Source organism: Mytilus galloprovincialis, chromosome 7 (genome assembly GCF_965363235.1).
Source record: "Mytilus galloprovincialis chromosome 7, xbMytGall1.hap1.1, whole genome shotgun sequence".
In the NCBI taxonomy this organism is placed as follows: domain Eukaryota; kingdom Metazoa; phylum Mollusca; class Bivalvia; order Mytilida; family Mytilidae; genus Mytilus; species Mytilus galloprovincialis.
The window spans coordinates 49,524,291-49,596,379 of NC_134844.1; the positions used below are offsets into that span (position 1 = coordinate 49,524,291).

The window sequence follows — 72,089 nt, forward strand, 5'->3', positions numbered from 1 at the left end:
AACCTTCCTTTTGTGGTCATAAACCTTGTGTTAAAATTTCATAGATTTCCATTCACTTTTACTAAAGTTAGAGTGCGAAAACTAAAAGTATTCGGACGACGACGACGACGCAGACGACGACGACGCAGACGACGACGCCAACGTGATAGCAATATACGACGAAAATTTTTTCAAATTTTGCGGTCGTATAAAAACGATAAATTTATCAATTTTTCAATTTGTAAAGCGGCATAACTCTAGAACAATTAAAGGGACGCCACCAAAATTCAAACTTGATCTGTGTATAGTGTGGGAATAAGTGTTGTGTATAAGTTTTATAACATTTGGTTGGTGCAAATGGAAACCAATTTTGGGGTGTATGGACAGACAGATGAACAAGGGTAAAACTTAATGCCCGCTCTGCTACGACAAGGGCATAACAAAACATGAATTATTGTATCATAAAAATGAGGTCTAGATCTATGATTCAATATACAATAGTTCTATCTAATGTATTTATCAAAGTTGTACAAAATCGAACATGTAAAATGTGGTTTGTTTATAGTTAACACGTGTTTAGTTTGATTGGGATATTGAGTTCATGAGGGTGGTTTAAAGTCATTCGAGCCATTGCAGTCGAAGTGTACAGTTGCATTTTGCAAAATAAATAATATTAATAATCATATTATTTATTTTCAGATTTGTGGACCACAAGTATGGGGAAACCAGTACAAGCTGCTTAATAGCTATATATTTATATGAACTTTCAACAATATTATACTTATATTTATAATAAAATGTGCGCTTGTCTCTGCAAGGGACTTAGCTAAATTGCAAAAAACATATGATCAAGGTTACATGAATATTGTGGCACATCCATGTACACTGAACAATAAATATATGTACCAAAACAAGCTTGTCACTCCACAAAACTCATTGTGGTGGCTGACAATGTGATTTCTAAAATTCCAAATCAATTTGTATTTCATTGTGTTTTTGTTTTATCATTTGATGCTGAAAGTTATAAACGTTATAATATTGATTTGTATGGAACTTTTTTTACTTATTCAAAGTACTTAGTTTTGGTATTGTTAAATATAGTGTAAACTACCATATGTTACAATTACTATTATAAAAGGAACATATATATATATGTCAATGAGACAACAACATAATGAAATAAAATCTCAATATACCAGTAATGTGCTCCATTTGTTGATATTAACATTTTTTAAACAATATAATGTATGAGTTAAATACCTAATGTATAATATTTTTTTTCAAGCCCAATTAAGTATGCAAACCTCAAGTAAATAAGACCACATCTGTTCTCACCATATTTGTTGGAAATGTATGAAACCTTCAAATCATATAATCTATCCATCAGGCATACTATAAACTATAAACAACACAAAAACAACTTAAGTTTAATTAAGCCATACATCAAAGACATACATAAAATAAAACTTTATAAATCTGTTTCTAAACATTTTCTTCAATAGTTTAAATCTAAATGGTTTAACTAAACCACAGTCCACTCAGTATGAGGCTCCAGCTGGTCTTACTGTAGATTTTATGGACTCTGGAATCTTAAATTCACCAAGTGATGGAGCATAATAATTTTCACGGACGTATGGTGCTGTAATAAATGGACACACCTTCTCAAATGAGTGTAGTTTGACATTAAGATCTTCCAATGTTGGGCATCCAGTCAATGTATCTGAAACATGCTCCTGAAAAATAATCAAAATGATGAACTAATGTAAAGTCACATACGATAACTTATCAATCCAATAACTTTGTTATACACATAAATTCTATCAATCAAAGTTCATGTAAGTACTGAAGGGAAGCAAAATTAAATATTGTATTTAATCAAAGCATTGGATGTAGTTGATTCAATTCAATTATAATTCTGAATAAAGGAAGAAATGTTCTATTTTTAAAGATGACTAACAATGACATCATTAATATTTTTAAACCAGATATTACATTCCTACACCTTTCAAAAGTAAAGTAATTGTCTTGACAAGTATAACATCCATTTTGTAACTTCAATATCTGAGCATATATTTCATTGATAAGTGTCTGGAAATGTTCATGTATAAAATGTTATGATCAATGCACTACATTTTGTGTATCTCAAAGGTAGTGATAAACTCTGGAAGATTTAGATATCAAGTCAGTATCTTAGGGTTTTGATTGCATTTCATGCAATCTTTACCCAAAATATGGACATAGTTTACGATTGGCAACCAATCTAAGTTTAAGGCCAATATGATCAACTTTCTAATACAGTGATGTATTTCCTTCAAAAAAACAAAACAATGCATCATCTTATGATTAGAAAGAGATTTCTTCACAGAATAGAAATGTAATTCATGGATACAGTAAACACTAGTTCTCAACTAATGGAAACTGTTCATATCTGAGAGCTGTGGTACTTTCTTTGTCTGAACAAAACTGCTTTTTATACTAGCTGAACCTTCTTTATGTGCAATGTTTTCTGAATTTACTGGGTTATTTAATATTTTTTGTCATTTTTTATTGGAATGCTATAAAAATATAAAGACAAGATTGGTATTGAAACAAGTGAAAAATGTGACTGTATCCTTGTCTGTGATATAGCACATTCCCTATGTTAGTTACATGTAGATAATTTCAACAACAGATATCTGCAGTCAGCTAACATACAGCACCCTAAGACCTTAATATGCCACATACTGCAGCATCATTATTAATTTCTAGATACAATTTTTAATGAGTAAAGGGGAACCATAAATTTTCTAAAGTCTAGTTTGCAGACTTATACAAAACAATCTGGGAAATATTTTTTTTCTTTAATCCACAACAATTGGGTAGTAACGGTAAAAATTCTTGCCAAGTGACGTTAACGGTAATTTTTAGTGCATGACGATAAAATGTACACTATCTTTTAGACGACAAGAAAATCAGCTGAATTTGACGAATCACGCTATTTTTTTTCCCAAAAATTATTTGAGACATCTGACCAATCACGATAAGGATAGTTTGACGAATCACAGTAAAATTTTAACCAATTTGACGCTAACGGTAGCCAAAAATGATCGTTTGACGCCTGACGGTAAAGGGCATTACCACTCTCACAAATCTGTTACCATGAATATAAATGAATACACAGTAAATACAGTAATCTTACCTTTTCAAGTCTGTCCAATACAAATCTTGGATATCCATGAGATAAAAACTGAACTTTGTCAAAGAATTGGGCTCTTGCCCTGAAAAAAGAATTAGTAAATAGTGAATTACTATCAGATTTAAAAGGCAAGTTCAATGTTAACTAACAATGATGCACTGGTCTGTTTGTAATTAAAGTTAGAAAAGCACATCAAATGGAAAACTTTATAAAAACAAGAATGTGTTTAAGGAAATAAATGCCACTGCAGAAACTTGCTTATAATAAGTGAAAATACTTTATGAGAGCATTTGATGTCACTAGTTTTAAAGAAGTCTTAGTCTTGTGGTGTGTGTCAATTTCATATTTTGACTGGTTTGTTTTTATATTTCTTTTGTAATAAGTTTTCTGGTTATAATTCTGTTGTGTCTTGTGAATTTCTCAGTTCTTGAATAATGTATTGATTCTTTTATTTCCAATTTCTTTAAACAAAACAAATTTCTAGGTTCCCAGTTATAAGGGGACATAACTCTAGAACGATAATTGCTCACTACCTTTTCAAACTCTGTCTAAGACTTTTGGTTATTAGTGTTGTGTATAAGTTTCATAAAATGTGTATGATACAAACTTAAGTAAAAGTGTGGAATAGATAAATTTACAAGTTTTATTACTACATGCATGTAATAAAATATAAGCATAAATATATTCAATAATCTTACTTAAAGTATGGCCCAATTCCACATATATTTCCTGTTGGATATCTGGCACATTTATAGATAAAATCTAGAATATCACATAAATAGTAACTGCCAGGCCTGAAATTAACAAAACAAACAACTACTTTTAAATTCTCATTATATCATAAGCACTCTACAAAATTAAACAAATATCATTTGCTAAGTCTCAATTGGCAGGTGTTTCATAGGAAATACCTATATTAACCTATCAATTACACTAACAATCACCTTAATAGTAGTTGTCCAATGCCAGACATAGCATTCTGTATTTTAAATGATTTTCACCATTTGGAGCATTTGGTGGTAATTGCAGATGTTTGGTTGTTTTTGCTAAAGGAAAAAGGGACAATAAGGACTTTATTTGGCTCAAATATTACAGCAAATTTGACCGATAGCTCACTTGATCTAAAATACATCCCTGCAAAACTATGGTAAATAGAGTTGAGAAAATACATTTTTGTTTTTATATTTGATGAGGTTTCAACCTATAGTGAAATTTGTATATAAAGCAAAATTTCATTATTCATTTTTTTCCCATAATATTTGTACAATAAATTTTCTTTAAAATTATGTAGTTACTTGGTTGAGCATGCTGTTTCCAGCTTAGAAAATAGGGATAGAAATCCTTCAAAACAGCACTTTCTTCATTTGTTTTAGGAATAAGGTGCTAAGATGACGTAATTATAATTATATAACATAAGCAAGTGATAAACTATGTTGACCGGTTCTATCAAATGCAAACATACATACAATTTGTACACCATTTCTTACCCCACAAGTTCAAAGGTTTTTCCAGCTGCATCAGGATCATTCAAAGCACTCATAACACCATCAGTAACATCAGTTACCTGTAATACAAGATTAAATAATAGTTTCACTGACCCTATAAACACATTTTAAAATTGTTAACACAAGGGCTATTCCATTAAGATGTATGTGGGAGTGTAGGAAGGAAAGTTTAACTCTTGAATGTAGGTCAAGGGACTTTTTTAAGTATGTTTCTATTACTATTATGCAAAATTATCTAAAAATGGTTCTAGGAATTTTTTTTAAAGTCCCTTTCTACCCTCCCATTTTAATGGAGTAGCCCTAAGATAAATCAGGTATATACCCCCTCATATTAATTTGAACCTCAGGTTTTGATAGTGTGTTAATGTAGAATTTTATTCAACGCTTCAAAAATGAAATCAGGTTTACAGACATTTGTTTTAAAAGGCCATCAGCTTCAAATTCAAAATTGATCGTTACTATAAAAAAATATCACATTTAGAACTGTTGTAAGAATTGCAGTATAACAAGCACAACCGTTCATTATCAGATAATACCAAGAATGTGTCCATAGTACATTGATGCCCCATCCACATCATCTTTTTCTATGTTCAGTGGACTGTGAAATTGGGGTAAAAACTCTAATTTGGCATTAAAATTAGAAAGATCATATCATAGGGAACTTGTGTACTGCATCAAACCCTACCTCAACCAAAACCTTTAACCTGAGGCGGGACAGACTAACTAACAAACCAATGAACGGATGGACAAACGAACAGACAGACAAAGAAAAAGACTGACAAACCAACAAACAGACAAACGGACACACAGACCATAAACATAATGCCCACAAATGGGTCCTAAAAAGTATCAAATAAACTTGTACAAGGCTTTGAAATAAAGGACAGAAATGCTTGGCAAAGCCTGAACAAATATGTGAACCCATTTTGAAGGAAACTTACATAGACTGGTTTTTTAATTGTCTTTTGTCCCTTCTGCCATAATGGAGTCTTAAAATTTACGTATCTTCTCACTGAAAAATTATGATAAGAGGTTATATTAATTCTGCAAATAGCAACATTCATTAGACAAATTAAGTACATAAAATGTAAAGCATATATGAATGATCAACAAGTAAAACTGCAAGGTACTGCTCAGTGACGATACCCCCGCCAAAATATTTTGGTAAACAGGAAGTTGTTGAGGGATGAATCTCAAAACCCATCACAGGCTATAGCTGACTTATATGATCCCTCAAATCAAATTTCAGAAATCCTTGTATTGTAGTTCCTGAGAAAAAAGTGATAAAAGTTTTCAATTTGGCTATCATGTGTAAAATGATACAAGTGTTCGGTAAACAGGAAGTTGTTGAGTGATGAATCTGAAAATGCATCACATAGTATAACTTATTTATATAAATCCTGAAACCACATTTCAGAAATCCTTGTATTGTAGTTTCTGAGAAAAATGCGACGAAAGTTTTCAACTTAGCTATCATGTGTAAATGATACAAGTGTTTGGTAAACAGGAAGTTGTTGAGTGATGAGCCATAACCCCCAAAAGTCATAGTTAACCATCCCTTCATGGTATATGGAAACTTGTGGTATCATTTCACAGAGATTCATACACTTAAACACAAATTATTGTTTGAAAACTACAAAAATGCTTATTTTGGCAAAAACTGCCTTCCAACCCTCCCATACATTTTTTTCTGGAATAGCCCTAAAGAAATTATATTTTGACAAGAGTAAACATTTGAATAATCAGATAGAAATATGAAATGATTAGGTAAAGGCAACCATCTTAATCTACTGGAAATCAGACATACTTGTAATTATACCCCTGCTTTAAAAAAGTGAGATATACTGTTTTACCTGTGTCTGTTCATCCTTCCGTCAGTCCGTTGTCCTATGAATATTTTGTCTCATTTTTCTCAGGAATTACTTGACAAGGATTTCTGAAATTTGGTTTCAGGGTTTATATAAGTAAGTTATACCGTGTGATGTGTTTTCAGATTCATCACTCAACAAATTACTGTTTACCGAATACTTAAAATTGAGAATGGAAATGGGGAATGTGCCGAAGAGACAACAACCCGACCATAGAGCAGACAACAGCAGAAGGTCACCAACAGGTCTTCAATGCAACGAGAAATTCTCGCACCCGGAGGCGTCCTTCAGCTGGCCCCTAAACAAATATATACTGGTTCAGTGATAATGAACACCATACTAAACTCCAAATTGTACACATGAAACTAAAAGTTAAAATAATACAAGACTAACAAAGGCCAGAGGCTCCTGACTTGGGACAGGCGCAAAAATGTGGCGGGGTTAAACATGTTTGTGAGATCTCAACCCTCCCCCTATACCTCTAGCCAATGCAGAAAATTAAACGCACAACAATACGTACATTAAAATTCAGTTCAAGAGAAGTCCGAGTCTGATGTCAGAAGATGTAACCTTGTAACTTGTATCCTTTATATACGACCGCAAACAAATTTTGGCGTCATATAATGGTATCATATCGTCGTCGTCTTCGTCTGCGTTGTCCGAAGATACCTTTAGTTTCCGGACAATAACTTAAGATTAAGTGAATGGATCTCTTTAATTTTTTACCAGAAAGTCTAATGCCACTAAAGGAAGGTTGGATTGATTTTGGGGGTTATGGTCACAATAGTTTAGGAAAAAGGTTCAAAAGAAACCCTATTTTATGATTTATTTTCATTGTAAAACTGATGAAAATGGGATACAGGAAATGTTTGGAGTTTGCTGGTTAAACTGTTTGCCACTGGCCAATATGCTAGTACTACGCGACATGAAAAAAGAGCTGTATTTTCACTATTCGTGGTCACAATCCTTAAAGTCAGACATCATTTTAATCGGTATAGTGTACAGATTCAGAAAAGCTAAGAAATTTTAATCCGCCACCCAGACAATTGTAATTGATAATTATAGTGCATTATAGTGTGAAAAGTTGCTCTGATACCCATCACCCATGTATTATTAATACAATGTGCCTTCCAACCCCCCAACCCCCCCCCCCCCCCCCCTCCACATTTTTTTCTGGAATAGCCCTTACTATAATTGGAAGTTGCGTAGGTACAGATATTATATAACAAATCAGAACAGTAAGAATCACATATTTGACATTATAATAAAAATATTCAAATTCTTTGATCTGAACAAATGATGAAACCAAGAAATAAGGTATGCTATCAGACATAGCAACATTTTTAAAACAAGTCAATCTGTGAACTACTAATTATGATACCCCAACCCCGCTGAAAGTATGTGGTAAACAGGAAGTTGTTGAGTGATGAATTTTAAAACGATATTGCTCACTCATATAAAACCTGAAACGTTATTTCAGAAATCCTTGTAATGTAATTCATCAGAAAGATGTGAAAAACAATATTTATGGGACAAGCTGATGGATTCCACAGTACCTTTTTTTTTCACTTGATCTATATCTAATAAATTGCACAGTTATCAATTACATTTCATCCATTGAAAACAACTTACATCTACTAATGTAGTATCTTATAAATCTATCGTCATCACCAAATATGTCTGCTGGTCTAAATATGATGGCCTCTGGAAATTCTTCTCGTACAGCTACTTCTCCTGCATACTGAAACATATAATATTCTTTTTTAAATTACTGTATTATTGCCCATATAGAAAGTCCACTTACCAATAAGCTTCTGGCAAAGTTTTTTTTTTAAATTCTATGAACAGAATGAAGTAATTGATGTCTTAAAAGACTTTGACTCCTTACTGTCATGACTGTAGCTGAATGTAAACTTTAAAAATGTTTTTTTCATCACTGAAATTTCGAAAAAAATTAAAAAAAGAATATCTTCTTAATTCTAACCTGGTGTCATACGGCAGAATGTCTTGCTTCACCCCCAAAATGCCAAAGGCCTAACTATAAAATGTAGACAAAGGGCTAACATGCTGATCATAAATCAGAACTTTGTATCTTACCTTACTTTTAAGGAAGTCTGAGCCACCTTTTTTAAAACATTCTGGTGGGTTAGGACTTGCATTTAATGAGGAAAAATGCAGCAATTTTTTAACTCCAGCCTCTTTTGAATATTTTGCAATTTTCCTAGCTGTTACATTATGTACATCATCGTAATTAAAATTTCTGAAATGGAAAAAAAAAATCAATATCAACAAAAATACTTATAAAATACATCTTAAAAATGTGGAACAGAGTTTCAAAAATAAATCAAACACATTTTACTGCCAAGCAAGGAACACTTAACAGGCTATTATTTCAACTTGGAATTATTTTTAATTATGGAATTTGCATAATCTCTTGTGCTTGAATTTTTTACTAAATTCCATGTTTATTTTGTATTATATTGCTTTGAGCGGTGCACAACACTTTCCATTCAATGTATTTTGTATAGATAGTGTTGTGTGCCACACAGTAAATTCTATTAAAAAAGTGCTATCTTCTATGTAATAGAATTGTTGTGCGCCGTAGAGAACATTAAAATACAGAATAAACATGGAGTTTATCAAAAATTTAAAGCACAAGAAATTTTGCAAATTCCATAATTAAAACAAACTCCAAGTTGAAATAATAGCCTGTTATTTGCTAATCATAAAAGGATAGTTAAAAAATATCACAATACATGTACTAAAAGTCTTTGTTTTTCAAAAATAAGTCAAACACCTTTTAATGGTGTACAATAAAATTGAGAATGGAAATGGGGAATGTGTCAAAGAGACAACAACCCGCCCAAATAAAAAACAACAGCAGAGGGTCACCAAATGAACATTTGCTATCATAAATGAACAGAATAATAAATACGATATCAAAATAGTCTCTGTTAAATGCATTCATATCTTTTTCAAACTAAGGGAGATTAGGAACTTGATGTCATACCTTGTTTCAAATTCTCTTCCAATGAGGTTGACTACAGCTGTAGAGTACTTCAAAACTTTTCTTATGTCATCATCATTTCGCACATCAATTTCCTGTCAATAATTATTTAAGAGATAAAAATAAATTAAAAATTACAACAGAAATTACTGAAATTATTGTAAGTTATAAATTTCAACAAACATATGGTAAAATTAAAAGCTTATAATTCTACTGTATTACTTTCCAAGAATAATACTGAAGAAATAGTATACCACTGTTTGTGATTTTTTTTTTATAAATGTTGAAAAGAAGGATTCATATAATAGTTTGTATTTGAAGAAAATATATAATATCTTTTCACATCTGAAAATGTAGTCAAAATAATAAACGGAAGGATTTTTAATTACCTTACAGAAAAATCTATACTTGACTTACAAATAATTTACAGAATAACTGATAAACTGTGAAAACTCTTAGGACGAACTCCACAGTAACTTTTAGAAAATTTGGACACTGGGGTATCCTATAACTAGCTTGCCAAAAATAGAGGAGAGCAGCTCTCCACTGCCCTTAAAGTCTTTCCCTGTGCATTTTTGTTTTTTATAGTAAAATGTATATTTCTCAATACAAAATTATCATTCTTACTACTGAGAAAAATATTTTTTAAACCCCAAAATTTCTATAAATCCTGCTTACATGCATAATTAACTGTCCTAAATCTGCGGAAGGCTTCATACCCCAACATCTAGCATCATCTCCTCGCCATGGTAATATAATCTGACTTCCTGTCTTTCCTAAAATAAAATAAATATGTAAAGTCAAGTATATAATTTGATAACAGAGTTTAAAAGTTCTGACTTCATTTTTCAGAATGAGAATCAAGAGATAAAGGTACTCAAGGTATTTAAGAGATGGTAAAAATTGTTGCTTATGTGGTAAAGCAATACTATAAATAAGAATAAAAGATTTAAGAAAGCACAAATATAACATTTGATTTGATGACACAAAGGGATATTTACCAGGTTTGATTCTCCTCTCTTCATCTTTTTTTTCTGGTAAATTTTGACAAAATTAACATGAAATCTTTTTACTGTTTGACATAGTCTGTGACAATATTGTTAATTCACTTGTTGGAATTGGGCTTAGATGGAGTTTTCATAATAAAATTGAGAATTGAAATGGGGAATGTGTCAGAGACAACAACCCAACCAAAGAGCAGAAAACAGCAAAAATGAGTACTCTTATATCGATACTTTGTGTGTTTTTTAAAATTTTGTTATATGTTTTTGTGCTTGGTAGTGGTACTGATTTGATGAGTTTGTTCTTATATTGTACTGTTAAATCACTTTTCCTGTTAAGATATGGATTAAGAGCTCACAAGTAAAGGAGAAGGTTCACGAAGGCTTAAATTGGCCCTGATTTTTTTATGTTTTTTAAATCGGGCCAAAATATTACAAATTTCACATAGAAATACGTGTGATAATATTATTAAGACAAACATATTTTTTCTAGCACTTGCCTTTACAATTTATGGTGCTATCACTCCTTAAATAAGCATAATTTGTATGAAAAGGTCAATTTTGGTACTTTTTTCCATAATTTTTAATTGTTTTTGGCATAATTAACCTTGGCCGCCATCTACGATCCAAAAAGTTGTTACATTGATGAAATCTATATCAAAATTGGAACCTTTTGGTTACAAAACATTTTGGATCGTAGATGGCGGCCAAGGTGTTTTTAAAGCTTTTAGGTCTGAAAAATGCACAAGCTCAACATATTTTGACAAAACATCCAAAATGGGCTTACTTTGAAGAATATTATGTTCTCTTATGAAAAGAACTGATATGTTTAGCATTTAGACTTTTGAAATAGACCCATTTACGAACCAAATTGGGACCTTTGTGGTGTTTTATGATAAAGTTGATATTTTAGGCCATTTTGTGCCATAAGTGAACCTTGTCCTTTAACACAACAATCCCAAGTTAAGAACCTTTGATGCAATGGTTGCTTGTAATTTGGAGAACTATAACTGTTTTTATGTTGACTGTTCAATGTTGTCTTTAAATCTATATATGAATTACGCCTCTAATTTTTTTTTTTTAATTTATCCCATTTTCTCCTCAACCTTCTATAGATGTCTATACCAATGTATTGGTTTTGTCCATTGTTAAATGCAATATGGCGATCTTATTTGTAAATTTAAGGGGAAGTATGGAAATAAGGAAGATTATTTTCTAGACACTTAATATTCAACATAGTTCAACGGCTAACATGACTTATTAGAATTTTAAAACACTATTCTAATGGTACACCATGAACATTGATGAAAACAGGATTGAATGGATACAACTTCCCGTTTAAAAACTGTTGAAAAGCTGCAAAAAGCTGACCATGCTGACAGGTACCTTCACTGCCTCAGTTCATAAATTTAATATAATGTCATTTCCTATCTGATTTTAAAACATAATTATATACATGTATATATAAAATTACCTAATCTATTCACTATAAATCTTCCTAAAAATCCAGTTGATCCAAAAACCGTAACTACTTCTCCACTGAAAGACGATCGGCCACCAGTTCCTCTCTTATAGTTTTGTATAGTAACATCACTTTTATCTCTTTTCTGCACTGTATAGTAGCCAATACATCTTGGCAAGTCTTTCCCTAAAACATAATTAGAAAGTAAATGAACCAGAATTTCCTAAATTTTATTAGTTCAAAGCTCTTCTTTGGATTTACCATATACCAGTCAGGTTCATTTGGAAAGCTCAAAGCCAACTGATACATGTATATATAAGAACCAAACATTTTCAAGATCTATATCTTAAGAAAACTTAACATTGAAAATTGATTATTAATTCAAAGTCACTGGACCATAACATAAAGAACAGTGTCTCAAAATAGCCATCAAATTGTAGATAATAATGCAACTTTATATAGAATATCATTGATCTATCAAAAGTAGTTCCTATCAAATTTAAATAAGCAGAAAACTTAACAATTGTTGAAGCCATCATCACTATTGCTGTCAGCGTAAAAACAATCACTATCTCTTTCTTTCAATTGAGACAATAATTCTATATCCACTATAGTTCAAATGAAGTGGATGTAAGCAACTATCAGGCAACCATACATTATGGTTATTGAATAAATATTTGTATGATAATATATATTTGGAATGTGTATTTTTTTGTTTCCTCCACGAATGTCAAATTGTTATTTTCTATTTTCTGTCATAAAAGATATACGAATCAAGTACCAAAGTCAAATGAAAATATTTTAAAGTCTTAACCATGTGTGACATATAAATATAGAAATTCATTTGTACTGTAAATACAGTACTGTCAGTAGATACACATTTTTGTTAAGTAATATTCCTTTTAATAACAAACATGGACAAATTTTTGTCAAAAACAATTACTGCATTTACATGTAAATTGCATGTACCTGTATGTTTTGATTGAGTTCAGTAATTTCAATTGATATTTTACAGTGTATCTTTCTATGTTGTAATTATGTTACACTTGTTTCAGGGTAGGGTGAAGGATAGCTCCTATTAAAAAGTTCAAACCAACTGCATTTGTTTGCACCTGTCCTAAGTCATTGTAAGTCAGGATCATGATGTTCAGCATGTTCAGTCGTTATTTGTTGATGTGGTTATAAATTGTGTTTCTCCTTTCTTTTTTTATACAGATTATACCATTAGTTTTCATGTTTGATTGGTTTACACTACCAGTAGTCATTTTTGGGGCCTTTAATAGCTTCCTGTTAGGTGTGAGCCAAGGCTGTGTGTTCAAGGCTGTTCTTAAGACTTATAATAGTTTACTTTTACAAATTGTGACTTGGATGGAGAGTTGTCTCATTGGCACTTTAATATACCACATCTTCTTACATCTAAGTAATACAATCATGACAATGCTTGATGGTGTAAACAAGTTGAATAATCATCATTTAATTAAATCTTATAATCATTGATAATTGATAATGAAATATGACAGAATTTGATGATTTCTCTATGGTGATAAAAAGTGTACAATACATTAAAACTAGACAGTTACTGGTATATAAGGGTGGTAATGGGGGTACCTTCATGACGAATCAAGGTAAAAATTTCTTGCCAAATGACGTAAACAGTACTGTTTGGTGCATCATGATAAAATGTGCATTTTCTTTTAGATGATAAAACAATCAAATGATTTGACGAATCATGTTAATTTTTTTCTAAAAATAACGGTAACAATAATTATTTGAGAACTCTGACGAATAACGGTAAGGATATTTTGACTAATCAGGACAAAATTTTAAACAATTTGATGCTAACGGTAACCAAAAATGACCTTTTGATGACTGACGGTAAAGGGCATTACTACCCTCCTATATGAACTGATGAATGGTGAATTTCTATAAATTAAATCTCCGAAATCAATTATCATGCATGAGCCAAAAAAAAAAAAAAATAAACACAAATGGGACAGCTTTAATTTTGATGATGTGCCGATTTGTCATATTGCTGGAGTGTCTTTCTCAGGTGCCGAATTGTCTGGTCCGAACTATCTATTTTCAATATAAGTCTATATATTCAAATTTTCAAGGTACGAAGCCAGGGATGGTTTACTCTTTTCAAATGAACAAAGACCATTGCCTTAATCTGTGAATGACTATGATACTTGTATATTTGTCTCTTTGCATTTTTTATGTCAGTGTGATAGAAATGTGTATTTTAAAGTGAATCTTACGGCCAAGACCAATGACCTGTCTCACGGTCAGAGTTGCCATTCTTGGTTGACAAATGTAATGTAGAAGCTTTCTTTTGACAATGATTAATTCAACCTTTTAAACACTTTAATGATCTTATTCTGATCTATATCATTAAACGCTTAAATCGATGCTGCAATTTTCTTGATTTAAAACATTTAGATGACATCATCTCTTAAAATTTTCACTGAAAGGATAAAACAAAAACAAGGAATTTTAAGACAAATTTCTTCAAGGCAATAAGGCATTCCTGAGCAAATTATAAAGAAGTATACAAAATCTTAAGAAAGAGGTAACAAGATCTTCTTCATTAAGGATAGTGAGTAAATCCAACTTTTGTTCTAACTCCAAAATAATCCACGATGGACATCATGAACATGATGAAAAATCATTGTATTATAAATTTCTTCATGAAAAAACCGTTGTGCTAACGTCACAATTTAAAATAAAGATAATCAAACGTCAGTTGCAGAATGTCACAATTTAAATTTAAAATAAAATTAATCAATGAATAGGGTGGTAAAGGGTGGTCTGAACGGGCCGTAGTGATCACAGGGACTCGGTTAGCAGATTAAAATTTTGTTAATCAATGTTTTTTATATTTTTTTTAGTATTTCCTGTCTATTTGTATTACTTTATTAACGTATTTGACGATGTCATCGATATTTCTTTGTTTTCTAGCAATGTGCACTTTACTATCCATATCCGTATACTGAAAAAACCTAAAGGGATCTAAGTCGCCATCTTGGATTGCCTTACCTACTTGGAATAAAAAATATTTAAAAATATTAATAAATTACTGTATACCTTACAAATGCACTCGTTTTCTTCCTAAATAATTCTTCTATCACATGCATATTTTCATTTCCCGATCAACGGAACCCTTACGCAGCTTCGGTTGCATTCAGGTCGAAACATTCAAATTTCCCGGCGAAAGCAACGTTGCTGGCACTCTCGCCGTTTCGCAACGATTCAGACGAAAGGGGAGGTAACATCTTGTTATTCGGAACTTCTCGGATGAATACTCCCTACCTGACGATAACTACCCAAATTATCGAATGCAATTTTCCCGCAATGTAAACAACAACATGGATTCAGGACAGGATTTGGCTAAAAAACTTATTTGCAATGGACATAACCTTGTTTTGACAGGTCAAGGGGGAACAGGAAAAACACACACAATTAAATCATGTTTTGAGCAATTGAAATTATTAGGAAAATGCGTCCAATTGACATGCTACACAGGAATAGCCTGCAGACAGTATCCCTCATCCATAGGTGCTACAACATTACACAGGTTTTGTGGACTAGAAGATGGTCGACATAATAACAATGACTTGTTAAATTTAATCAGTTTTGATGAAAGATTTCTAATTACAAAATGCAGAATTACTAAAACAGATGTATTAATTATTGATGAAGTTTCAATGGTGTCAAAAAAAATATTTGAACAAGTAGAATTTATTTGTCGAAAAATCAAAAATCCAGCATTATATTTTGGAGGAATCCAAGTTGTCCTTAGTGGTGATTTTTTTCAGCTGCCACCAATACGTGATGAACTGTATGGAGATTATGGCCATTATTGCTTTGAAAGCAATTTTTTTATAAATTTATTTCCTCACAGAATTAATCTCAGTAAAATTTATAGACAAAATGAGACATCTCTATCAAATGCTGTGTCAGAATTAGAAAAAGGCGAACCATCCGAAGAAACCAATCTATTTATAAAATCTTTAAATAGAGACATAGAAATTCCAGACGGTGAACCGGTTGTAAAATTATTTTCTAGAAACCTTGATGTTGACTTCTTCAATTGTGATAAATTAGAGACATTGAATGAATACCCCCTGCATTGCTTCCCATCTAAAGATGAAGGGGATCATTTTTATTTAAAAAAAATGCTGGCACCCAAACATTTAGGGTTGAAAATATCAGCACCTGTTATGTTGTTAGTAAATTTAAGTGACAAATTGGTCAACGGACTTATAGGGAGAGTGCAAAAAATACATGAACATGAAATACAAGTACAATTTGTACTCGATGGAAAAAATGAGAGTGTTGCTATTACCAAGTATACTTTCACAAAATATGATCCAGTTGACAAAAAATGCATTGCCAAAAGAATTCAGTTTCCAATTAAACTGGCGTTTGCAATAACAATCCATAAATCTCAGGGCATGACAATTCCTTATTTGGAAATTGATTGCAAAAATTCAAACCAACCAGGACAAGTTGGTGTGGCAGTAGGCCGAGCTAAATTAATCAGTGGACTAAAAGTGACCAACTATAAATCATCCAGTATAAAAAGACATCCTGAGGCAGTATACCAGTTTTATCGTTTATGTGAGGTTCCCTGCATGATCAATTTTGAAAATGTATGTTGTAAAATTGCGTTCAAAGAAGATAATATTACAGAAGTACATATGGAAATATCTGCAGGAGGGAGAGGGAAAATCCGATATATTGGTGGATATGTCATTGCAAAGTGTCGATATAAACTTACAAAAACTATACAAAATAATTTATTTGTTCCTGGGTTAGTACCAGAGGTTAGACAATTGAAATTCAGGGTTAACATTTTAGATGAAATGATTGTGTCTGCATCAGAAATTACAAATGAATCAATATATGAGGAGACTTTAGAGGAGACCAAAAGAAAGCAAAATCTATCAGAAGGTCTGACAAACATTCATGACAAAATTTTTGAATTCTTTGAGAGTCTTGAATTAAAAGTTAGAACTCTTCTTTGTTACAAAAACCTTCAACATCACAGAAAAGAACTGTTCAAATTTGCTCAAAATGAAATTTTATCTGACAATGCACTACTTGAGGAATTTTGCTTAAAATATTGTTATGTAAGGACAGCAGTAGAAACTGAGGAGGAAGAGCAAGATGATATGAGTATTTTATTAGAAATGGGAGAAAAATTAGTAAACACCTGTGTGCATTTGGAAATTATATTTAAATTTATTGTGAACCTTTTTCTAAATGTTTCTATAGCCCAGTTTAGGAAGGATTACTTGACAGCCATAAGAAGAGAGAAAAGTAAAGCATTGCGTAAAAAGGTTATGGAAAAAACTGAAAAGAAAAAAGGAGTTAAAACAATTGATATGAATTTTCTTATGACTGACACATCTGAAAATAAAATTGTCTCACACCTTGGACTAAAATCTATGTCATTACAGAATGAAAAATTCTATTTAGAATTCACAAAGAAAGATTTGATTAAAATCTTGAAAGCATATGGAGTGAATTTATCAATGAGTAAGAAAAAACCAGAATTGGGACAAGTATTGGCTGAAAAGTTGAATGAGAATAGTGCTATGCCAAATTATTGCATTTTCAAAGATTCTAGTACATGTACAGACAAAGAGATACATCATCCTGATACAATTGTTGAAATGCCAGAAACAGAAATAAGTGCACCCAGTGCAACAGTTGCAGTGTCTGATAAAAGTATGACACAATCTCAAGAAGATGCACAAATACATGTACACCAAGATAACACAACTGAAACTACAACTCATTTACCTTCTCAGAGTGTTGTTACTGAACCTGACAGTGCAAGTGTTTTTGTCACAACTGATTGCACCACCCAAGCAAGTTCATCAAAGAGGAAAGGTAATAAGAAAACTACAAGAAAGCAAACAAGTAAAGCCAAAGGTAGACAGGGGAAAAGGGGTATAGGAAGAAAGTTGAAACAAACAACACCACTTCCAGATTCCTCAGATGAGAATTGTGGTATTTGTGGAAAACCTGAAAAATCTGAGGAGGACTGGATTTGCTGTGATATATGCTCTATTTGGTATCATAGAGACTGTGTCGGATTAGAAGATGAAACCAGTTGGCTGACGTGTTCCAATCCTGATGCTGTATATACTTGTCCAATGTGTGTTTAGTTAGACAAATGTCATGAATGTAAGTATACTTCACCTTTCATTCACCTATTTCTAGTAATTGGTTGGCCAATTCCATTCAAATTGATTAAAAATTTTAAATTGAGCTCACTTAAAAACTGATATCTACATGTATTACAGGTGCATGGTGTGGGGTATACATCAATGACAGTAATCCAACAACAAAGACCCTAAAAATTCTGAACAAAATATATATCATGTACATATTTTTGAAAAAATATCTATACAATGCCCAATTCCAGATTGTCCAATGTCTACAAAAATTGTTAACAAATTTACAGAAACTGTATGGGGTATTTCAATGAGATAGCAATCCAACAACACAAAAAAACATGTCATCTAGAGGTCAAAATGTCAATCTTTTTTGATTATGGTATGTATTTTTCCAGAATATAGGTACACAGATTGCCTTCTTTCGGGGCCTTTTATCGCTGACTATGCGGTATGGGCTTTGCTCATTGTTGAAGGCCGTACGGTGACCTATAGTTGTAAATGTTTGTGTCATTTTGATCTTTTGTGGATAGTTGTCTCATTGGCAATCATACCACATCTTCTTTTATATATTTTTAAGTTAATTTTGTAATTCAGAGAAATTTTGCTTTTCACCAAAACAAATTATCATTAATAATCTGACCTGTTTCATTTATCTGAACTCAGGAAAATAAATAACAATTTAAAATAAAATAAAACATTTCAACAAATTCAAATTTTGTCATTATATTCTATTGCATACATTTTTAGAAGTTTATTGTTTCCTGATTTTCTTGCAGGGCTCGCTACATGTCTCCTTGGAAGTTCCAGTTGTATAGATGTTTGTTGTGGTACAGTTTGACAGTCCACCTGTATTTGATTTTCTTGATATTGAACCTTCACCAAGTATAATAGTGTTCATGGTTCTACTGTATGTTAGGTAAGTAGGATTGGTATTTGCTCCATTGTGTAGACCCCTTTGTTGAGAAAATATGTTTTCTAAAACATCACTGTTAATTCGATTTGGAATAATTGATGAGGATATGCGTTGAAATCTATCTTTACACATTTCATCAAAACCCACCAGAAGTGAGGTAAGATCCTCCCTGGTTTGAAATGATAATAGGCACTTCTCTTTATCTTTGATTTCAGTACTTTGCTTAATACTAGCCTCCCAAGCTCTGAACCAATTCAGGACCTCTCTGTTCTCATCAAGTCTTTTATCAGAATACTGACATATGGGACGTTGATCCCTAAAATTTTTTGTAAGTACAGAAGTTTTTTTTAGAAATTCAATGCTACTGTTTAGCTCGTCTCCTTTTTCTTTCAGTGACATTTGGTAGCATTGCATTAAATGAAGCATATTTTCATTTAAAACATCCTCAGCTAGTTTATTCCGCATCTTTGATTGAGATGTGAGAAAAAAGTGTTCCATAGTTAACTGCTGATAAATTTTGAATGGGTTCACAGCTATGTCCCATTGGTATGCCTTGTACCAGTGCTCCCAAAAAATATGATTTGATTCAAATTTTAATACTTTTTTGTGAGTATTGAGAAGACCGCTTTTAGATATGTTGTTCCGAATTTTTTTCATAACATGGGAATAGTCCATTATAACATGTATATTTGGTTTTGAACTGTCATATATGTTCTTAATACTCATTGAAAACATTGTTTCTGATGTCTTACCATCAATTAATATCTTCATGAAGTCTCTGTTGTATTGAGCACCATCAAGACTAACATATGTTACTGTGAAACCAAACAATCCTAGCATTTTTACTGATTGCCAAAATATTAACAGCATTTCAGATGGAGTGACTTGTGTCGTCGGATAATGTGCAAAAGGGAACCTGAAACCTGTATGTCCTAAAAACAAAAGTTGCAACACATGGGAAGCTAGTTGAAGACTTTCCTTACCGCTGCAAAGAGTTTTCATATAGTTTGTTTCATCAAGTCCCTCATTAAAGCCAATAATTTCAAATGAGTTGCCTTTTTTGCGAAGTTCTAAGTCCTCCTGAATGGACATCTCATCCAACATAATCCCGCCTTCATAGCCACCTAATCCAATATTTTGGGCTAAAGCCTCATTTTTCATCCAATGTAAAATGTCTTTTTGTATTCCAGGTTCATGCTGCACTCTGTTTTTATACGTTTGGAGTAAACACTTAGACGGAAGAACCATAAATCCACTTTTTGCAAGATCTTCATATGCACGAGGAGAACGACAGTAAATTGATAAACACATTCTGATGATATCTTTATCCCAGCGCCTAGCATGAGGATTTAAATTAACAAACTGAGTTTGTGATAATAAAAAAGATTGTGCTTTTTCTGGAAAACCACCTAAAAATTGTTTTAATTGTAACAAATTATTGTTATTTACTGGTAAATCATCACATGGTTTCTGTAAAGTCTTGTTGTCATTTTGAAAATCATTGTCATTATTTTTGTTCTTAAATTTCCTGCATACCGCACATACATTTAATTTTGATTGAAACGGAACAACACCTTTGCAGTTTTTAGATCTGTATTTAAATATCGAATCATGATTGGTATCTGCACGATTTTCTCTCAGCGCATTTTCTGGTAAATCAATGATGTTGTTGATTTCAGATTCATCAACCCCAGAACAGATTATAAAGTTTTTTGCTAAGTCAATTATGCACTTTACACTTTCTTTAGACAATTCAAATGTGTCAGATATTTTTAAATCATCAAGAAAAACCTTTTTACCTGAAATTGTTACATTCCATATTCCAGAGGAATGAAAAGTAATTTCTGTTAAAATTCTGTTGCCATTGACTAAACAACCATTAAAGTGTCCTAATGTTATTGCATGGTCAGTTTTACTTATTAAAATGGTATTTTCTTGAATCATATTTGAAATGTGTTGAAATTTAAATTCATCTTCTTTTGAAACTGGAATCTTCCAGGCAAGTCCATAATAAACGTATGACGTCCATTATCACTGTACTATTATGCATATTTTAGGGGCCAGCTGAAGGACACCTACGGGTGCGGGAATTCTCGCTACATTGAAGACCCATTGGTTGCCTTCGGCTGTTGTTTGCTCTATGGTCGGGTGGTTGTCGCTTTGACATATTCACCATTTCCTTTCTCAATTTTATTTGGTGAATTTTTTATAATTATTTTTACATCGCTTTGTTTTAGCCACACAATTCATAAACATTGGAATTTTTCTTATGATTCTTCCAATTTCATGGGTGGAAAATTCCAAATTTCTTTGTTGTATTTCATACAGTTCAATAGATGAGTTCTCATCTTGAAAGATATTCTCTGTCAACCTAAAAAAATATATTCTTTGAATTACAAAGTGCTGTTTTTGTAGCCTTAAACATTTGTTTTTGCTTTAAATATGCCTTGTTTTGTTATTTTTGTTCATGAGTTACTGTCTCGTTGATGCATACCCAACATCTTCTTTTATTCATACATTATGGTACTAGATTTTCAAGCAACATTTTTTGTTGTTGCAAGGATGTATGCATAAGTAATATAAATCCCATAAAAGCTAGCTTCAGTAAATACAAAATATTCATTGATTGGGCATGAACAATTGTATTTAAGTTTGTGTATTGAAACAGATATCCAGTTTTATTGCTATTTGTTTAAATTTTTATTATGTTAATAAAGTATAATGTCAATTTGCAGCTTTACAGTCTCTTTATATAAGGAAAAAGGAGATGTGGTATGATTGCTAAGAAGAAATCTATCCACCATATTGCAATAGGTATCCAACGTTATTGCTGTTTATAAAAACTTGCATTATGTTTATAAAGTATATTGCCTTTAACAATATAAGCAAACAAAACAGGAGTTGTGGTATGCCTGCCAAGTAGGAAAGTGTCAATAATTAATTAATGACTTTATTTAAGCAACTATAAGTCAACTGTACAGCCTTCAACAATGAACAATTTGTCAAAGACCATGCTGTTATGTCAGCTTCAAACATGAAAAATGTATCTATGACGGATAAAAAAAGGAAAATCAAATATGACAGACAGCAACCAATGACACACCAAATAGCAGGCTTCTGTATGCAATAGGATTATAATGTGATGTGGGCACTTCCCTGACTTGTACAGCAGTGTATAGAATTTATAAAAGACAAAAGTCAACAGCTACCTGTGTAATGTCTAGTGTTTGCACTGAAACTCTTAATTTCAAAAGTAATTTTTGTTTGCTGGGTACTGGTGTCTGTCTGAACTACATCTACCAAATATTTGCTTTATTCATCAAATTATAGGTGTGCTGCATTTTGGGCTTCTTTTAAAAAGTTATTTTCATCTTCAGTATAATATCCAATGAGACAATCAGGAAATGAAGATCAAACTAAACTCGCATATGAGGTTTTAAGGATATTTTTTGTTGGCTTGCTGTCTAAATGATGTAAACCATTATTATACTTCTTGCGATGATCTAACTTTATGCATGAATATGTTCCATATGAGTTCAGTCAATTGATTCACTTCTCATAATCCTGCAATACACAGCAATACAAACCAGTATATTGGACTTAGGCAGCAACCATTTGAATTTGAAGGGGGGGGGTATGGTTTTTTTTAGTCAATCTTTTTTCACCTTTTGCGAAAAACAATCTTTCTTTCATATGAAGTCATGAGGTCTAAGTATTTGCAATGTATGTCACTTAACAACGAAAAAAACAGTATCATATAGTCGGCTAGGACCCAGACAAAAAATATAAGTAAGTTAGAAAAAAAGACATGGGAGACATGAACCACTGACAACCATCAAACTGCAGGCTCCTTACATGGGACAGACACTGAAATAACTATTTCAAGTTGTGTATTTCCAGATTATTACTTTTAAGATTTGCCTTCCCCCCCCCCCCCCCCCCCCCAAGAAAAAAAATCTAGTATTTTTATCAGGAAAGAGACTTCTAACTAAATTAACTAACTGTTATACATGTATAACTAATTTTGACTATTAAATTACAATAAATAATTACCATGAAACTAGCGAACTTGTCTCCTCCATTTGTTCTACAATTCTGTTTTATCTGTTAAGATTCTGTTTTTGGCGGATTTGTAGTTAGCCGGGAAATTATTGCGGGAAATTTAATTTCGATAATTTGGGTAGTTATCGTCAGGTAGGGAGTATTCATCCGAGAAGTTCCGAATAACAAGATGTTACCTCCCCTTTCGTCTGAATCGTTGCGAAACGGCGAGAGTGCCAGCAACGTTGCTTTCGCCGGGAAATTTGAATGTTTCGACCTGAATGCAACCGAAGCTGCGTAAGGGTTCCGTTGATCGGGAAATGAAAATATGCATGTGATAGAAGAATTATTTAGGAAGAAAACGAGTGCATTTGTAAGGTATACAGTAATTTATTAATATTTTTAAATATTTTTTATTCCAAGTAGGTAAGGCAATCCAAGATGGCGACTTAGATCCCTTTAGGTTTTTTCAGTATACGGATATGGATAGTAAAGTGCACATTGCTAGAAAACAAAGAAATATCGATGACATCGTCAAATACGTTAATAAAGTAATACAAATAGACAGGAAATACTAAAAAAAATATAAAAAACATTGATTAACAAAATTTTAATCTGCTAACCGAGTCCCTGTGGATCCTACAGTTCAATAGTCAGACAGTTTAGTGGTATTTCTACTTCATATGTATGTGAGTCGGAAGTCATGTACTGGATTTGAGTACTGTGTATATATGATGAAAGAACCGTGGAAACTTATCTAAAAGTAAAAAGATCCCACCTACCAACTGGAGGAAAAGCTGAACATGACTTCCTGTATGTGCCTGTCCCAAGTCAGGAGCCTGTAATTCAGTTGTTGTTTGTTTATGTGTTACATAATTTTTTTTCATTCATTTTTTTTTACATAAATAAAACTGTTAGTTTTCTTGTTTGAATTGTTTTACATTGTCTTATCCGGGCCTTTTATAGCTGACTATGCGGTATGGGCTTTGCTCATTGTTAAAGGCTGTACGGTGACCTATAGTTGTTAATGTCTGTGTCATTTTGGTCTTTTGTGAATAGTTGTCTCATTGGCAATCATACCACATCTTCTTTTTTATATTTCCAGTCACTTGTGTGTGTTTTTAGACCTCCATAAGTCAGTTCTGGTCACACATGACTGCTTTCACTGTATTCACAGAAAAGATATTGAACGCATTTTGATGTAAGCATGGAGTTTAAAACCGAGCAAAGGCAGAATCAGGAGGGGGAGGGGGTATCTGTAAATTAAGTTAAAAAATATAACCACAGGGATTCAGTTTTGGAAAAGTTAGGTCTGTTTCGTCTCGAAAGCCAGGTAGAATGTCTTGTGTCTGCATGTGATTAGTCTATATCATATCTGGTTGTATATGTCGGACTATCGAACTGTCGGACTATCGAACTGTCAGACTATTAAACTGTCAGACCATTGGACTGTTGGACTATAGAACTGTCGGACTGTCTAGCGGACCCCATCTGAACACGATAAAAAACTGTTCAACGTAAAACAAAAATCCTGAAAATCTAAGCATGAGTAATAAAACCGAATAAATTAAGGAATAAAGAACTAGAATGTACAAGTTATTATTCAGTCGTTCTTGTAAATCATGCATAAAGACCCAGCTGTCCAACTTTTTGTTGCATATGATTTGAAAAAAAGATTATCCATAGTAACATAAGTAATTTTATTTATTTTATCACATACCATACATATACTGTTGAATTGATAGTAAACATGGTATACTGATTTTAAAAAAATATCTGGGGTGACTTTGAACATGTTGAACTGTCCCTGTGTTAATAATTAAATGCAGGTAAAGCTTGAGAAATTCAGAGTATTGACACTAAACACGGAAAATTAATAATAGGAAGCACTTAGCACGCACATTGAACCAAACACTAGAAAACAAGAAATAAAATGTCAAAACAAGAAATCATGTAAAATGAAAAAGCCGAAATATTGCACAAAAAAAACCTTTACCACCCTCAATGACCTGTTTAAAATGTAGGTTGGCCGTTCTAAGGATAAGATATTTAATTTGAGACAAGATTCACCTAAATATGGGTGTCAGTCAGCAAACATTAAACAGATCCCAGCTGATGAACATGTTTTGTTAAAAATCACAGCATAGTGTCTGATGAAAAAAGCATCAGGTCTTTTCAAGTTGGATTATCATCTTTGCCTGCAATTAAAGACTACATTGGAATTTTTATCAGACCCTGGCAGAATAAACAATTTGTATATAAAGCTTCATATTTCAGAAGGTACTAAGAAGACCTGGTTGCTTCACACCTTGAATTTGCAGATACCTTATGTATCTCTAATAAGTTGTCCATGCATTTTAATCATGTGTTGTTTACTTATATTTTCAGGTGCAAAGATAACTAAAATATAAAAGTTTGAGGGTTTCCCCAACAACTCATCTATCATCAGAATGTCGTACATGTTACAGCATCTTCACAATGGATGGCAAGTGGATCAGGCAATTCTGTCAGAGGAGGACCGAGTTGTTGTTATTAGATTTGGTCACGATTGGGACCCTACATGTATGGTGATGGACGAAACATTATACAGATGTGCTGAGAAGATGAAAAATTTTGCTGTCTGCTATCTGGTTGACATTACTCAAGTTCCTGATTTCAACAAGATGTACGAGTTGTACGATCCTTGTACAGTTATGTTCTTTTACAGAAACAAACACATCATGATTGATTTGGGTACAGGTAACAACAATAAAATCAACTGGGCCATGGAGGATCCTCAAGAATTCATTGACATTGTTGAAACTTTGTTCCGCGGAGCCAGAAAAGGAAGAGGTCTTGTAGTGTCACCAAAAGATTATTCTACTAAATATAGATATTGATACAGTGTAATTGTTACAAACATGTATGGGTATTGTTATATTAAGTGTATGTTAATGAATGTGAGAGGAAATGATTTCAGATATCATTGTCATGATTGTATCTCAAACATGTTGTTTTTAAATCTTATTTTTCTGTCAAATATCTCCATCAATATTACGATGTACAAAAGATCTCCATTTATTTTTCAAGTATTTGTTAATTAAAAGTGGTGTTTCTTGAGAGTATAGACTTTTTTAACAGTATGAGAAAATTTGGTATATGTTATTTTGAAATCCTTCTTTTCTTTTATTTTTGTTGCTGAAACAAATTAATCATGTTAATGTTTATTCTTTACAGAGGGGGGGGGCAATAGGGGGTCCGTTAACATGTTAACAACACCTCGATTTTGACAAAAACAGTTCACAAAAAATGCAAAAATGCTGATAACAGTTAACAAAGTGGGTTGAAAACAGTTAACAGCTTAAATTGATCTCAGATAACAGTTAACAACACCTTGAAAAGGGCCATAACAGGTTAACACAAAAAGGTATTGCCCCCCCCCCCCCCCCCCCCCCCCCCTTTATAGACAACGATAAAATGGTTAAAATATATGATAAATATAATACATATACTTGATGTACATACAGAGCACCACATATACAGGGTTTCTTCAAGTCTTGCTTTAATCAAGATATATATACAAATTATACATATATATACAATTCTAAACAAAAGTGACACAGTGCAAAGAAATACCTATCTGTAGTAAACAAAACTTGTGACCTAAAGACTTTATATGAAACAAAATTAAAATTTCATGACCAAAGTACAAATGAGTTATTTATTCTTTGTTGAAAATGATATCACAATAAGATCACACAATAGTGATCAACATATTACAAAACATTATAATTTTTTCTTGCCTGTTACAATCATTCCAAAGTATGATTGCCACTGACTAGCTGCAGAACCTTAGCTCTTAGGTCCTTTTGTTATTTTTTAGTCAGCAAATATAGTTTACTTTTATAAATTGCAACTTGGATGGAGAGTTGTGTCATTGGCACTCATACCACATCTTCTTATATCTGTTATAAGTTAAAGTATGATCTTCAACACAGAAACTTGGCTCACACTAAATAGCAAATAAATAGCAAGTAACATGTATAAAGGGCTGCAAAATGAATAGAGAAAAACATTCAAATGGAGAAATGGAGAAACCAATTGTCTAATTTATATAAAGGCAAGAAACAAGAAACACTTATGAACCACAACAACAAATGACAACCACTGAACATCAGGTTCCTGACTTGGGACAGGTGCAAACAAGGGCAGCAGATTTAAATGTTTTAATAGGCACAGAACAAATACCAATTGTGACTTGGATGGAAATTTGTCTTATTTGCACTCATACCACATCTTCTTATATCTATATAAATAGAAAAAAATTTGACAGAGCAAAAATTTTCAGAATGCTGAGCTATATTGTCTCTATGCATCTAAAACTGTTAGACGGCTTCATATAGGAGTTAATACTCAATTTTACCTCTCTTTATTATGACCACAAAAAATTTTGCAGTCATATAATAGTATAAGGTCCTCGTCCAAAATTAAGACCATTAATTTCCAGACAGTAATTTAAGTATAAGTGAATAGAAATCTATGAAATTTAAACACAAAATTATAACCACAAAAAAAAAGTTGGGATTGATTTTGGGATTTATATTCCTAACAGTTAAGGAATTAGGGGCCAAAAAAGGCATTCTTCTAGTTTCCAGACATTAACCTGAGGAACGGTGTATGAATTTCTGTGAAATTATACCACAAGTTTCCATACCACAAAGGGATGGTTAGGATTAATATTGACTTCCGGGAATTATGGCGCAAACGGTTTAGGAATTAGGGTCAAAACAAGGGTTTCCTGGTTAGTGGACAATTGCTTAAAACAATTTAAAAGCAGAGTGAGGAAGGTTATCCAAACACGTTTAAAGTACAATGTTGTGCATGTTTGGATTACCTCCCTTTCACTGCTTTTAAATATGTATATTATATTTAGCCATGATTATGTACCGTTTTTCTACATTATGTCTTTTATGATGTATTTAAATGGGTAACTATGGTTGCAAACTCAACTGGAAATTTGATTTGAGATTATGACTGTATCTTTCGGGAAAGATTTTTTTTTTTCGAAAAGGGGAGGGGAGGAGGGGGAAATTTTTTTCTCATTTCAGATTTCAGAAATTAAAAAGAAAATTCTCTTCAGATTATTTTTTTTTTTTAGGTGGTGTCAATATGCAACAACATAGATGATTTCGCAAAAACAAAAACACAAAATGGGGGGGATCTTTTTTATGGGGGTGGGAGGGTCAATTTCGCAACAGAAAAGTCTTTTGCACAAAAGCAAAAAATATTGAATATGAATTCAAATCGTATGATGGATTCTAAGTTCTTTGACTACAGACAGTTAGTTATTCTATGTCAGAAACCTAATTAAATTAAAACTCTCCTGGAATTCTACCAAACTTGGGCAGAAATTTTTTTTATGATTATTAGATAATAGTATCCAGAAGTAAATTTTGTAAAAAAAAATCACTTTTTGAAATTTCCATATTTTACTTATAAATGGACTTTTTTTTGCGGGAAACAAATTATAACAATACATTCACTCTGTGGTTAAAGTCTTTAAAATTTTAATAACTTTCTGAAACTATCCTGGATTTCTACCAAACTTGGACAGAATCTTGTTTATGATCGTAAGATAGTATCCAGAAGTAAATTTTGTAAAAAAAAAACCCATTTTTTATGTATATTACTTATAATTGGACTTATTTGTTCTTACAGATAACCTATTATTACATTCTCTCTTTGGTTAAAGTTTATAAAATGTTCATAACTTTCTGAAACTATCCTGGATTTCTACCAAACTTGGACAGAAGCTTGTTTAAGATCATTAGATAGTATAAAGAAAACCCAGTTTGGGTGTGACGAGTGCTTGGTACGCATGAGATTTTATATGTGGGTTTGTTGTTTTTAAATTTCGTTTTAAGAAAACCCAATGATTTGTTACCTGTGGATGTAATGTCATATATATATATGTTTGTCCCATTTGAGGTTTGACTGTATTGTGAAACCAAGGTACTTAGCTGATGTTACTGATTCAAGTGAATGACCATTTAAAATGTAGTTGTGCTGTATAGGTTGTTTCTTTTTGGTGACATCAGAGACATATTTGCACATAAACTGATATAGTGACATATGGTGACATATAGCACAGGACATTTATCTGGATGGAAAGTCACCAGTCAGTCCCTCTCCCACCTAGATCTATAATTCTTGGAGTTTATCATTCACAGTCACTCTGGGGTCGGATCGATCTGAATATAATGCTATCATCTGCGAATAGCCTAAGCTTGTTATGGGTCAAGTAGTCTGGAAGGTCATTAATGTAGACAAGAAACAAGACAGGACCCAATACAGTACCTTGCGGACACCATGCAGAAGTGACGGGGACAGTGGATAATGACTTTCCATCACAGTAAGTGACTTTCTAAACTAAAGAAAGTATATAAGGTCCCTGCTCTGGCCTGCTCTGCATGTAACTCTATCCAGAAGGGGGGGTCTGAAACCCCATTTTTGTCGAGCCTGCAACTTTTGTTGCAGAAAGCTCGACATAGGTATAGTGATCCGGCGGCGGCGGCGGTGTTAGCTCACTTCTTAAAAGCTATATATTTTAGAAGGTGGAAGACCTGGATGCTTCATATTTTGTATATAGATGCCTCATGTTACGAAGTTTCCGTCAGTCACATGTCCATTGTCCTTGACCTCATTTTCATGGTTCAGTGACTACTTGAAAAAAAAGTTCAGATTTTTTGCTCTCTTACTGTAAGTAATAGGATAACTATATTTAGTATGTGCGTACCTTGCAAGGTCCTCATGCCCGTCAGACAGTTTTCACTTGACCTCGACCTCATTTCATGGATCAGTGAACAAGGTTAAGTTTTGGTGGTCAAGTCCACATCTCAGATACTATAAGCAAAAGGTCTAGTATATTCGGTGTATGGAAGGACAGTAAGGTGTACATGTCCAACTGGCAGGTGTCATCTGACCTTGACCTCATTTTCATGGTTCAGTGGTTATAGTTAAGTTTTTGTGTTTTGGTCTGTTTTTCTCATACTTTATGCAATAGGTTTACTATATTTGTTGTATGGAATCATTGTAAGGTGTACATGTCTAGCGGGCAGATGTCATCTGACCTTGACCTCAGTTTCATGGTTCAGTGGTCAAAGTTAAGTTTTTGAGTTTTGGTCTTTTTATCTAATACTATATGTCATAGGTCAACTATATTTGGTGTAGGGAAATATTTTATGATCTATATGTCAGTCGAGCAGGTTTTATTTGACCTTGACCTGGTTTTTATGGTTCATTGCTCAGTGTTAAGTTTTTGTGTTTTGGTCTATTTTCGTAAACTATAAGCAATAGGTCAACTATATTTGTTGTATGGAAGCATTGTTAGCTGTACATGTCTGCCTGGCATATGGTTCAACTGACCTTGACCTCATTTTCATGGTTCATGTTAAGTTTATGTGACAGTCGTAATAAAGCTTTATATTTAGGAGTATCAACATAATATCAATGATTAGTAAAGAAGGCGAGACATTTCAGTGTGTGCACTCTTGTTTTGGATGATCAATGCATTTGGATGCGGCATATAGTTATTCCAGAACCCCCTTTTAAAAATGGTTGTATCCGCTCCTGCTTTCACCTCTCTTTTATACATGATTTGGGACAATGCAAATACTAACTTTAGAATATAATTAAATATCTCCAACTTACGAACTCAAAATAGCTGTTTAATTTAACAAATATGTACTGAATAAGAGGAATAAGCGTTATGTAAATATTAAATAAAGAAATATGAAATTTATAATTTTTAAACAGGGACTTTCTAATTATAGAAAGTTAAGTCCCTGTTTTAAACAAGAGAACTATGAGGGGCTGGACAGGGGGTAGGTTTCTCCCTGCTCCCGCCCCTCTTCTCCCTTCTCCCTCCATTTTCTCTCTCCCTTACCTTTTCATTAAAATCCATAAAACATTCAGGAAACGTTTCGCTAAGAAGATTAGTAATGCCATACAATTAAAGTAACGAGTATCTCCCCTTTAACATTTAAAACTCTCATGTAAATATTTCTTCAATATCCATCCAGTTGTTCAGGAGTAGATGCGCTTAAAAGAGATACATTAATAGATAGATAGGGTGCAATATGCCTGCAACGTGATCAGATGCATACAAATTCCCATCTAGGAGGGACATTCCAATGCAACCTCCCAAATTTTCGATATTTGACAAATTTTGATCGCCGGAAATAGGACGGCAGTAAAAATCGTGAATGTGTGACCCAAGCTTAACTCTGATGCACGCCGTTTCCCGATTATTTTTTAAATTTTAAATTAGAGGCGTAGCACTTGAATTTATATTGGTACGGCAAGAAATATTATGGGTCGCAATGATGCAAAATCCTGCATTCTGACCCTCTCCTGACACTTAAATTTCGCTTATGAAAACATCATTTTTTTAGTAACAATTTGAGTTATCTCATTTTTTTGAAAGTCGAATTCAAAACATAGAAAAAAAGAAAAGAATTTGAAAAATGAAATGTGTTAAAAAGTCAAAAATCCAAATGGATACAAAAAGTGGAATATCTTGGCTTAAATTTATACTTCCAACTTTGTGTCGGATGCCATTCAATGTGTCTTGGCATACAGGGGACTTTTCATAGTGGTACGTAGCGGGGTGAATTTCTTTTAGGACCTTTTTTTTTGCTCAAAAACATATAATAAGTGTAAAATGCACTAATTTAATAGTTCTTGACGGGAGGCTTGTATATAAATAAAGAGTAAGGGTTAAACATTTTTGATTCCGTAATCTACCCCATTGAATTTCTATTATAAATTGATTGGATGGATCCAAAGCTAGAATTTCTTATTGACATTTATTGAGAGGTTTCTAGTGGCAGCAGTCCTTTTGCGCCAATTACTGTTTTTCAGGGATATCATTTGCGCCAAAAGTTTTTTTCCAAATGTATCAATTGCGCCAATATTCGGAACTCATTTGCGCCAGTTTACCTGTACACATTTCTATCATAAATATTAATGATAAATATGTATTCTTATTTTTGGCTTAAAAAATATCATATGTTCGGAGATATTTCAGCATTGAAGATGAGCATCTGGAGAGAAATGACTTGACATGCATTATACAGTACATGTACAGAGAGAGAAGAAAACTTATTACTTTGCTGAATTTTTAATAAAGATATGTCAAAAGAAGAAAATAGAAGCTTTTGCTGATTATGTTTTAGCCACATACATGTATGTTGATGACAAAGTGCTTTTTTATTGGCTGAAACTCTATCTACCGCAAGACGTACCAGTAATGGAGCAGAAGCATTCCACAGGAGTTATTATGATCTGTTTTCTGCATTTCATCCTTCAATCTTCGTCTTTTTGGACAATAAAGTGAAGATACAAGCTACTACATACATTAAATTTGGAAGTACCCATGCAGCAGTAGTAAGAAGCAGTGGCGGATCCAGAAATTTTCATAAGTGGGGGCCCACTGACTGACCTAAGAGGGGGCCCGCTCCAGTCACGCTTCAGTGATTCCCTATATAAGCAACCAAATTTTTTCCCAAAAAGGGGGGGCCCGGGCCCCCTGGGCCCCCCTCTAAATCCGCCTCTGAGAAGAAAGTATGTTTCAGAAAAGGAAACATTTGCCGTGTAAACTGCCAGTTCCAAGTCCAAATTATGAATAAAGGAGGAGGGAAGTCATTTTTCTCCTAATTGGCGAAATCGTATGTTTTATTTTTGGCGCAAATGATACCATGTAATTTTAAAACAGGTGGCGCAAACGTAGCATTAGAGAAAAAAAGTTGTGGCGCAAAAGGACGCATTTCATTTTTGGCGCAAACGGATCTCTCCCTTTCTAGTGATGACTTCTGCACACATGCATCTTTCGTCAAAGACATAGGGTTCAACTTCACCAGCATATTCCTCTGATTTGGTCGAGAAAATCGTTAATGATTCTGTCATAAATCGATTTCAATGTTTTATGGACATACAAAAGTGAAAGGGCATTGAAAAAATAAGCCTGTTTTTAATACATTTGATGCTAAATAATTTTGTTGTAAATCAAAAAAAAAAATGTGCAATTCTGTATTTCGCTTGAAGGAAATTAAAAAATTTATTTTAGACTATCAAATATTCGCTAAATGTTGTCAGGGGGTCAGACGTCAGTCAGGCAATACAGAAAATGATACTCATTTAACTTGAATTTGTGAATTGTCGAAGTTAAGTTATGGTCCTTATGATGATTTAATTACGGGGACCTCAATATCTCCCAAGAAAAAGAGTAAAATTAAAAATCATACAAGACTAACAAAGGCCAGAGGCTCCTGACTTGAGACAGGCGCAAAAATGCGACTAGTTAAACATGTTTTTGATATCTCAATCTTCCCCCTATACCTCTAGTCAATGTAGAAAAAAACAAACACACAACACTGCGCACAGTAAAACTCAGTTGAAGAGAAGTCAGAGTCCGATGTCACAATAGGTAACAAAAGAAACTAAACAAATTGACAATGATACATAAATTAACAAAAGACTTCTAGCAGTTACTGACATGCGAGCTCGAGACCTGAATTAAACTAATTAATGATATCGTCTTCATCATATGAATATCAAGCACAATCCCTGCCGTTAGGGATTTAGTAGTATACCATCATAAAATATATGAGAAGAACCCAGTAATAAATCAATATTACTGCAGCCAAAATAAGCAATCTTTAGTGAATTGACAATAGTATCGTAACTAACCCTCTTTAATAAGTATGTTTAAAGGTTTTGTTAGCTTTTAATGTGAGTACTAACAATTTTTGTGACAGTGTATGAACAAAGGAAAACGTTTACATCATACAGAAAATATACTACATTAAAAACATATATTATTTTATCTTTCACTTTTACAACTGATGGGATGTTTTTTGTAACCTTTTTTGATGGCTGCATTAGATTTAGAAATGTGTGTTTTTTTAGACACAGCAATTTCAAATTGTATTGTATGGTCATGGCTGAAATATTTGCAACCAGACATTTTGCAACCTGAAATCAATCAATTCAATTTGTACTTGAAAAACACTGTTTACCCAATGAAATTTTGAAAGCTGAATCTTAGACTCCACCCTGTTAGTTGGAAATAAAACTAAATCAGTTAGAATTAATAGGAATTACGAAACCAGACAGGGGAAATAAAAAAAAAAAAAACAACATTACTCTATATTAAGTAATGTCATCCTTTTTCTGCCAAATTCTATGCCTATCAGTCAACCTTGAAGCAATTTATCTAAAGAAAAAATAAGGATGGTGACATGTGTCGCTATACATGCACGGGCTCACAAAAAAATCCAGGAAATTGTTAGTTTTTTTATTCTTTCTCCATATATAAGAGATCGTTATGAATTAGTGAAATGGTTCGGAATATTTTTTTCGTTACTATGCGCAATTTTCTGCCGCGGACAGTCATACAAGTGAGAGGTTTGGCTAACCATAAAACCAGGTCCAATCCACAATTTTCTGCATAATAAAATGCCTATGCTGAACCAATTCGGAATATAACAGTTGTTATCCATTTGTTTGATTTTGCAGTTAGATTAAGGACTTTCCGTTTTTAGTTTCGTCGGAGCCGTTTTTGTTTTTGTTTTTGTTTTTGTTTTTGTTTTTTTTTGTTTTTGTTTTTGTTTTTGTTTTTGTTTTTTACTTTTTATTAACACTTTCTTGAATCTTTTGATTCACTCATTTATTAAATATTTGTTTTCCTGCTAAGTTTTATTAATATTAATGCACATTTTTGTCTCCTTTTAAATACCCTTTTCTCCTTTCTCCTGCCCCTTCTCTCCTTCCTCCCACCCCTCTCTCCCTTCTCCTGGTCCCTCTCTCCCATGCTCCCAATACCCTGTCCAGGCCCTCAGCTATCATCATGTCTGCTAGTCCAAATAATTATGACGTCTGGCAAGGCGGCTATTTTAATTTTTTATTGGGACGATGTCATAATTATTTGGTAGGCACTTAAAGTTAACCATCGAGGGACGTTAACTACCGAGGGTAGTAATGAATATTCATCTTTACCGGATGATTGACAGCGATGTAAATAAAAACATGAGAGTGATTACCGTGTATCAAATTAATTCAATTTAATTGTTAGAAATACTGTTTTCTGCTGAAAATTAAAAAATAAATAAAATTGAATGGAATGGAATGGAATTGAGCTATGTACAATACAGTAAATATTAGCAATTAGAATTAGACGATAGACAAGCATATTTTGCCTATTGATTCTTTTTTGCATGCCTATAATATTTGGTTATATTATAACTGCACTAATTGTTTTGATACTGTTTAATGTTTAAATAAGACCTATATGTGAACCATTTATGCACTTTTAATATAAAGATCAGATTCACACAGGCTCATACAGTTCGAGCTAACTATTTTATGTACGAGAGCTATTACTAATGTAACGGTGATCCTGAGATAATCTCCCTTTGCTAAAATATGGGATGACGCAAAATGAACTATATCACTGTGCAAGAACGGAATAGCAAAGTGAATATATAAATCAAACTGTATTGGGATGATTTTGTAAACGTTTATCCAACTTATTTGATATTTTATGAAAGATTTTGCCATTTGTATAGAGGAATTATACCTTTTCAAATAAACTTGGGAGAATAATACAATAATTATAGAATTTATGGCAACTTAAACGAACTAATCTTGTCAAATATACATCAAATTCATAGACTTTGAATGTAAATTTGTTGCGTGCAATTAATTATTAGATATTTAATGCGATGAGTGTCATTATAACCTGAAATGAGATATTGATTACAACGATTAAGAAAAAATCCCGATTAATTCAAACGCAATACTTCAAAATGCGAGTCTTTGTCGCAATAATAAAAACCTCGCATTAATTTCTGAATTTACAGACATCTGTACCGTCAGCGTACCGTGATCTGTTAAAGTTTTTTTTCTATAGTTAATTCCGGTGTCACTTTGTCTCTTTTAGAGAGTTGTCTCATTGGCAATCATGCCATATCTTCTTTTTTTATATAATAAAACAAAAACCTGAACGACTTTACAAGTTATAAATTAAAATGCATCCTAGTCGTGATGGAGACAGAGTCAAATGAACAAATGGACTAGATGAAACTGAACGAAAAAAAGAAAGAAAACACCAATTTGATCTGATAGGGGTGAATTCTATTCTTTATTCAAACTCGAGTTTGGTTTGGAACCGTATCTATTGCGATTATTACCCAAGGACAGATATTACATATCTAAACTTCGAAGCTCGAATTTGAAGTTACCTATTGAGACGGGTAGATGGGCGGGGATCGCGATGGAAAATAGAATATGTACATTATGTAATGAGGGAATAGGGGATGAGTTTCATATATTGTTTACCTGTAAAAATGCTGATGTTTCTGCTCTTAGATCAAAGTTTGTACCAAATTACTATGTAATGAATCCAAGCAAGAAGAAATTCACTGGCTTGTTGTCTATATGTAACGTACAAGTTCAAAGGAAATTATCAATTTTCGTGAAAAAAATCATAAAATACTTAATCTAATTATACCAATTGTCTTTTAAAATATACTATGTATTTGTGTTTCGTTTTTTCTGTCTCGCTATGTATTATCTTAATATGGTTGTATATATTATTGTCCTCTTGTACACAAGTATGTGTCTGAGGTTATGAATAACATCTTGAAATCTTGATACGAGAAAAGATTATATTTGCTTCGGCTTTTTCCATTTGCGCCAATCTGCACTTAATTAGCGCCTATTTTTTTTTTTTTTTTCTTTGCGCCAAATTTATTTTCTTCATTTGCACAAATTAACAGGTAAACACAAGTCATGAGGCATATAAGATGTATATAATTTATTTAGATAAAATAACAAAAATATTCCTTCTGGCCTTTTGCCACCTGCCACTTGCTCACACGTGACGGGGAGGAGGAGGGGGATTGAAAGCAGGATAAGTTTATTGCAAGTGTACATCACACTTGAAGTAGCACTTTATAAAATAAGATTGTAACAGTTTGACATAAAAAGCACATTTGCATATGCATAAATCTTTTTTAACTGAGTATTGTCATGCAACACTTCTGTTGAACTGCAACCTTGTGATATCTTCCCTACAATAAAGCATCCCCTTTTTTATTAAAATTTTTATAAGTTAAAGCCTGTTTTTTTCTTTATGGCATCGGTTCCATATATGAAAGTAAATGTTCGGGTACCAGAAGTGTGATTAAATGATGATACCCATGAGCTCAACATGTGTCTATATACACATTTATCTATATTGTAGCTTGTGTTCATTGAATTGCTGCGTTTGGTTAAACAAGTTTAATTTTATCATCTAAATTTATCAGACCTAACCTTTCGAATCAATTTGGCGCAAATTAAAAAATGTCAATGTGCGCAAATGAAAAAAAAAATGCTTTTTCAAAATTGGCGTAATTGTCATACGTACATTCACCGATCACATATTACTGGTTAGATTAAAAAATAATATATTATTTAGATTAAGAAGTACTTTAAGAAATTGATTGATTGTTGTTTGCCATCAGTACAGCCGCAAATATTTCAGACAAGTTCAGGGAGAAAACTAAATAATGAATACAATAGGGAATGTTACTGGTCGAATAAATGTCATCGGTCATTCAGAGTGAAGTATAGATACGAAACTTTGGACTGTCGATTGAAAATAGTTTGTTTTGATAACAACCGCCGGTAGGTATAGACAAATACGGTTGATAGACGGTATATAGGAGCACTAAATTCTATGTTAACCACCGACAGTAGGTATAAAGAAATACTATTGAAAGACGGTATATAAAGGAGCACTATATTTTACGTTAACCACCGACGGTAGGTATAAAGAAATACTGTTAATAGACGGTATATAGGAGCACTATATTGTATGTTAACCACCGACGGTAGGTAAATTCAGATACTTTCGACAGACGGTATATATGAGCACTATATAATACGGACCATATAATACGTTATATTGACCATCGACGGTAGGTATCAATGAAAACTGTTGATAGACGGTTTATAGGAGCACTTTATTGTATGTTAACCACCGACAGTATGTATAGACACATAATTTTAATAGACAGCACTATATTTTACGTTAACCACCGACGGTAGGTATAGACAAATACTTTTGATATACGGTATATATGAGTACTGTATTGCTTGTTAACCACCGATGGTAGGTATAAACAGGTACTGTTGATATACGGTATATAGGAGTACTATATGTCATGTTAACCACCGACGGTAGGTATAGACTAAATACTGTTGATAGACAGTATATAGGAGGACTATATTGCATGTTAACCACCGACGATAGGTATAGACAAATACTGTTGATATACGGTATATAGGTGCACTGTATTGCATGTTAACCACCGAAGGTGGGTATAGAAACAGGTTAGAAACATAGTGTTGATAGACGGTATATAGGAGCACTATATTGCATGTTAACCAACGATGGTAGGTTTAGAAAAATACTGATAGTAGACGGTATATAGGTGCACTGTATTATATGTTAAACACTGACGGTAGGTAGAGAAAAATAGTATTGATAGACGGTATATAGGAGTACAGTAATGCTTGTTAACCACCGATGGTAGGTATAGACAGGTACTGTTGATATACGGTATATAGGAGTACTGTATGGCATGTTAACCACCGACGGTAGGTACAGACAAATACTGTTGATAGACGATATATAGGAGTACTGTATGGCATGTTAACCACCAACAGTAGGTATAGACACATACTGTTGATAGACGGTATATAGGAGCACTATATTGTATGTTAACTACCGACAGTAGGTATTAGACAAATATTGTTGATAGACGGTATATAGGAGCACTATATTGTATGTTAACTACCGACAGTAGGTATAGACAAATACTGTTGATAGACGGTATATAGGAGCACTATATTGTATGTTAACCACCGACGGTAGATATAGACAAATTCTGTTGATAGACTGTATATAGGTGCACTATATTGTATGTTAACTACCGACGGTAGGTATAGACAAATACTGTTGATAGACGGTATATAGGAGCACTATATTGTATGTTAACTACCGATAGTAGGTATAGACAAATACTGTTGATAGACGGTATATAGGAGCACTACATGTATATTGTATGTTAACTACCTACAGTAGGTATAGACAAATACTGTTGATAGACGTTATATAGGAGCACTATATTGTATGTTAACCACCGACGGTAGGTATAGACGAATACTGTTGATAGACGGTATATTGTATAGGAGCACAATATTGTATGTTAACTACCGACAGTAGGTATAGACAAATACTGTTGATAGACGGTATATAGGAGCACTATATTGTATGTTAACCACCGACGGTAGATATAGACAAATTCTGTTGATAGACTGTATATAGGAGCACTATATTGTATGTTAACTACCGACAGTAGGTATAGACAAATACTGTTGATAGACGGTATATAGGAGCACTATATTGTATGTTAACTACCGACAGTAGGTATAGACAAATACTGTTGATAGACGTTATATAGGAGCACTATATTGTATGTTAACCACCGACGGTAGGTATAGACAAATACTGTTGATATACGGTGAATAGGAGTACTGTATTGCATGTTAACCACCGACGGTAGGTATAGATAAATACTGTTGGTACACGGTATATAGGAGCACTATAACGCATGTTAACTACCGACGGTAGGTTTAGAAAAAAAATTAATAATAGACGGTATATAGGAGCATTTTATTGCATGTTAATCACCGACGGTAGGTATAGATAAATTCTGTTGATAGACGGTATATAGGAGCACTATATTGCATTTTAATCACCGACGGTAGGTATAGACAACTGTCAATAGACTGTGTAATGGAGCACTGTATTGTATGTTAACTACCGACGGTAGGTATAGACACATACTGTTGATAGACGGTATACAGGAGCACTATATTGTATGTTAACTACCGACAGTAGGTATTAGACAAATACTGTTGATAGACGGTATATAGGAGCACTATATTGTATGTTAACTACCGACAGTAGGTATAGACAAATACTGTTGATAGACGGTATATAGGAGCACTATATTGTATGTTAACTACCTACAGTAGGTATAGACAAATACTGTTGATAGACGTAATATAGGAGCACTATATTGTATGTTAACCACCGACGGTAGGTATAGACAAATACTGTTGATATACGGTGAATAGGAGTACTGTATTGCATGTTAACCACCGACGGTAGGTATAGATAAATACTGTTGGTAGACGGTATATAGGAGCACTATATCGCATGTTAACTACCGACGGTAGGTTTAGAAAAAAAAAATAATAGACGGTATATAGGAGCATTGTATTGCATGTTAATCACCGACGGTAGGTATAGATAAATTCTGTTGATAGACGGTATATAGGAGCACTATATTGCATTTTAATCACCGACGGTAGGTATAGACAACTGTCAATAGACTGTGTAATGGAGCACTGTATTGTATGTTAACTACCTACGGTAGGTATAGACACATACTGTTGATAGACGGTATATAGGAGCACTATATTGTATGTTAACTACCGACAGTAGGTACAGACAAATACTGTTGATAGACGGTATATAGGAGCACTATATTGTATGTTAACTACCTACAGTAGGTATAGACAAATACTGTTGATAGACGTTATATAGGAGCACTATATTGTATGTTAACCACCGACGGTAGGTATAGACAAATACTGTTGATATACGGTGAATAGGAGTACTGTATTGCATGTTAACCACCGACGGTAGGTATAGATAAATACTGTTGGTACACGGTATATAGGAGCACTATATCGCATGTTAACTACCGACGGTAGGTTTAGAAAAAAAATTAATAATAGACGGTATATAGGAGCATTTTATTGCATGTTAATCACCGACGGTAGGTATAGATAAATTCTGTTGATAGACGGTATATAGGAGCACTATATTGCATTTTAATCACCGACGGTAGGTATAGACAACTGTCAATAGACTGTGTAATGGAGCACTGTATTGTATGTTAACTACCGACGGTAGGTATAGACACATACTGTTGATAGACGGTATACAGGAGCACTATATTTTATGTTAACTACCGACAGTAGGTATTAGACAAATACTGTTGATAGACGGTATATAGGAGCACTATATTGTATGTTAACTACCGACAGTAGGTATAGACAAATACTGTTGATAGACGGTATATAGGAGCACTATATTGTATGTTAACTACCTACAGTAGGTGTAGACAAATACTGTTGATAGACGTAATATAGGAGCACTATATTGTATGTTAACCACCGACGGTAGGTATAGACAAATACTGTTGATATACGGTGAATAGGAGTACTGTATTGCATGTTAACCACCGACGGTAGGTATAGATAAATACTGTTGGTAGACGGTATATAGGAGCACTATATCGCATGTTAACTACCGACGGTAGGTTTAGAAAAAAAAAATAATAGACGGTATATAGGAGCATTGTATTGCATGTTAATCACCGACGGTAGGTATAGATAAATTCTGTTGATAGACGGTATATAGGAGCACTATATTGCATTTTAATCACCGACGGTAGGTATAGACAACTGTCAATAGACTGTGAAATGGAGCACTGTATTGTATGTTAACTACCTACGGTAGGTATAGACACATACTGTTGATAGACGGTATATAGGAGCACTATATTGTATGTTAACTACCGACAGTAGGTACAGACAAATACTGTTGATAGACGGTATATAGGAGCACTATATTGTATGTTAACTACCTACAGTAGGTATAGACAAATACTGTTGATAGACGTTATATAGGAGCACTATATTGTATGTTAACCACCGACGGTAGGTATAGACAAATACTGTTGATATACGGTGAATAGGAGTACTGTATTGCATGTTAACCACCGACGGTAGGTATAGATAAATACTGTTGGTAGACGGTATATAGGAGCACTATATCGCATGTTAACTACCAACGGTAGGTTTAGAAAAATACTGATAATAGACGGTATATAGGAGCATTATATTGCATGTTAACCACCGACGGTAGGTATAGACAAATACTGTTGATAGACGGTGTAAAGGAGTACTAATTCGTATGTTAACCACCGACGGTAGGTATAGACAAATACTTTGATATACGGTGAATAGGAGTACTGTATTGCATGTTAACCACCGACGGTAGGTATAGATAGAATGAAATTCAAAACAGTGTGGCTGTGGCCATTCATTGACACATTAAATTCATCCATTGACTGGGACAATTTACATGAACGTTTGTCTGTAACGACCATTGTTCACGACGTACCTACGATAGACATTTAAACTGTGGGGTCAGCAAAGGTTTCTTAACGCCTTTAATTATAAAATAATTCAAAAAATTAAGTAGGAATAACCTTTATGTTTTGATTTATATAATTGATATAAATCAAAACATCGTGTTGAGAACCTTTGGTGACCCCATAGTTTAAGTGTCTATAAAAAGTACATAGTGAGTATTGGTAGTTACATACAAACGTTCACCTTAATTGTCCCAGTCAATGGATGAATTTAATGTGTCAATCAATGGCCACAGCCACACTGTTTTGAATTTCATTATAAATACTGTTGGTAGACGGTATATAGGAGCACTATAACGCATGTTAACTACCGACGGTAGGTTTAGAAAAATACTGATAATAGACGGTATATAGGAGCATTATATTGCATGTTAACTACCGACAGTAGGTATAGACAAATGATGTTGATAGACGGTATATAGGAGCACTATATTGTATGTTAACTACCAACAGTAGGTATAGACTAAAACTCTTAATAGACGGTATATATAATAGCACTATATCGTATGTTAATCACCGACGGTAGGTATAGACAAATACTGGTGATAGACGGTATATAGGAGCACTATATTGTATGTTAACCACCGACGGTAGGTACAAACAAATACTGTTGATATACGGTGTATAGGAGCACTATACTGTATGTTCACTACCGACAGTAGGTATAGACAAATACTGTTGATAGACGGTATATAGGAGCACTATATTGTATGTTAACCACCGACGGTAGGTATAGATAAATACTGTTGGTAGACGATATATAGGAGCACTGTATTGTTATTGGTTGCTGTCTTTGATATTGATTTTACGTTTATCGTTTCAGCATTAATCGGGCTGTTTGTTTTCGTTTTTCGTCACATCTAGTCAGGAATGGGTTTTAATAGCATTTTACATGAATACATATGTGTAACTCATGGCTGATTCACATTCGTTTGTCTTTGGTGGATAAGTTTCTCATTGGCAATATTACCACATATCTTCTGAATTTTCATTGCATCATCTAAATCTGTAAAATTCGTATACAGAAAATATATACGTATAGATAATATATATATAATATAAAAAAGTAGATGTTGTATGATTGCCAATGAGACAACAGTAGTGTTTGTGTGACAGAATGACCCCCATTAAGGTGGTCGTCGGACGCTGACGCCATATTCGAAAGTTGGCGCCGACGCCATATTTGGGCCTTAAAGCGGACGCCATAGTCGACCCTGAAATCAAGACGCAAACTTCGGGTTGGACCATGTTACTCGGACATCGAGACGCCGACGCCATATTTGGGTTTAAATCCTGGACGCTATTAATGTTTGACCAGGCTACCCTCCAGGGTGGATACTTTTAGTGACCCTAGAAAGAGTTTTTAAAACTGGAGACCTGCTATACATCCATGTAGGTGTTTAAGATTTTTTTTCTTTCTTTTTTCATTATTTTTTTTTGTATCATTATTTTTCATTTAACCAAATAGAGCTACGAGTTTACTGTCATTCTGAATCGTGTCAGTGGATGAAAAGTTGTTGATAATGTCCTTCATCTCGAGTCCCGACATCTCAATTTATAAACAAACGACAACCACTGAATTACAGTCTCCTAACTTGGGACAGCCACATACATAGAGAATGTGGCGGGGTTAAACATGTTAGCGGGATCCCAAACCTCCAATAACCTGGGACTTTGGTGTAACAGTACAACATAAGAACGAACTATAAAAATCAGTTGAAAAAGGCTTACTAGGATCAGATGGAAAAAAATACAAATATATAAGATCCATACAATACATACAGACCATATATCGAAACCAATATATACTAAGCATTCAGCAAATCAAACAAAATGCATGTTAGAACCAAAGATCATTTTCACACTGTATATGGGTTAGAGATCTTAAAACAGAGTTTTTTTTGGACACTGTATATGGGTCAGAGATACAGTTTGTATACAGACTGTATCTAAAAATTAGACCCATAGATAAAGCATACAGAAAATGCATACAGACTGTATATAAGAGCCACAGGCAGTGCACACACTTTATCTTGCAGTAACAGGCAAAACATACAGACTTTTATTTCAACTTGGAAAAACTTACAATGCATACATACTGTGTCTCTGATCCATAGACAGTGTTAACCGACTAAATCTAAGATATACCGACAATAGAAGTATCTTAGACTCATAGTCAAAGCATATAAACAATGTATAAAGACTAAGAACGACGTACAATACATAAACTTAATTTAATTTACAACAAAGAAAATGCATACAGACTGTATCTGGGAAGCACAGACAATGCATTGACTGTGTGTAATCAAAGAACCTTTGTGAGCACGCTCACATACTTCACAGCCCGACATTGTCACTAAGCAAACAAAATTTCAACAGATTATTTTGTTCAAACACGCATGAAATTCTGTTGTGTAATTTCAGAAGATATGCAGAATAAAATTGAGAATGGAAATGGGGAATGTGTCAAAGAGACAACAACCCGACCAAATAAAAAACAACAGCAGAGGGTCACCAACAGGTCTTCAATGTAGCGAGAAATTCCCGCACCAGGAGGCGTCCTTCAGCTGGCCCCTAAACAAATATATACTAGTCCAGTGATCATGAACGCCATACTAATTTCCAAATTGTACACAAGAAACTAAAATTAAAATAATACAAGACTAACAAAGGCCAGAGGCTCCTGACTTGGGACAGGCGCAAAAATGCGGCGGGGTTAAACATGTTTGTGAGATCTCAACCCTCCCCCTATACCTGTAGCCAATGTAGAAAAAACAAACGTGAAACAATACGCACAGTAAAACTCAGTTTAAGAGAAGTCCGAGTCCGATGTCAGAATATGAAACAAAAGAAAATAAACAAAATGGCAATAATACATAAATAACAACAGACTACTAGCAGTTATTGACATGCCAGAACCAGACCTCAATTAAACTGATTGAAAGATTATGTCTTCATCATATGAATATCAGGCACAATCCCTCCTGTTGGGGGTTTAGTATTATACCGTCATGAAATATACAACCCTCTTATTTACAATATTATTTGATCAACACCTATTTACAAGGGTCTATTTGATATGATTTTTCTCATTGTTGAAGGCTGTATGGTTGCATATAACTGCTTACATCCACTTTATTTGAACTTGAGTGGATACATGTAGGTGTCTCATTGACAATCATACCACATCTCCGTATTTTTACAGTATTGTATCACTGTTACCTAATAACAGGACAAAACAAGACAGCAATTTGACAAAACTAAAGACATACATACTTGATTTTACTTCTCTAAAGATATAAACAAAATTTTCATAGTTCGTATCTGAACATGTACACAGCCAGGGAATTTTAAGGGACTATATTTCAGTGTGCATTTATTTAGTAGCTAATCTGGCTACTTCCTGTTTATCATACCGGTACCTTAGAAAAGAATTGTGACAATATATCCAATCTTTTCAAAAACCAAAGACTAACGTCACTAGAAGCAGCAGTTAGTTGTCATAGATACTCTAGATAGAAAGATAATCTGCCACTTTTATAAAAGGGACTACACATAGTTTTTGAAAGGGTATAATCGGTTTGTGCCGAAATTACTTTCTTTAGTCCAGAAACTCATTTGTGCTAAATGGTAATCTCCACCCACATTTAGGACTGGCAGTTATTTGTAGTCTTTATCAACAGCTTGCACTTTTTCTAAATTATATTTGGTTTGATTAAGGTAGTGTATATCAAACAGCTGTTGGAAATATTTTGGACAACCCTCTTATTTACAATATCATTTGATCAACACCTAGTGGTCTTTGGTGGTATCTCGCATAACATTAATAAGGTCTTTTTTAAAAGGCAACTTGAAATTATTGGTCCCATATTTATGTGCTATAGCAAATGTATGGGCTGCTGATCTGCATATATGATAGCAATATATTCTTATGTTTTCAATGACCCCTTATTTCTTCACTCCACTTTATAAGCTAGAAATAAATGTTATTCCATATTTTATTGGTTTTTTTAAAGGTATCATAATTTAGACATAAAGACAAAACTAAGCACAGTGAAAAAAGTCTACTCTGTCCTGTAAAGTTTGAGATGTTTTTGTTGTTCAATCTTTGTCACTTGTATGGAAACACTAAATCTTGATAACCTACAACAGAAACATTATCACTTTTATTTCAATTCAATTGTTGCAGTTATCATGCATGTAATAGAGAAAATGATAAATTAGACCAGATCTCCACATTAATAATATCAAAACTAGAGGCTTAAATGAGCCTGTGTCACTCACGTGATACTTTTATTAACAATTGATGCATGATACAGAAATTGTCCATACCAATCGTCAGTGTTTACCATACAATACAGTACTTCTATACACTGTCTGTATACAGTATTTGTCGGATTTTGTCCATACCTATCGTCGATGTTTGACATAAAATACAATACTCCTATATACCGTATATCAACAGTATTTGTCTATACCTACCGTCGGTGGTTAACATACAACACAGTCCTCCTATATACCGTATATCAACAGTATTTGTCTATATCTACCGTCAGAGGTTAACATACGATACAATACTCCTATATACCGTATATCAACAGTATTTGTCTATACCTACAGTCGGTGGTTAACATGCAATAAAGTGCTCCTATATACCGTCTATCAACAGTATTTGTCTATACCTACCGTCAGTGTTCAACATACGATATAGTACTCCTTCGCACCGTCCATCAACAGTATTTGTCTATACCTACCGTCGGTGGTTAACATACGATATAGACTAGTACTCCTTTACACAGTCTATCAACAGTATTTGTCTTAACCTGCTGTCGGTGATTTACATACAATATAGTACTTCTTTACACAGTCTATCAACAGTTTTTGTCTATACCTACCGTCGGTGGTTAACATACGATATAGTACTCCTTTACACAGTCTATCAACAGTATTTGTATATATTTACCGTCGATGGTTAACATACGATAACGTACTTCTTTACACAGCCTTTCAACATTATTTGTCTATACCTACCGGCGGTGGTTAACATACGATATAGTGCTCCTTAACACAGTCTATCAACAGTATTTGTATATATCTACCGTCGATGGTTAACATACGATAAAGTACTCCTTTACACAGCCTTTCAACATTATTTGTCTACACCTACCGTCGGTTGTTAACATACGATATAGTACTCCTATATACTGTCTATCAACAGTATTTGTCTATACCTACCGTCGGTGGTTAACATTCAATATAGTGATCCTATATACCGTCTATCAACAGTATTTGTCTATACCTACCGTCGGTGTTAACATACAATATAGTGCTCCCATATACCGTCTATCAACAGTATTTGTCTATACCTACTGTCGGTAGTTAACATACAATATAGTGCTCCTATATACCGTCTATCAACAGTATTTGTCTATACCTACCGTCGGTATTTGACATACAATATAGTGCTCCCATCAACCGTCTATCAACAGTATTTGTCTATACCTACCGTCGGTGGTTAACATACAATATAGTGCTCCTATATACCGTCTATCAACAGTATTTGTCTATACCTACCGTCGGTGGTTAACATACAATATAGTGCTCCCATATACCGTCTATCAACAGTATTTGTCTATACCTACTGTCAGTAGTTAAAATACAATATAGTGCTCCTATATACCGTCTATCAACAGTATTTGTATATACCTACCGTCGGTAGTTAACATACAATATAGTGCTCCTATATACCGTCTATAAACAGTATTTGTCTATACCTACCGTCGGTGGTTAACATACAATATAGTGCTCCTATATACCGTCTATCAACAGTATTTGTCTATACATACCGTCAGTGTTTAACATACGATATAGTACTCCTTTGCACCGTCCATCAACAGTATTTGTCTATACCTACCGTCGGTGGTTAACATACGATATAGTACTCCTATATACCGTCTATCAACACTATTTGTCTATACCTACTGTCGGTAGTTAACAAAAATATAGTGCTGCTATATACTGTCTATCAACAGTATTTGTCTATACCTACCGTCGGTGGTTAACATTCAATATAGTCCTCCTATATACCGTCTATCAACAGTATGTTTCTATACCTACTGTCGGTAGTTAACATACAATATAGTGCTCCTATATACCGTCTATCAACAGTATTTTTCTATACCTACTGTCGGTAGTTAACATACAATATAGTGCTTCTATATACCGTCTATCAACAGTATTTGTCTATACCTACCGTCGGTGGTTAACATACAATATAGTGCTCCTACAATGTATATACCGTCTATCAACAGTATTTGTCTATACCTACCGTCGGTGGTTAACATACAATAGAGTGCTCCTACAATGTATATACCGTCTATCAACAGTATTTGTCTATACCGACTGTCGGTAGTTAACATACAATATAGTGCTCCTATATACCGTCTATCAACAGTATTTGTCTATACCTACCGTCGGTGGTTAACATACATTATAGTGCTCCTATATACCGTCTATCAACAGTATCTTTCTATACCTACTGTCGGAAGTTAACATACAATATAGTGCTCATATATACCGTCTATGAACAGTATTTGTCTATACCTACTGTCGGTAGTTAACATACAATATAGTGCTCCTATATACCGTCTATCAACAGTATTTGTCTATACCTACCGTCGGTGGTTAACATACAATATAGTGCTCCTATATACAGTCTATCAACAGAATTTGTCTATATCTACCGTCGGTGGTTAACATACAATATAGTGCTGCTATATACCGTCTATCAACAGTATTTGTCTATACCTACTGTAGGTAGTTAACATACAATATAGTGCTCCTATATACCGTCTATCAACAGTATTTGTCTGTACCTACTGTCGGTAGTTAACATACAATATAGTGCTCCTATATACCGTCTATCAACAGTATTTGTCTATACCTACCGTCGGTGGTTAACATAAGATATAGTGCTCCTATATACCGTCTATCAACAGTATTTGGCTATACCTACCGTCAGTGGTTAACATGGAATATACTGCTCCTATATAACGTCTATCAACAGTATTTGGCTATACCTACCGTCAGTGGTTAACATATAATATAGTGCTCCTATATACTGTCTATCACCAGTATTTGTCTATACCTACCGTCGGTGGTTAACATACAATATAGTGCTCTTATATACCGTCTATCAACAGTATTTGTCTATACCTACTGTCGGTAGTTAACATACAATACAGTGCTCCTATATACCATCTATCAACAGTATATGTCTATACCTACCGTCGGTAGTTAATATACAATATAGTGCTTCTATAAACCGTCTATCAACAGTATTTGTCTATACCTACCGTCGGTGGTTAACATAAGATATAGTGCTCCTATATACCGTCTATCAACAGTATTTGGCTATACCTACCGTCAGTGGTTAACATGGAATATACTGCTCCTATATACCGTCTATCAACAGTATTTGGCTATACCTACCGTCAGTGGTTAACATACAATATAGTGCTCCCATATACCGTCTATCAACAGCATTTGTCTATATCTACCGTCGGTGGTTAACATACAATATAGTGCTCCCATATACCGTCTATCAACAGTATTTGTCTATACCTACTGTCGGTAGTTAACATACTATATAGTGCTCCTATATACCATCTATCAACAGTATATGTCTATACCTACTGTTGGTGGTTAACATACAATATAATGCTCCCATATACCGTCTATCAACAGTATTTGTCTATACCTACTGTCGGTAGTTAACATACAATATAGTGCTTCTATATACCGTCTATCAACAGTATTTGTCTATGCCTACCGTCGGTGGTTAACATACAATATAGTGCTCCTACAATGTATATACCGTCTATCAACAGTATTTGTCTATACCTACCGTCGGTGGTTAACATACAATATAGTGCTCCCATATACCCTCTATCAACAGTATTTGTCTATACCTACCGTCGGTGGTTAACATAAGATATAGTGCTCCTATATACCGTTTATCATCAGTATTTGTCTATACCTACTGTCGGTAGTTAACATACAATATAGTGCTCCTATATACCGTCTATCAACAGTATTTGTCTATACCTACCGTCGGTGGTTAACATACAAAATAGTGCTCATATATACCGTCTATCAACAGTATCTGTCTATACCTACTGTCGGTAGTTAACATACAATATAGTGCTCATATATACCGTCTATGAACAGTATTTGTCTATACCTACTGTCGGTAGTTAACATACAATATAGTGCTCCTATATACCGTCTATCAACAGTATTTGTCTTTACCTACCGTCGGTGGTTAACATACAATATAGTGCTCCTATATACCGTCTATCAACAGTATTAATCTATACCTACTGTGGGTAGTTAATATACAATATAGTACTCCTATATACGGTCTATCAACAGTATTTGTCTATACCTACCGTCGGTGGTTAACATACAATATAGTGCTCCTATATACCGTCTATTAACAGTATTTGTTTATACCTACCGTCGGTGGTTAACATACAATATAGTGCTCCTATATACCGTCTATCACCAGTATTTGTCTATACCTACCGTTGGTGGTTAACATAAGATATAGTGCTCCTATATACCGTCTATCAACAGTATTTGGCTATACCTACCGTCAGTGGTTAACATGGAATATAGTGCTCCTATATACCGTCTATCAACAGTATTTGTTTATACCTACTGTCGGAGGTTAACATAGAATATAGTGCTCCTATATACCAAGAGGGATAATTAACGGATCTGCATCTAGAATTTATCATGCTGCCCTTTTTTTGGATTTTTTAAATTCTTGTTATCCCTCAATTTTTACATTCATCCCAAATAATACAACAGTAGTCAATTAGGGGCAGAACACCCATTGTATTATGTTTTCTTGCAGTTATATAAAAAAAATGTATTTAAGAAAGATGGTATATTCTGGATGATATATTAACACAACCTTGGTCAATTTGATTTCTCCAGTTACTTAGTGGGCTGTCAATTTTGAAACTAATATTTTTTCACATGAAGAATTTTGTAATACATTAATTTATTATCAAGTTTGGTTGAAAAGTCTGAATAGTTTCTGCTTTGTTCCAGTAATCAAACATTTTGTTTCATTTGCATCTATGAACATGTTATTCATTTTACACCACTCTTCAACCCTGTATAAATCTTCTTGAACATCATCATTTATATTTTCTAGATGTTTCCCCCTTATTTATGAATAGTGGTGTCATCAGCATATACAACGAAATAGGTCTGTTTCACAATTTTTAATGCATAAGGGAAGGTCATTTATAAATAGCACAAACAATAGAGGACAAGGTATAGAACATTGGGGAACACCAAATTTTACATGTTGTTGTTCAGAGTTAACATTACAAATGTATACCTTTTGTTATTCAGGTAAGACTTAAAAAAACTAACAGTAGTCTCACTAAATCCATAAATGTCGAGCTTTAAACAAAGAAAGTCATATTCTACCAAATCAAAAGCTTTTTTTTAAATCTTAATAAAATTGCTAGGTTTAAATTACCATCTTTCATTTCTTGCAACCATGTGTCAATGATATTAAATAAATGTCAAGCTCAATCCAGTATATATTCCAAGTTATGGACAAATGATAATGCTATTAAAAATACCAAATCATAACCAGTGCCTTTCTCTTTTTCTATTTACAGTATATGACTAGATAATAATGATTACTTTTTTCAACTATTTTCATACTTTTTTGTTTCCTCTGCTTTTGTATTAAGGGCATAATTGTTTATGGCAAACTAAGCATCTACATAATCAAACTATTCCTAACTATACTCTACCTCAAATTCTGGAAACTGCACAATTTTTGTCATAGCAGTCTTATGGTAGCTGAACTATTTCTATTTTTTGTAAATCTGGATTAATAAGTCTTTTGTCACATTCTGGGGCTATAGAAAAAAAACATTACAGAATTATCAAAATTATGTGTGTATAATGTTTGTGTACAGTCATTCAACTAAAAAAAGGACAAAAATTATTTTTTTGTGTATAAATAAATAATTGTGATTTTAATGTCTTTATATTATTAAAAAAACTTCAAAAGATTAAATTTAAATTATAATCTAAACATGAAAGAGCACATATAAATCAACCTTTTACTCAGATTTATATCTAAAACCAGTTATAACTAGCTATAATATCTTTGACTTCACAAATATCATCATCTAATTTTACAGATCAGTATTTATTTGGTGGCACTTCCTGCACACTAAGTATGTTATGCCTTAGGTTTAATTTTGATGCAATCACATTTCAGAAGGTACATGTCTTGAACTGTTTTAATGAATAAATTACAGTTTTAAACTCAGTTTAGGCTGACCTGAGGTCAATAGTCTTAAACAATGTCATCAAACTGTCAGTTTTACTGTAATATATTGATATTGTGACATTTATGGGAAAGAGCATATGAGTTAGTCATATTGGTCAATACAATGGAAAGTTTATAGCTGAGACTACTATAACACTATGTGTTATACTAGTAGTCTCAGTTTATAACTATGTTAATTATATACATGACATATAATAATTAAATCATTTAAAAAACTATTCCAAAGATTTCTCTCAAATCATGTTTACATTTTTTTAGAGAAGAGTCTGTCTGAAATATATTCAGGGGTAGTCCAAATAATTATGACTTCTTAAAAAGCTATATTATGGGGGGAAAAGGGGGGGGTCTATTATTTTTTTTTCATACAGGAGGAAGACGTCAAAGCCAAAAAAAAAAAAAAAAACACCAACAAAACAAAATAAAATAATAGCCTGTCAAGACGTCCCTATATCATAATAATTTGGTGTAATTTTGGGATAATACATTTAACTTCCTTTGATGTCGGGGAGGGGATAAGTTTTGACGATTAGTTATTCTTGAAACTAACAATAATTATTTCTTATTGTTACTTTGTTAAGCGAACGCGATGTGTGGTTCTCGAGTTATTTAAAAAAAAAGGGGGGGTTGTTACTATATCAAATTTACACAGTTTGGAGACAATAAATATTTAAAATCTAACCATAAACTCCAATGTTCCTGCTTTTTTTAGCAGAAGAAACACGATGGCATTCTCGTCTCTGTTATAATCAATAGTTAACTCATTTCTTCTTCCAGGTTATTTCTTAATCAATTATGATTATCAGCTGTCTATCTATTTACCATGTTTATGTTAAACTGGTCCGTAATTCCATCGTAGTGTATCGATAAGTGAACACAACAGGGAACCAGTTTATTAAACGTCTGTAAACCGAGGTATATAATATACAAGGTCCTGAGTCAGTAACCGTAACTATCACCGTGCTTTGTGCGCATGCGCAAGAAACACCAACAACAAGGATAAAACAGGGTACACAGTTCCGTAATTTCGTATATTTTTCTTATCTTCATACTAAAGAGCTCCAAAAGTAGGCGTGCTTAGGTGCACTGGGCGGGTCTAAAAACCGACTCTCGGTGGTTAACGTCTCTCGATGGTTAACTTTAAGTGCCTACCTAATTATTTGGACTACATGTCTGCCACCGACTATATTGCTAAATTGCTAAAGGGTTTGTATAGTGACACTATACAAATCCTTAATTGCTCTGGTTTATTTTTAAAAGAAAACAAAATCATTACAATGTACTAGAGTAGTAAAGTACCGATTATGATTGTTAAAAAATGAGTCCCGATGCCTTATACTACATTTAAAAATGATTTTCAGATTTCCCTCCCCTATCCTTCTTAGCTCCTTTGAAAACGTAGTCACATGTAATGTCATGAATGTGTAAGGCTGTGGTTAAACATCTAAGAATTGAAATAGTTAAAATTCATATTTATGATTTATGTCAACATTAGGGAGCTACCATTTGATTTTTATGGGGGGGCTAGGATGAAAAATTTTGTCCTGCCTTTTTTTTTAGCTGTAATCTCTGTCCTGCCTTTTTATTTTTCACTCTGTTCGGTCCTGCCTTTTTTTTTTTAGTTTATCCTGACTTTTTTTTACCTAAATTGTCGTCCTGACTTTTTTTTTTTTGCAAGTGTCTCATCCTGCCTTTTTTTTTACTCAAAACTCCTGTCCTGCCTATTTTTTTCAAATTTCATCCTAGCCCCCCCATAAAAATCAAATGGTAGCTCCCTTATTGTAACAATTATAAAAATCATTGTAATAAATTACTTTGCTCTTCATAGGCCCTTTAATTAGAATAAAAATATCTTATCTTATAAATGATTTTAATCTGTAATATTATTATTAATGTATCTAGTAAATAGGTGTTTTTATGGGAAATGTTACATTAAATGTAAGTGATGATGATGATGAACAACTAGAGAGGTTTGTCACAGAATCTTACAGATATCAGAATTTCGTTACCCAAATCTACTTAAATTTACTATGTTTTATAAAAGAGAGACAGATACCAGACATGCCAGAGGGACAGTCAAACTCATAAATCGAAAATAGATTGACAACGCCAGGCAAAAAATGAAAAAGACAAACAATAGAATACATGACACAACATAGAAAACTAAAGAATAAACAACACAAACCCCACCAAAAACTAGATGTGATCTCAGGTGCTCAGGAAGGGAAAGATTATAAGATCCTGCTCCACATGTGTCTTCCGTCGTGTTGCTTATGTTAGAACAAATCCGGTAAATAGTCTAACTCTGTAGGTCGCATTCATGAAAGGGAAGGGGATTGTAGTTACAACGTAAGGAACATATCCAATATTATAGTCCAGTCAAACTAAGTTTGAACCTCAAACTAATTGAAACAGAAAATGTTTTAGAACTAATCTATAGCATTAAGCCCTAAATAAACACAGAAATAAGTCCCATAATACCTTACTTGAGGAAAACTCAAATTTTGAATTTTAAATTTCTTATCGAAATTAACATTGGGAGGGAGCTAATTCACGCAAAACTTAGTCTTTTTTTTGTCAGTTTTTGGTTGATTATCTTAAAATTCATGTAAAATATGAAATTTTGATGGGGTTATAAGTTCAGATTTGACTATATTATATAATCTTCTGCTCATGAAATGTACAAAACTGAAGTTTTATGGATATTTTTATATTTTTATGCACATTTTTCATTAAACAAAAGAAATTGCAAATTTATGGATTTAAGTGACCATTTTGAAAAAATAATTTGAATATATTCAAATTATTTATTCAAGAAAACTCACAAAGAGCATAAAATGAACAATATAAATGCATATGTACATAAATATTGAGAAAGAGTTATAGCTGACAAAGAGATCTAATACACACATAAAAAAGGAAATATTATATTATATGGTATGATAAATATCAAGGGAGACAACCCTGTTCTTATGTAAATACTCTATTAAGTTACCATATCCATACAACAAATAAATATATATATATATATATATATATGACAGAACACTAAGATGATAATTTTTCTGTTGCTTTGCTATCAGTTTTGTAAAATATACTCAAACTTAGAAATCTAGATATATTTCTACATACATTGGCATGTTCATTACTCATAAGCCAAATAAATTTGTTATCTGTGTTCAGTTTTGAAATTGTTTATTATAGTATATCTGTCAATCATATTTGTTTAGCATCTACCTTGGCTTGTGTAAAGAAACTTTTAATCACAAAATTAAGAATAATTGTTTATTAAATTTTATTCAATTTGAGATTCTTTACCATGACATGGTGAAAAATCTAATAAATGGTCAACTAATGAATTATGAAATTTAGGTTGTAGATTGATTAAAGATATGAAAACATCTTCAGAGTTATTGGTTATACTCTGAAGAAGGCTAAAATATCAAGCATCAATACATTCTGTTGAATAGAAGCAGTAAAGTTTTAATTTTGTATCAATTTTTATTGATATTTCCTCTTTTTGCAGAGTTATCTCCCTTCTCAATGCAAATCTCCATAGGAATTTTAAAATCATGAAGTTTTAGTTTTCCTCAAGTTACATTTTATGGGACTTTTTTCTGTGTATATTTGGGATATAATGCAGAAGATTAAAAATTCAAAATCTTCTGTTGCAATTAATTCAAGGTTAGGGTCAAATTTATGCTAGATTGACTATCATTTGTGAAACTGTTATTCCATAACGGTCAACCAACTCATGATGGTGTCGGTAAAATTTCAGAGGGATGATTTCAACTCCATTATTTGGAACTCTTGGCCACATAAATTAATATGTGTGTTTCCTATCTACTATAAACTATACCAGAGACATATAAATACCTCTCTGACATGTCTGACTGTACAATAGACAATACTTATTAGCACAAACACATTTATATTAAAAGTCATTTGTTAAAAAGGATTAATCTATATATACTGAATATTGTTTTGTAATTACGGTAGTTTAGCACTCTTCCACCTACATTTTATGATTTTTTTTATAAAGTTTATATCAAAGGCTTATACATGTTATAAATACCAGCAAGATTTTGGAATGCCAACTAACCATTTTGAAGGAATTATACTGTCATTATCATGGTTATACTCCTTGGACAAAATGTTCGGGGGAAAAAAATCTTTGGAAAATGATATTGTTTGTATTTGGGGCATGCCTACATTTCTTGCGATATATATATTTAAGTTTTTGCCCTTGGGTCGATAAAATATATGCATCAAAGGGATCATTGGAAAGCTGTTCTTTTATTTGAAGTTTCTCTTTTTAAGAATGAGTTGAGAAGCTTGACCAGAGGATATAAATCTGTATGAATGAGATCATTAAAAATTGAAAACTTCATACCTGCCAACTTTTCAAAATGCCCATGGGGGTTTTACTTAAAGGATGGCAATTATAGTCCAAGAAAACCTTCATTTGGCCTTCAGTAATCTGGATGGATTTTTTCTCTATGGGCGCAGGGCCCCAAAAATAAATTCAATGGGAAATTTTTAGAATTAATGGGCCATGTTGTCAAATGAATGGGCCATTCATTTACAATTAAAAAAAAGAATAAAAGTCTATATTTCAGCAAAGAGGTAGTGGTACTTACCAGTATGATTATACGACCGCAAAATTATTTTTGCGTCGTATATTGCTATCATGTTGTCTGCTTCGTCTCCCTCGTCCGAAGACACATTTATTGTCCGGACAATAACTTTAGTTTTAGTGAATGGATCTCTATAAATTTTTACTAGAAGATTCAATACCACGAAAGGAAGGTTAGGATTGATTTTGGGGGTTATGGTCTCAATAGTTAAGGAATTAAGGGCCAAAAAGTGGCCCAAAATAAGCATTTTTTGTAGTTTAAGTGTATGAATCTCTCTGAAATTTCCATACCATGAAGGGATGGTTAGTATTGACTTTGGGGGTTTGTTTTCTGGTCATTGGATAATTAAGACAATTTAAAATCAGTGTAAGGGAGGTAATTATCAATGGTGTTGGTATTACTTGATCTTTCAGCAGCATTCGATGTGATCGATCATTCAATATTGTTTCAACGGCTCGAACATTCGTATGGGATAACTGGAAAAGCATTAAATTGGATTCGTTCTTATCTTACCAACAGGAACCAGCGAGTCGTTATAGGGTCGGATAGATCAAACGCCAGTCATCTGCCATTCGGAGTTCCGCAAGGTTCAGTTCTCGGTCCAAAACTGTATTGTCTTTTTTCGAGACCAATTGGAAATATATGCCGTCGTCATGGTTTCAAATTTCATTGCTATGCAGATGACACACAGGTCTACATGACAATCAAACCGCTCGATGACTGGAACAACTACGTTAAAAGACTTGAATTGTGTTTGGAAGAAATTGGCATTTGGATGTCAAACAATCTGTTGAAACTAAACCAGGATAAAACGGAACTGATCGTCTTTTCATCGAAACATCAGTCGAAGAACATGCCTGTTTTCCAACTTAAAGTAGGTGAAAATGTCATCAATAGTGTCACATCGGTACGTAATCTTGGTGTTTATTTTGACAGCCGTCTTACCATGGAAAAACAAGTTGCGTCTATCGTAAAATCGTGTAATTACCATCTGTGCAACATTGGACGAATCCGACATTTCATCTCTACGGATGCTTGTAAAACTCTGGTTAATTCCCTTGTAACTTCCAGACTTGACTACGCAAATAGTCTACTCTTCGGCGTTAACAAGTGTCAAATTGAAAGGTTACAGAGAGTTCAGAACACTGGAGCCCGTCTTGTTACGAAAACTAGGAAAAGAGAACACATTACACCTATTCTCGCTGGACTGCACTGGCTCCCTGTTGAATTCCGGCCAAAGTTCAAAATCCTTGTCTATACGTACACGGCACTGCAAGGAACTGCCCCGGACTATATACAGGAACTATTACATCTCCAAACAACAACTAGGGCACTACGATCAGAGGGCAGCCTTAGACTCGAACTGCCACATGTCCGAACAAAAACGTACGGCGAAAGACAATTTAATCGTGCTGCCGCTACCCTATGGAACAATCTACCTGTACAAATTCGTCACTCTAAATCTGTTCAGTGTTTTAAAAAACAATTGAAGACATATTTTTACAGACTTGCGTTTAATAAGCTGTTATCTTAATTCTTATTCCTTTTATTTGAAAATGTGCTGTGATTTTTGTTTTTTTGTTTTCTTCGTACAATTTTTATTCTAGCAAAAGTTTTCATGACCATTTCAATTATTTATTATAATCTTTCTGCTAAATTTTTAATATTTATTATTGATTTTAATTCTATTATTTTTCTATCAATATAATTATTTATGTTCATATATCTTTTCATATATACGTTTTTAGTTCTTTTAAACATAACATTTTTTTTTTATTTCATTTTGTTTTGTGGTTAACTTAATATATTTTTATCATGTATATATGTAAAGCGCCTTAGAGTGATTTTATTGTTATATAGGGCGCTATAGAAATTTTTACTATTATTATTATTATTATTAATTCAAAAACATTTAACATACAATGTTGGGTATGTTCAGATTTACCTCCCTTACACTATTTGTAAATTACTTGTAAATTATACCTAAAGAAATGTCAGGTTTTGGACTAATTATAAAAAAAGGGGGGTGGTAGTAGTTTTCAATTTTATTTTTTCCAAATTTTTGAAAATTTTGAAGAAGAAATCATTACTAGCACAATATTGACTATATATTTGTAAGATCATGACATTTGTTTTGTGTCAGAAACCCATATTATGTCAAAAATTTGATCACAATCCAAATTCAGAGCTGTATCAAGCTTGAATGTTGTGTCCATACTTGCCCAACTGTTCAGGGTTCGTCCTCTGCGGTCGTATAAAGCTGCGCCCTGGGGAGCACCTGGTTCTAATTGATATCATGGATATCTGTAATTTTGCAATTTCAATGAATATACAATTACTTCTTCCAAGCCAGGCAATATTTTTAATAACCTTTATTGACAATTTTCTACATATTAAATGCCTGTACCAAGTTTTTGAAATTGTTGCCTTAAAGAACATTTCTTTTTAATTTTGAAATTTATTCCTGCAGAAAAACATGGACAACTCAAGAAAGCAAGGTGCGAAGCGTAGACGAAGTTCTCCAAGTTACCATGGGGCATCAAAAAATGGATCTCCATCAAGATCATTTTCCTCATCTACTTCTTTCGAAGACACGTCTTGGACAAGTATAAAACCAGAACATTCAGACGGAAGATCAATCAGTTTAAATTGGACAAAGACAGACTTTGAAGAAGATTGTGGAATGTACTATGATATAAACAGTTCCCCTATATACAACTTATTTTCTTTACCCTCAACAATGGCCGAAAAAAGGACAATAATTCCTAAAATTTGCCTGAATGATTTGCCAGAGATAGTGAAAACCTTGGTACTTTTGACAAAAGAAAAATGGAACTTCTCGTTAAATGATTGTGATGGTTACACTTACAAAAGTCACATAGAGCGTGCAGAGGCTATTAATGAAGCGAAGAGAGCTTGTCAACATTTTTTGTCTTGCTTTAATGATATTGAAGAATTGATAAGCTCATTGCCAGATATTGATAAAAGGTAATAATACTGTAAATTCATTTATTTTCATGGGTATCAATTTTCATGAATAAACATATGATAAATGAAAACTTACATGTTCTTGGATATTTAATTTCGAGGTTATGACAAAATCTGCATACAATCGTATGGAAAATTTCTTATTCATTGAATGTTTAATAACCTGTACCCATGAAAACCACAAAATTTGGTATCCAACGAATAATAATGAATCCACAGTACTGTATATCATTGGCGGATCAAGGCGGGGTCCGGGGGTTGGAACCTCCTCTTTTTTTGGGCCGATCAATGCATTTAAATGGGGACATATAGTCGGAACCCCCCTTTGTCCTGGGTTGGAAACCCCCCTTTTTAAAATTGCTGGATCCGCCACTGTATATTTACTTAAACTCATTTTCCTGAAAAATCTATTTTTGTTACTCATTGGAAAATACCAATAATTTGTCAATTTTCTACGAAGAGTAAATATTTTGGCAATTTTTGTTAGTTGGAAAATAATATTACTTTGTCGAACTTGGTTTTTTTCTTATATAAATACACCATCAAAATATGAAAATTGCAAATTTGGTTATAAATGAGTATACATGAAAATATTTTGATCTGCGAAAAAAGTTTTCATTTGAATATTCTGTTCTTGTACATGTTTGATACCAATGACATGATTGAGTCATCAATATACAATGAGGGTATGATTGAGGTTTCAGAAAAATGAGGCAAAAAAAAAACAAATAGAGGGGAAAAAAGGCTTAGAAATAGATAAGAGAATAATAATGGCTTTAAAATGAAAGAATAGAGTAACAAGATTTATAAAACACAACATATATTTTGCTGTAACAGTTTTCAGTTGGAGTATTGTAGAAAGTTGTCTCTTTCGTCTTTGGGCCTTGGCAATAATACCACATCTCCTACTTTTTATATGTTTCTACTTTATTTGTTTTAGATGTATTTACCAGTACTATAACAGTGCACTTGAGTTTTTACAGTTCAGTCTACCTATGTTTCTGTCAAAGAAGTATGATGACATAAGAAAAGAAGATTTCCAGTGGCTTTTTACCAAATTTTCAGAAATATTTCTTTTAAAACCTCAGTGAGTATTGTTTATTTGAAAATCTGATATGAATACAAAAATTTTATTATGTAAATATGGAAAAGCTAATTCTTGCTATGTGACCCAAGTTGATATATTCTGCTCACTAACAATGGTTTTGAATACATGTTTAAGATCGAGTTCTGTTTGTTTTTTTTTAGATTTTTTAATCATTATAAAATTATCAAAAAATAGTTCTTGGGTGTAGGGATATTTTGAAAGTCCCTTCCTACCCTCCCACATGCATTTTAATGGAATAGCCCTAGAACTCTTTGATTTTTGAGATATTGACTTATATTTTTTATTTTTAGACCAGGAGATCTTTGCAAAAGAAAGATGAAGATAAAGAAAGAATATGAAATTGAATGTGAGGCAGACATTAGATTTACATGCCATCCTTCACCTGTAGGTTATAGTCCACCTACATGTTGTGTTGTTATGGTAACAGAGGTAAATCAAATTTATAAGGCAGAAAGTAAAATCACAAAAATACTAAACTCTATGGAAAATTCAAAACGGAAAGTCTCTAATCTAAGGGCAAAATCAAATGCTCAAACACATCAAACGAATGGATAACAACTGCCATATTCCTGACTTGATACACTCTGGTTACAGTTTGAATTTTGCTCATTATTGATTTCATGTAAATGTTGATGCCTTTGTAAATAAAAGCTGACAGAGCTTATCTTTTTATTTTGTGGCATAGCAACTATATATAAAGTTTTTGATTGAATAAAGTTTTTATTTCGTGCCTAACACTTGTCTGTTGGTTTTCCTGTTTGAACAGTTTTACACTAGTACTTTTTGGAGCCCTTTACAGCTTACTGTTCAGTGTGAGCCAAGGCTCCTTCATTGGTACTCATACCAGATCATCTTATATCTATCTCATTGGCATATATGTTTTTAATCTAAACAAAATAACAAAAAACAATAATTGTTTAAACATTTGTTAAAACTGCTGCTATTTATTACAGCAATTTGTTAAGACTGACACAGAATAAGCTGTAACAATGCCACAAAACTTTTTGATTACTGAAACGAGATATTAAAATAACATTGATGAAAGAACAACTCATGAAAAAGAAAAAATTTAGATGGGTATTTGTTGGATACCAAATTTCGTTGATTTCAATAGTACAGGTGAACCAGGAAGTTGTATGTTCAACGAATAGCAAATGTACTGTTATCTTGTATGCAGAAATCGGCAAAACCACAAAACTAAATATCCACTTACATTTAAGTTTTTCTTAATTTTCGAAAATTAGTATCGATGAAAATTAATGATTCCACAGTATCAGATTCTGAGTGCCATAACCCCTGAGTGCCACAACCCCCTCAGAATAGCAGTTCTTTTCAGTTGTTTATTCGTAACTTATAATACATCACCAATTGCAGATTGCCAAAGAAAACACAGGATCATCTAGAAATGGAGAAATAGATATTCATGCATTGTCTGATAAAGTTTTAACACAGATGGTAGCAGATTTATTATTTGAAAGTGAATTCTCCATCTTTTACCCCGGTGTTATTGGAATGTTGTGTATTGGAACAAAGGTACAATCTAAATTTTATGTAGTATACTTCAGTTTTTATGTTTTAAAAATTGTAAATTTTGAGTTTAAGGAAGTTCGCTTGTCATATTTTGGGATTTTTGTCAGATTTTCTGAATCCTCTGATTTTATCCATTTGAAAGCCTTAAAAAAAGCCCATTGACCCCCATTTTTCTTTTTATAAATATTTGACATGTATAATAAAAAGCCATCTGTAAAAGTCTTATAAAATTTTAATTATTTTTTAAATAGTATTTGAGAACTTAAACTCAAGAGAGAAAATTTTCCCTCCAAAATTTCAATGGCTAATATCTCGAAAAACAAGCACATTAACCTATATACTTTTTTTGCTCTTTTGATTCCTTTGTTAATCCCTTATCAATATAAACTAGTGATTTGAAATGGTAATTATTTTGAAACTGAGAAGCAAACTCCCTCAATGTACATTATTCATTTATTTGTGTGAAAAACTGGCAACAAGTAAAAAAATGTAGATCAGATGTAACTTTTGAAAATAATTCCATTTATTGAATTTTTACAAAACTTGAATAAGGCATTATCCTGAGATTTTTTTTCTCATTTTTAATAAGAATATTGCAAAAAATTCAGAATATAGAGTACACAGTTGCATCATTTTTTGTCCATTGACCTACATATATAGATAGTTTAATTATTTCCCAAAATATGGACTACAATTGAAAAGGGGCTGTAGGAGTGGGTGTCATTCTGTATAAAACAAAGCATTTTTATGCCTCAGTCGTAGCGGAGAGGGCATTAAGTTTTACCTTTGTCCTTCCGTATATCCCAATGTTTGTTTCCATTCTCTAAATTTAGTTTACCTCAACCAAATGTTATGAAACTTGAAACAAAATGCTTATTAACACAAAACACAGATCAAGTTTGAATTTTGGTGGTGTGACGTCACCTTAACCGTTCTAGAGTTATGCCCCTTTACAAAGAGGAAAATTGCTGAATTTTTCTTTTCTGTTCTCAAGTTTAGTTTGTCTCAACCAAATGATACATAACTTAGACAAAATGCTTATTAACACAAAACACAGAATAAATTTGAACTTTGGTGTCGTCACTTTAATCATTCTAAAGTTCTGCCCCTTTACTAATTGAAAAATAGCTGAATTTTTCGTTTCTGTTGTCAAAGTTTTGTTTGCCTCAACCAAATGTTATTAATGTTTATGACCATAAAAAACAGATCAAGATTGAATTTTGGTGATGTCACTTTCGTTGTTCTAGAGTTATGCCCCTTAACAAATGGAAAAATTGCTGAAGTTTTCATTTTTACAATCTTTAATTTAAGTTAGCCTCACCCAAATGTTATAAAACTTATACACAATGCTTACCACCTATAAATACAGATCAAATTTGATTTTTTGTGGTGTCTTTTTTACCGGTTCAGAGTTATGCCCCTTTACAAATGGAAAAGTTGCTGAATTTTTCGATTTCATTCTCTAACTTTAGTTTGCCTCAACCAAATGTTATGAAACTTATACACAATACTTATTACCACAACAATCAGATCAAAAAGTCAAAATTTTGGTAGTGTCACTTTTACAGTTCTTCACTTATATCCCTGTATGACTTTGTATGATATATGCTATTTGACAAATTCCCCATCTATTTTCCAGGATCCTGTAAATTATAGACAAGAGTCTTGATAATATTAAATCCAGAATATTATAGAAAATAAAGCCCTTATTCAGATGTCCATAAAAATATTCTTCTACCCTTTTATTCAAGACTGACATGATACTCTTGTTTATTTGGTATGAAGATAAATTTCCACACAAATCTGATGATGGTTTATCAATGACTTCTCTCCTTTTGTACATTGTGTACTTAAGTTTTTTATGTCTTTATAATCATGATAACCAACTTCTTAAAATTAAAGTCAGACTGACCCTGTGAATTTTGTTTTCGTCAATAATCAATAATCTTCCTATTTTCATAGTTTCTAAGTTTTCTCTCTTTCACCAACTTAATGAAAGTCATTTTTTGTGAAATTTTTATGTGGATTAATCATATTTGTTATGTACCGGTACTAGTTTTTTTAATGGGTTTCATGGGTATAGGAGTTCAACAATTTACTTGGCATAATCACTTCAGTCGTGACTACAGATTTTAAAACATTTCAAAGTTTACAAGTTAAAGTTTGAAGATATCCATTTGTGATAAGTCAATGGTATTTAGAATGTATTGACATTTATCATTTCCAGGGGATTGTTTTGCCCTGCAGTATCAAAATAAGTTCAAATGAAGTGGATGTAAGAAATTAAAGGCAACAGTAAGGCCTTCAGCAATGAGAAAAACCAATGAAGTATAGTTGGCTATATAAGGCTCTGACATGAAAAATATGATACAATTCAATTGAGAAAACTCATTTCATTTCAGTATTTGCATTTTTTATACTATCAAAATTTCATACAAATTTAAGATCCTTGAGTTTACAGTTTCTTTTTTCTTTTTCAGTTAATTTTTCTGTACTGTGAAATACCTGGCCACAAATTGCTGGCTATAAAGAAAAATGGAAAACTTGAAGAAACTGAGAAAGCTTATATTCAGTTCACAAGAGCATTTGATTACCTTGTAGCAGATGACAGGAATGAGATTCTTGACTACTTGTTCTGGCTTGGATACATACAGTCATCGGGATATTTTAATCAGTGACTTATGTCTGCATGTTTTTTCAACTTAACCATAATTAGGTAAATTGTAAATTAGCTGAGGATATTCTTAGCTAAGAGTAAGAAAACTAAAAATTATTGTTTTCCTGCATTTCATTAATCATCTGAAATGCATTACTGTGGATTCATTTGTTTTTGTTGGGTAACAATTTCCATGTATTTAGGAACAGTTATATTTTTATGTACCAGTACAAAACTGTATATAGAATTTTGTGGTTTGCCAAAGTCTGCATGCGAGCCTATAATGGAAACTTTTGTTAGACATTACAATTCATGATTCCCCTTCACCAACAAAGTTCATGAAAATTGGTATCCCACAAATAATGTTAAATGAATTTTAGTAACAGTATTTCACATATTTTTTTTTACTTGAACTTTTATGTCATATGTATAAAGGTTGCATTATAAATAAACTGCCTCAAATAAATCAATTCTACAGGGTTTTTTTCTTACACAATCATGATTTGTGATACATCTGTGTGACCACAAATGTATAATGATAAAGGAAGTTGTGCTTTTGTGAGAAAATATAAAACTGAAAAATCAGAAAACAAAAATGCTGCAGTGTAATATTAAAGTCATATGAAACCTCAAATTAAAAAAAAATATGCATCTGTTTTTTATAACTAAATGGATAGTTTTCATTATAAAACTTTTGTACATATACTTTTTCTGAGGAAAATTCTTTAATTTGTCCACATTTAGAAGAAGTTTACTTATTTTTAATTGCTTGCTTCCAGGAAGCAATTCGCCGACATATTTTCCGTATGCATAGTGACCTGAGCCCACGGGGGGGTCTCTTCCTATTTAAAGGTATATACATATGTGCCGCTGGAATGGGTCCCTTTTTTGATCCGTCAAATATATCAATGGGGTGCAATTTTACCGAGGAAATATATCAATAGGTAGTAATTGACCGATTGTGATATATCAATGGGTGATAAATATATGAATGGGTTATGATTTCGCTGTGAAATATATGTATAGGTAGGGATTTCACAATTATTCAATATATGAATGGGGGGTGTTTTTAAAATCCCAGTTGCACACCTGTACCAAAAATCCCATGTTGAGACCCCCCCGTGCCTGAGCCTAACCCTCCTCGTAAAAATCCGGTGATCGCAATACGCATGGATCTGTCATTGAAATAAACAATTATCTGATTGTACATTTTAAACACGTGCTCAATACCCATGCTTTTTGTTATTTATTTACTATAAGGTGACAATCGGTAAACTTCGGCTTCAAAACACGGCATTTAATGAGCAGCCATATTTGTTAAATCATAACAGACAGAGAGAAAAAAAATTTGACGATTATACGATATATTTGTGTAAATAATGATAAAATCGTGCACAGAGGACTTAGTTTGTGATATATACATGCATTGGTAAAACATTATTTTTCACCACTCACTCGTTTCATATGACTTCATATCCAGAAATCAACGCCACTTTGCTTATTTGAATATTATACTAAAGAAATCGGATACGGGTCACGGAAATTACATTAAAATGAAAGGGAATTTTGAAAAAAATGTCTGTTTTAATTTTAATTTAAGTGATAGACAGGTTGCCGGGGAAGAAAATGAATATACACAACAATATACACCATTTAAACGAAATATAATGACTGTTGTTGCAAAAATACAGGTTCCTGAGCTATTTTAAAAATCGAAGCGAGAGGCTTTTAACATTGCAATGTAAAATACAGGCTGAAATGGCTGAAACGTCAAATTTGCAAACTTCGTGTTGAAAATTGGCTTACAAGGTCATTACAAAAACAGGTTGCCGGGGTGAAATATGAAACTTGAATTTCCAAAGAATAAGCAAGTCCAAACCTTGTATGTGTAGTCGTTGAACTCTAGGTTCCCACGTAAAATTAAAATGTCACTATTTCAAGAAGAATAAACTCAAGAAGGCACGAAAAATTCACTAAATTCACGTTCATTGTTTTGATTTTGACCGCCTGACAACTTTACGGAAATATCAAAGTGATTGTAAATAAGGACTCTGTGACGGGCAACTTATAATATCCGTGTTTTAAAGATTTTAATGATATCAAGCCTATCAAGCCAGTCCAGTTAAAAGTACTATCACGTGGTACAATTCTCATTTACATATTATGAATATTAATTAGCAAAACCACTACTAATTTCTGGCTATGTTAAATAAAGGCAAAAGATCATATTCCAATTGACTTTACCAGTACAATATAAGAGCCAAGTTTAAATATATAAATGCAGTATTAGAACCCTCCGAAAAAAATATTTGGTTGTCCACGTTGTTATGAAAATTATACTAAGATAATATTATTGTTTTATATAAAATTTTATTAAGACACTCCCTCGGACACTCCAGAACAGTAGCGTTTGATAATAAACTGGCAAGAAAAAAGCATGCAATCAAACTGAAACAGCCGATTTATACTGCAACTAGTTGTGTTTATTTCCTAAATATAGTAACATAGCTATATTTTGTATAATGTAAATTTCATCATGGAAATCTTCAAGAATTGACTATGTTTTAAAAGTAAGAATCAGGCAGTGGTGAAAACATAACAAAAAAACACTTAACTTTACATTAATTTAAGTTCAGAATGTATAATGACGCCAATATCATATTTGTTTTTGTTCCCTTTTCCTGCTCTGGTATTTCAAGCTATAACTTGCTTGAAATGCACAAGAAACTGACAATTAAGGGGAGATAACTCTGTTATTTGCTAACATTCTAATCAAAAGTGATATAGATATTTCTAGAATTACCAGGCACTCAGAAATGAAAGACCCACTATTTCTAATTCAGGATGAGAATAATTTCAAAATAGAATGGTTAGGTGAACAGGTTTTTTTTAAATTCTTCTTTAGACTTGCCTGATTCTTACAAAAAGTGGCACTTAATTATATTTTGTACCTAAATACATTTTTGTACTGTAGTGTTCAATAATATTGTTAGTTTTCCTATAGGGAAAAAAATGTTATTTTTGAAATTGAATAATATTCATGATAAATATTTCTTTTTTCTCAGGAAAAAAACCCGACTGACATCTCCTGTATGTATGTTTTGTTGAAGACTCAAGTAGTATATGAGAAAGAAGACCTGGAACAATGCAATAAAAACAAGATGTAAAATACTGTTATCACAAAGATGATGACATTTACAGAAATCTTGTAGATGTACAAGAGAATGACAATTTATTTGAATAGAACCTGCAGTAACACATGTGCTGTAAAAGGACAAGATAATGACAATTTATTTGAATAGAACCTGTAAAAGGACAAGATAATGACAATTTATTTGAATAGAACCTGTAAAAGGACAAGAGAATGACAATTTATTTGAATAGAACCTGTAAAAGGACAAGATAATGACAATTTATTTAAACTGAACCTGTAAAAGGACAAGAGAATGACAATTTATTTGAATAGAACCTGTAAAAGGACAAGATAATGACAATTTATTTGAATAGAACCTGTAAAAGGACAAGAGAATGACAATTTATTTGAATAGAACCTGTAAAAGGACAAGATAATGACAATTTATTTAAACTGAACCTGTAAAAGGACAAGAGAATGACAATTTATTTGAATAGAACCTGTAAAAGGACAAGAGAATGACAATTTATTTGAATAGAACCTGTAAAAGGACAAGATAATGACAATTTATTTAAACTGAACCTGTAAAAGGACAAGAGAATGACAATTTATTTGAATAGAACCTGTAAAAGGACAAGATAATGACAATTTATTTGAATAGAACCTGTAAAAGGACAAGATAATGACAATTTATTTAAACTGAACCTGTAAAAGGACTAGAGAATGACAATTTATTTGAATAGAACCTGTAAAAGGACAAGAGAATGACAATTTATTTGAATAGAACCTGTAAAAGGACAAGATAATGACAATTTATTTAAACTGAACCTGTAAAAGGACAAGAGAATGACAATTTATTTGAATAGAACCTGTAAAAGGACAAGAGAATGACAATTTATTTGAATAGAACCTGTAAAAGGACAAGATAATGACAATTTATTTAAACTGAACCTGTAAAAGGACAAGATAATGACAATTTATTTAAACTGAACCTGTAAAAGGACAAGATAATGACAATTTATTTAAACTGAACCTGTAAAAGGACAAGATAATGACAATTTATTTGAATAGAACCTGTAAAAGGACAAGCGAAAAACAATTTATTTTAATTGAAACTTGAAAACAACAAGTGAACAACAATTTATTTTAATTGAAACTTGAAAAGAACAAGTGAATAACAAATTATTTTTATTGAACCTTGAAAAGAACAAGTGAAAAACAATTTATTTTTAATTGAACCTTGAAAGAACAAGAGAAACAGCAATTCATTTAATTATATACCTGTTAGAGAACCAGAGAACAACAATTTATTTCAAATGAATCTATAAGATTTATTGGAATGACACTTTTAGATGATGTATCAGGAATATAGCAGTTTGAAAACAATTCATTAAAAAGTTAAAATATATGATTTTGTATTTTGTATATGTTGAACAGTGGTAGTCACAGAAGGCTCTATTTACAGACACACTATTTTCCCTACCATGAAATAGAAATTTCACTTCATACATTTTATGTATGACAAATGACAAAAAATGTACATATTGTTTTAGAAGATAATTTTTTTTACTGACTATGGTCACATTATTTTTTTCCTTAAAGTTACGATCATTATTTGAGACCTCTGACAAATCACAAAAAGGATGTCTATCAGACAGTGGTCCCATGACCAGAACCTGATTTCATGGATTAAAAGATTTAAAATCGACCAGAAAACCGTAAAAATGTGGTCAAGATCAGATGAAAAAAGAGGGATGAAAGATGAAACCTGCTAAACGGACATGTACATCTAACAATCATTACAACACCACATATATTTGACCTATTGCTTATAGTATTAAAAGGCTTTCAATACAAAATCAATTATTATTTGTAAAGTAGGCTTGACTTTTTAGTGTGTGCACTCTTATTTCAAAATGGTTGGCCTTTTTGGTAGAAATGCCAATTAACATGTACTAAAAGGTGACACAAAAGTTTCCTTTTATTTGGTAAATATATGTCATCTCCTTGAGCAAAAATCTGAATTTAAACCATTGAAGGCTGTTGGTTGAAAAATAACTACTCCAGGTATTTCTGCAAAATTGCATAGTTTAACTTCACAGAAGAATTAATTTTTAAGTTTTTAAGCTCACTTGCCCCAAAGGGCCAAGTGAGCTATTTTCATCACTTGGCATCTGTCATCATCATTGTGGTCAACTTTTTACATTTTGAACTTCTTCTGAGAACCACTGAATGAAATGGAACCAAACATGGCATGATTGTTCCTTATGAGGTGCTGATAAAGTGTTGCTTCTTTGTTGCCTATTTACTGTTCAGGATGGCCACCAGGATTTTTCTTGACCTGAATATGGGGTCAAAATTAAAATAAATTTGTCCCAATCATTATTTGGGTATCTGTTACGATTACATGATTTCTAAAACCAAATTAGAATCAGTTGGACCACACAGGCTTTTGAAAGCCTCTAGTTCTGTTAACTTCAAGGATGAGATTATCTTGCTTACAGTAATGTTTAGTTAACAACAATTTCATTGTAGCAATTCCAGTTGATATGTAACATATGGAATTGCTACAATGAAAAGGTTTTTGAGTACATAAAAAATAATGAGATGCAATTCATTGTTTTCTACAGACTAAAGTTATCAAAAGTTGAACAAATAAAAATGTAATGGCATCATCACCAATGGGATAGCATCTAATATTAAAATTACACAATACACACTTTCTGTTTTCTCTTTCTAAGTTTTGCCATCTTCCAGTTTCTATTGGAAATTTCATGTTCAGATTTGAAATTTTAAAAATTAAGATATATAAATATATATATATATCTGTCAGTCATCCAAAATACTGAAAAATTTCTCAAACCAATAGTATCCTGAAAGAAACGATAATTTGATTACCAGATTTGGACAAATTCAAATTATTTTGGTGTCATAAATTGATAAATCATCACATTACAAGTTCAAGTTGAGGTAATTATGTGTAATTTAATTATTTGGTCATTCTTGTAATGTTAACATGCAAAGTTTAATTAGTTGACAGAATTGTAATTATGACTTTTGTACTAATTAGACTGAATTCGTTCAGTCAAAACTTGTCATGATTAAATGGACTATAAATTTTGTAAATTGAAA

The 72,089-nt window shown here is 32.8% G+C and overlaps 3 protein-coding genes and 2 long non-coding RNA genes across 7 annotated transcripts; 2 read left to right on the forward strand and 3 right to left on the reverse strand.

Annotated features, from left to right (window-relative positions):
* Positions 1 to 1,394: 1,394 nt before the first annotated feature.
* LOC143083187 (NADH dehydrogenase [ubiquinone] 1 alpha subcomplex subunit 9, mitochondrial-like) lies at positions 1,395 to 14,368 on the reverse strand. The gene is made up of 11 exons (XM_076259424.1): positions 14,256 to 14,368; positions 12,010 to 12,183; positions 10,213 to 10,310; positions 9,538 to 9,629; positions 8,625 to 8,787; positions 8,160 to 8,268; positions 5,601 to 5,671; positions 4,642 to 4,718; positions 3,853 to 3,948; positions 3,158 to 3,236; positions 1,395 to 1,712 (listed from the first exon to the last, which is right to left on the reverse strand). The coding sequence occupies exons 1-11, from the start codon at positions 14,293 to 14,295 to the stop codon at positions 1,518 to 1,520; spliced, it is 1,194 nt and encodes a 397-aa protein (XP_076115539.1). The 5' UTR covers positions 14,296 to 14,368; the 3' UTR covers positions 1,395 to 1,517.
* A 54-nt stretch (positions 14,369 to 14,422) lies between these two features.
* Positions 14,423 to 26,240, forward strand: LOC143083189 (uncharacterized). The gene is made up of 2 exons (XR_012980578.1): positions 14,423 to 14,593; positions 25,528 to 26,240. It is a non-coding gene; the product is annotated as an uncharacterized LOC143083189 (long non-coding RNA).
* LOC143083188 (uncharacterized) lies at positions 18,912 to 20,627 on the reverse strand. The gene has a single exon (XM_076259425.1). It carries the CDS (start codon positions 20,407 to 20,409, stop codon positions 18,937 to 18,939), a length of 1,473 nt encoding a protein of 490 aa, XP_076115540.1. The 5' UTR covers positions 20,410 to 20,627; the 3' UTR covers positions 18,912 to 18,936.
* A 20,262-nt stretch (positions 26,241 to 46,502) lies between the features above and the next one.
* On the reverse strand, positions 46,503 to 53,811 carry LOC143081736 (uncharacterized). The gene is made up of 3 exons (XR_012980060.1): positions 53,588 to 53,811; positions 52,361 to 52,468; positions 46,503 to 46,661 (listed from the first exon to the last, which is right to left on the reverse strand). It is a non-coding gene; the product is annotated as an uncharacterized LOC143081736 (long non-coding RNA).
* A 471-nt stretch (positions 53,812 to 54,282) lies between these two features.
* On the forward strand, positions 54,283 to 69,069 carry LOC143083190 (uncharacterized). Of its 3 annotated transcripts, none has more exons than XM_076259426.1 (7): positions 54,283 to 54,329; positions 60,013 to 60,530; positions 61,471 to 61,617; positions 61,929 to 62,067; positions 63,013 to 63,171; positions 65,649 to 65,884; positions 68,890 to 69,069. In XM_076259426.1, the coding sequence occupies exons 2-6, from the start codon at positions 60,019 to 60,021 to the stop codon at positions 65,844 to 65,846; spliced, it is 1,155 nt and encodes a 384-aa protein (XP_076115541.1). In that variant the 5' UTR covers positions 54,283 to 54,329; positions 60,013 to 60,018; the 3' UTR covers positions 65,847 to 65,884; positions 68,890 to 69,069. The 3 variants fall into 3 exon arrangements, with proteins under 3 accessions (XP_076115541.1, XP_076115542.1, XP_076115543.1); XM_076259428.1 differs by having other exon boundaries at positions 54,295 to 54,313; XM_076259427.1 differs by lacking the exon at positions 68,890 to 69,069 and having other exon boundaries at positions 65,649 to 65,889.
* The last annotated feature ends 3,020 nt before the right edge of the window (positions 69,070 to 72,089 follow it).

What these genes read in the sequence shown, in the direction of transcription:
- LOC143083187 (XM_076259424.1), bottom strand. Translation starts at nt 14,295, where the DNA reads ATGGCAACTCTGACCGTGAGACAGGTCATTGGTCTTGGCC. An exon ending in CAGACTTCCTTAAAAGTAAG is followed by an intron (nt 8,269 to 8,624) that starts GTAAGATACAAA and finishes TATATGTTTCAG; the next exon opens with TATGCAGGAGAAGTAGCTGT. An exon ending in AAGATACTACATTAGTAGAT is followed by an intron (nt 5,672 to 8,159) that starts GTAAGTTGTTTT and finishes ATAATTTTTCAG; the next exon opens with TGAGAAGATACGTAAATTTT.
- LOC143083188 (XM_076259425.1), bottom strand. Translation starts at nt 20,409, where the DNA reads ATGTGTTTATCAATTTACTGTCGTTCTCCTCGTGCATATGAAGATCTT.
- LOC143083190 (XM_076259426.1), top strand. Translation starts at nt 60,019, where the DNA reads ATGGACAACTCAAGAAAGCAAGGTGCGAAGCGTAGACGAAGTTCTCCA. An exon ending in TTGCCAGATATTGATAAAAG is followed by an intron (nt 60,531 to 61,470) that starts GTAATAATACTG and finishes TATTTGTTTTAG; the next exon opens with ATGTATTTACCAGTACTATA. An exon ending in ATATTTCTTTTAAAACCTCA is followed by an intron (nt 61,618 to 61,928) that starts GTGAGTATTGTT and finishes TTTTATTTTTAG; the next exon opens with ACCAGGAGATCTTTGCAAAA.